Below are 72,089 nucleotides of genomic sequence, written 5' to 3' on the forward strand. Positions count from 1 at the left end.
GACATGGAACATGAATGAGAAATAAACTACTGTTGTAAGCCATTGAGATGTTGGGGGCTGTTTGTTACTGCAGCATAGTCTAGCTAAAGCAGACAAATACACATTTCTAGTTCTTAGTTGTGTTGAAATAAAGCATATATCCTTGTAGGTGCTTCAGGTAAGGGACAATTATGTTTAAAAGTTTCTCATCTAGTTTCAAAGTAATATCCCTCTGAGACAATTAGACAATAAGAGTTACCTCTACTTTAGCTTGCTACTGGTAGCAAATCAGCCATGCTGATTTCCTAAAATGTGTCTTCCTCCCATTATAGTAGCAAGCTTTCTTGCAGCCTTGAATTTTCCTCTAATATAATATAGATGGTGTTTTGTGATAAGTATCAATAGTAAGTCGCTAATACCTGGTGATTTGCATGTTATCTGTTTTCCCAACAGCTTTCATTTTATTAAATTTACTAGGTATTGATTCTTCACAATTACTGTGCCACTGCTAAAAGTACCTTTGGAACCTTTAATACCTTTAGTGCATATTGTTATTGGATGTTGCTGCTCCCAGGCCTCCCTGGTGGACAGAACATGCAAACACACATATTTATATCTGTGATGGTTAATTTCATGTGTCAATTTGGCTGGGCCATGGTGCCCAGATATTTGGTCAAACATTATGGTGGGCATTTCTATGAAGGTGTTTTTGTATGAGATTTACATTAAAACATTGAACTTTTTAGTAAAACAGATTGCTATGACATGGGTGGGCCTCACCCAATCGGTTGAAGACCCACATAGAACAAAAGACTGGCCTCTCCCGAAAGAAAGAATTTCCAGCCTGATTGGCTTCAGATTTGAAGGAAACAGCATCTCTTCCTGTGTCTCCCGCCTGATGGCCTTTGGACTTGGACTGCAACATCAGCTTTTCCCTGGGTTTCTAGCCTGACAGTTCATCCTGCAGATTTTAGATTTGTCAGGCTTCCTAATTCCATGAGCTAATTCCTTAAAACGAGTCTTTCTCTCTCTTCGTGATTAAACTAAGGATCTTGAGTTGGGAAGATTATCATGGATTATAGTAGGCTCTAAATGTACACATATCCTTATAAATGGAAAGATTTGACACAGAAGAGAAGGAGGTAGAGATTTGAGTGAAGTAGCCACAGGCTAAGGAGTACCAGGAGCCACCTGGAAAAGGCAAGGAGCAGATTTTCCCCTAAAGAAGGAGTGTTGACACCTTGAATTCAGCCCAGTGATAATGATTTTGGACTTACGGCTTCCAGAACTGAGAGAGAATAGATTTATGTTGTTTTAAAACCATCAAGTTTGTGGCAATTTGTTACAACAGCTGTTGAAGATGAACACATTTATTTTTACAAACATGGAACCTGGGACTCAGAAAACCTGGGACTCAGAATATGCGACTTGCTTTAGACCATATAGCTAGGGGTGCCTGGGTGGCTCAGTTGGTAGAGAGCTAGACTCCAGTTCAGGTCATGATCTCACAGTTTGTGAGTTTGAGCCCTACATCAGGCTCTGGGCTCACAGCAAGGAGACTGCTTGGGATTCTGTCTCTCGCCATCTGTCTCAAAATAAATAAATGAACTTAAAAAAGAAAAAAAGACCATACAACTAGCATGTGGCAGAACTAGAGTTTAATCCAAGTCTACTGATGTTAAATCCAGTGCTCACCCATAGTGGTTGCCTTTTTCCTTACTGAGTTCTCCAGTGAGACAGAGAGGATAGTGGCAGAAGGAGCAAGACAGGAATGATTGTCATTACTGGGTGCTTATTAGAAACATTAGGGGAACTCTTATAGAATACCACTCTAGGTCCCACTCCAGACAATTGAATTAGACTCTTTGGTGGTGGGGCCTAAGCAAAGGTATTTTTAAAAGTTCTCCAGGTGATTCTTGGATGCAGCCAAAGTTGAGACTGGTTCAGGAGACTCTTCAAGTCAATGTCCTCTCAGAGCCTCAAAATGGAAGTATGACAAGGCTGGGGCAGGACAAAAGAATCTTCTTCTACCTCAACAATGGAGCAGTGGAGCAGTGGTACCACGTTCATTTCATATTTTCATGTGTGGGAGAAATATGACTATTTTTCTATATCTGAAGTTGAATTCTCATCATTAACCTTATTACCTCAAGTGCCAGAATCTTAATCTCTGTTAAATCGGGATCTATCCCCCTCCTGCCTTCTTCGATCCAGGAGATATATATGCAGTGACAGATGAACAGGGAACATCTAGCCTTTGGTATGGTTATCTAACTGACATTTATTGTCACATCCCTCTTCCCATATGCTCTGTGTCATTGTTCTTTACAAATCTATCCTTCCATGTTTCTACCTGTCGTCTCTCAATGCTTGTCTACATAGCTCTTGAGGGTTCTGCAAGCCTTGGCAGGCTTCCCCAGCTTTGGTAGGATGGGTACCTATCCTAAGAATGGGATTCAGCTCCATCTAAAGGGGTATACTGGCCTGCCAGAGGATTCCACACCTGTGCAGCCACTGTGCTCAAGGGATTTTGTGTCTCCTTCCAATACTCCTTGTTTTAGATCCCCAAATCTCTTTGGGGGTGGAATTACCCTTCATCCTGGAGACAGTGGCCTTGGAGAGTGCAAAACATAGGGGACCTCGTCAAGGAACCACCACTGTTCCTTGCTTCCCTCCCACTTTCCTCTCTCTATCTTCTTTAGGGACAAGATAATTCCAGTTCTAAAGCATCAACTTTCCTAGAGCCCTTCTTGGTTCTGGCTTTTGAAACTTGAAGTTCAGTCCCTTGCAATTCCAAGCGCTTGCATTTACATCTCAAAACCCGTCCTCTGATCTGTACCATCATTCTTTCCTTTAGGTGGTGAATACTATTAACTAAGTGGAGTAAAAGGTAAAAGGTTAAATAAAATGATAAGGTGATACGAATCTCAGTTATTATCTCAAATTCTCATCTGGTCAATACAGAATTGGGTTCCGATTTTGTGCTGGTAAAAGCCGTGACTCTGGGCAAATTACTCACTGCTTCTGAGCCTCTGTTTTTCCTTCTGTAAAATGCAGGATTGTGAGGATTACTAAGAAGATGTATTTCTCTTTGCCCTTTGCCACTGCCGTTCTAGGTTGGTCTAGATAAGTGTTTCTACTATTATTTCTGAGGCTTTAAGAGAACCAAGAGAAATCCTGTGTAAACATACAGCTGTCGCATACTTGGTTACTCATCTTTCTTCCCCCCTAAACTTTAGTTCAAGAACCTATATAGATCTGGTAACTGTTTCTGTGGCAGAGGTTGGATGGGTAAAATAAAATAAGATGGAAATCAGAGAATTCTGAAAATGTCTTATGGCACCATAAAGGATAGAAAAAAATGTAAGGATCTGGCAAAAACCAAGTGTTCAGTAAATAGCTATTATTCACTCAGCCCTCAGTAGAAGTTCAGGGTAAGCAAATATATTGGAAGTTGTTTCTGTAGCACTTTGTAATTCTATTAATTCCATAGTTAACAATAGGAAAGTTTATTATTTCTTTTGAGAATTTCACATTTCATTTCTCTGTCAAAAAAAATTAGCAAGAGTAATTTGAACTACATTTCAAACTTTCCTCCTTCTTTTCGTGACTTACAATACAAACCAAGCGTCTTTTCTGTGACTCGTTGAATTTTCATATTTGTTTCTAAGTTTGAATTAGCCTCCATTTTATCCATTGAATTTTCAAAGTCACATGCGACAGCCACTTTTCTCATCTGTGTCGATAAGTCTGCACTCACTAATTGGCTGCATATCTAGAGTCTCTTTTTTTTTTTTTTTTTTTCAACGTTTATTTATTTTTGGGACAGAGAGAGACAGAGCATGAACGGGGGAGAGGCAGAGAGAGAGGGAGACACAGAATCGGAAACACGCTCCAGGCTCTGAGCCATCAGCTCAGAGCCTGACGCGGGGCTCGAACCCACGGACCGCGAGATCGTGACCTGGCTGAAGTCGGACGCTTAACCGACTGCGCCACCCAGGCGCCCCAAGAGTCTCTTAAATCTAGTTAGTGTTAACACTGATAGGCAGTGCCTATCTAAGTCAGCTCTTTCTTCTATAGCTCTATTTACATTTGACTCACATACTGCAAAGTTATTTGTTGAGTTAAAGATTTTTTTTAAGTTTTTATTTTAATTCTAGTTAGTTAACATACAGTGTTATATTAGTTTCAGGTGTACAATTTAGTAATTCAACAATTCCATATATCACTCGGTGCTCATCAAGTGCACTCCTTAACCCCCATCACCTAACCAATAGGCCTTGCTCTGGGCAATAAAATGTGCAGGGTAAAAAACTTTAATTATTTTAAGGGACTGTGAAAAAATTAAAGTCTTCTCTTCCTTAGGACATCCCCTTGCTTTCCCTGCACACCACCTCAGTCCTTAATCTCCAAGTAGAAGGCAGAAATAGACACAGTGGGAGACTACAGGCCATTGTATGTGAAGAATAATTCCTTTTTCCCTTCTTCCTCATATACTCTTGCTCTACCCTCCACCTTAACATGTTCTACCTTCTACATTCCGCCTACTACTGGTTTCTGAGATCCTTGCAGATAAGAATTACAAAAGTTTTTGCTGTGGAAAAAGTAGTTTCTTAGTAAAGCAATTTCATTTTTTAAGGCTGATTGTCTAAAAACAAAACAAGGTTAGCAGGTAGGAGTCCCATCATTTCACCTCACTGAATTCTTTTAGTGAGGTATGAAGACATACAGAGCTCTGGTCCCAGTCAAGGAGTGCTGAGGAAGGAGTGCACCTCTGCCCCCTTGCTTAGGCTTCCAAAGGAGCCGGCCCCACAAGATCTGCATGTTCTCTTTCTCATTCCTCGGCTTATCCCATATTTTTGCTGCTGCTTTGCCTGTTTTTAGGCTAGTATTGAAAAAGACACACCAGGAGACATGTTTAATGGATCACCTGTGACGTGGACTGGAAGGGTGTGAAGCCAGTAAGGCTCCTAGAAGAATTCTAGCCTTACATCTTATTTAAGTTCATGGACTTGTTCTGTCTTTACCCATGGGACCTTATTCTGAGTTTACCCTTTAAATAAGCGGCCTTAGACTCAGATGGTTGGTTTGATCTGGTAGCTCAGCTTCTGTGTTACTAGCAGTTAAATAGAAATGGCTTGAAAATAAGTACATCCTATTCATAGCTGATGGGATATGTGTTCCTAACAGAAACTGGTAGGTCCCAGCCACAGCTTTTTAGACAGATTATCCAGATTTAAAAAAAAAATGTTTATTGATTTATGTATTTTGAGAGAGAGAGAGAGAGGGAGAGTGCAAGTAGGGGAGGGACAGAGAGAGGGAGAAAGAGAATCCTAAACAGGCTCTGGGCTGTCAGCACAGAACCCAACTGGGGGCTCTATCTCATGAAATGTGAGATCATGACCTGGGCCGAAATCAAGAGTAGGACATTTAAGAGACTGAGCCTCCCAAGCGCCCCAGATCATTCCCCAGATTTTATTTGATTGGCAATGATGGGCAGTAGAAGGGTGGAAGAAGAGACATTTGAACTACCAGTGTCTGTTTTTCCCTTCCCTGTTTCTAACTGCACATGGTGTCTTTTAGTGATGAAAGGAGCCTTGAGGACAGTCCTTCATGAGTGCCAATGAAATGAAAAAGTCCTTGAGAATGTCTTGCCTTTAAAAGCTCAGAGATTCTGGGGGCTGCAAAAAGCCCCTTTCCATTCCATAAGCCGAGAGGCTGCTTGTTTCGGATTCACTTTTTTCTTTATACATCGCTGTTCGGTGCATTGCGCCACTGCACTTCAGAAGCAGGTGCCAGAGTCTGTATGATACTTGTCAGCCACACCCATCCATTCCTGGGTTAGCATCTTACACTGAAAACTTTGACACATTTTATAGCTAGATATCCAGTGAACCAGCGCCCAGTCATCCGTCCAATGGTCAATTCTTGATGGGGCACACGTCATCAGGGTTTTCAATTGTCAATGTGTGTATCTCATTAAGAGATACACATAAGAGATACACATAAGACTCTACTCCTCAGATGGGCCTGGTGAAGGAAATTTTCTAAAGCTTCCCAGGTGATGCTGGTGTGCCATCTGGATTGGTAAGTAGTGACTGATTTTTTTTTTTTTTTTGAAGGCAGAATCGCCTTCCCCCCCCCCCCCCCCCCTCACTGCTCTATGAACGCAGACATAGAGTACTTATTTTTTAAATGAACCCCATCCTACAGATAAGGTAACTAAGGCCCAGAGAAGTTAAGATCTCACAGATGGTGGCGATGGTCGTCTGTCCAATACCACATCTTACCACTTTACTAGGAAGTGTTCAGGTTGCCTTCTGGCCACAAGTTGGCTATTAAGGCTGCGGTGCTGACTTCTAAGGGTCAAAGTTTGCTCCGTGCCCGCCAAGCCCAACTTTGCTTGAGCTGGTAATCCCTGCTAAGAAAGTCCGCATCTGCAGAGTTAACCGAGGTCCCGCCCGCGAAGGGTGGGGCGAGGGGTGGAGTGCGCGTCGCAAGCAGCTGGGTCGCCGGCCGCCTTGCGCCTCTGCGCCTGCGCACGGCGCCGAGGGGACGGGGTCGGGCTCAGAAATGGCGGCCTCCATGTTCTACAGCCGGCTATTGGCCACAGCCGCCCTTAGAAGCTGCGGGTCCCGGCCGGCGCTGCGGGCCGCCGCCCAGGTATTGCGGCCCAGCCGGCTCTCGCTTGGAGGGCCGGCAGGAGAAAGGGCGAGGTGGGAGACCTGGTTCCTGTGGGCGAGATGTGAGGGGATCTGAGGCCCGGCTCGGGGTCACTTCGCAGTAGGTGACATTGCGTGACGTGGGGTGCCCAGCCGGGCCCGCGGGCGGCGTGCCCTGGAGTGCTGCCTGCCGTGACAGAGAGCGGGCCCATGTTTGCGCTGCTCTGCTCCGGGGCCATCTGGCTGCGGCTGCTCACCCAGTTGCCGAGGGGACGCAGGGAGGCAGGTGGAGGGCGCTTCCAAGTGGAGGTGGAGGTGCCTGGGCAGTTTCTGCTCCTTTTTCTGTGCCCCGCAAGGTGGGCCGAGGCTTCTGCGGCCCTTCTATGGGGAGGGGGAAATGCCCTTCACATGTACTTTCGTGTCCCTTGGGAGCTGTCATAGGTGGGAATGACTTCACAGGACCAGCTTGCTGACTGGCCTTTTTTTGGGACGAGGCAAGAAGTTTCCCACCTCTCCCAAGGAGTTGTGTACTGTTGGTGTTAACCGTGGGAATAAGATGATGTTTGTTAGCTTACCAACTGGGGAAGACAGTTATCTTTTGGATCACTTCATTTCTGTAGAGAGTCTAGCATAATAAGCACGGGTTTTTGTTTCGTTGGTGTTTTGTTTTGGAGTGTTTACCGTTTCCAGGTACTGTGCTAAATAAATAAGCATTTTACGTCTCGTTAGGCTTTTAAGCAACGCTCTAAGGGCGTCATTAATATACTCATCATTGATGAAACTGTGGCTAAGAGAACAAGTAATTGGGGCCAGGTCGGGAAGCAGGTAAGGTCAAAGCTAAGGCCTAATTCCAGACTGGCTGGCTCCAAAGCTTGTGTGCTTGAATCTGCTCTTCACTTTTTTCTTCGCTTTTTTCGGAAAAACTTGGCCTGTGTTTTCCAAAGTTGATACAGACTTGTGAAAGGGCGTGATTGGTTTCATAAGTCAATTTCGGGGTTTTAGATAATGTTCAGAAATAAAGTCCTTAGACATGACAAAAATAAATTGATTTAGACTTTTATTCTTTTTGGAAGCTGTTCATACTTAAAACTTGGAGATGGTAAATGCTATGAGTATGCTTCTTAATAAGAGAAGTGATTTTTTTTGGCCTTGAACTTCCTTCTTATGAGTCTTAAAAAGTGCTGTCTAGTTTTCAGAAAATGAGGATTTGGTGAACAAATATGTTTTCGTCATAATTTTTATCCTTTTGGAAATTGTTTTAAAAGCTTTTGTCTCTCCATATGGAGATGCCTAGCATGTTGTCTTAATATCTCTTTTCTTCCACTCTCACATTAAATAATACAGATTTAGAATTTGGAAGGCCCTTAGTCTAACCCCTTGCTTTTGTAGATGAGAACACAGAGGTGCAGCGTCCTAGAAAACCTGTTCACCGTCACACACTGAGTTTAGCTAATGCTCTTAAACGTTTTAATTCTCTGACCCCTTCTAGTTTCTGTATCTTCCTTATCAGTATATTTCTGATAAAATAGTTCAGGTTATAAGCAGATGAACTAATTTAAGATATTTTCTTAGTTGTCGTGAATCACATTCCCCAGTAACTACATTTACCCACTTTTGAATACATATTATTTAAACTAGGTAAATCATTGAATGGGTGGTGGGTTAGGAATTTAGCCAGGAATTGGTGGCCTTTTGGCAGTAGGAGTCTTCTGAGTGATGATGTCAGGAAAGACAAAGACTTAAATGTGGGAATCCTTGTGATTATGCAGGGATTTGTATTGCCAGTGAAATTAAAAACTGATATTTCAAGTCATAACTTCTAGTGGTGCAAGGAAAGGATTATCAATACCGTAGATATTAAAAAACCTTTAAGGTAGTATAAAAGCAATCAGCATTACTTTATGAATACTACTGATTCTTTGTGACTATAGGTACTTGAAAGAAACTGTAAAAATATACTCAGAGCTTTGTGTTCACTCACTGGTTTACCTTGAACTTTTTTGGGAAAAATTTCAAACTGATAGGAATGTGCCAGCAGTAGTACAGTGAGCACGTAATTGCCTTCACCTAAATGTAACATTTTGCCACATTTGCTTCATCTTTATAAAATTGTATTCGTGTGTGTGTGTGTGTGTGTGTGTGTGTGTGTATAAAATTCCATTCCGTCTATTTTTGCTCAACCATTTGAGAGTAAGTAGCAGGTAGCATGCCACTTTATCCCTAGATGTTTTAGCATATGCCTTTTAAAAATGAGGACATTCTCCTAAATAACCACAATATAGTTATTATATACTTAGGAAACCTATAGTTATCATACTTAGGAAATTTAGATTCAGATTTCCCCAGTTGTTCCCAAAGTGTTCCTTATAGCTGTTAGGTTTTTTTTTTTTTTTTTTTTAAACTGAGATCACGCCTCTGTAGCATTTTTTCTAGTCTGTTCAGTTAATTAGGTGCTGCCTAATGAGTCTGTTAATGCTGTTATATGTGCTATAGTTGTTCATTTATATGTTCATATATACTACATGAATTCTGCAGCTGACGCCAAGTTGGCTTTATTCTTTTAGCATCCCTAGCACAGGGCTGGTATATAGGCATTCAAAAAATGTTTGTATAACTAATTTACCAAGCTGTGGTAAAAACTCCCTTTCCCCCTTATTTTTATTATTTTGAGGTATAATTTATATAAAGTGTACAATTTGGGTAGCTAGATTAATTTTTATGTATGTATACGTCTGTGTAGCCACCATTCTGATCATGGTATGTCATATTTGCAGCCCTCCAAAACACCCATGTCCTCTCTCCCTATTAATACTCCCTAAAAGAAGGTGACCACTAATTCTATCACCAATTTTGACTGGTTTTGAACTATATAAAAAATACAAGTATGTGTTCTTGTGTGTGGTTTCTTTTCCTCAAAGTTGTGTTTTTGAGATTACTGCCTTGTATTGTGAGCAATAGGTTTTTTTTTTTTTTTAAAATTGCACTGTAGTATCCTAGTATATGAATATAACATTTTATTATCTTATTGATGAGCATTTGGGTCATTTTCATTTTTTATTTATTATGAATAAGCCTGCTATGAGCTTTCTTTTTTTTTTTTTTTAAGTTTTTAAAATATTTATTTTGAGAGAGTGTGCATGAGCACCACAGCGCCAGTGTGGGTAGGGGAGGGACAGAGAGAGAGAAAAAGAAAATCCCAAGCAGGCTCTTGTGCAAAAGCCCCAGGCACGGCTGTATCTCATGAATCAGATCATGACCTGAGCCGAAATCAAGAGTCGGACGCTTAACCAACTGAGCCACCCAGGTGTCCCTGAATATATATTTGCCTTTTGGTAGACTGAACACTAATTTCTGTTGCCTTTATAGCCAGGAATGGGATTTCAGAAAGTCAATGTGTGCTGAGCAGTTTGGGATGTTGCTGGGTTTTAATATTGACGTGACACTAAATCAGAGAGTTGAGCTACCCTGGTGAAATGTTTTCCAGGATTTTGGCTTACCAGATGAATCAGAAATAAGTGGTTACTAGATGTGATTGGCTTTTTAGACTACTGGTTCTCAAACTGTAGGGTGCTTAACTATCAGGGGAATGACTTGTTACGAATGCAGCTTTCCTGAGGCGCATTCCAGAGATTCTGACTTTTCAGATGTGAGTGGGGCCCCAGAATCGGCAGTTTTAGACACATCCCAGGTACATTTGCATTTTGATGCAAATAGTTCATGAATCCCCTTTAAGAAGTAGACTGTTTATATACAATTCCTTTAACTTCAATTCTTATGATATTGTGTGTTTCATATGAACCATATTTCAGTATTCTGCCTTCTGTGAATAGAGAATGGAAATGTATGGGTGATAATTAAATGTGTAATTTCAATTCGCTCTTTCAGAGCTTTCGTAGCACTTAATTCTACATATTGCCATATAAGGTTGGTAGGATTGAGGAATTTGAATGATATTTGCAGGCTGTGAAATTAAGAGTTTCATGGAGGAAGTCAACTGGAGAGTGACATCTGGATCTACCCCTGTGGGAGAGTGAAGGCAGGAGGGTTGAGTAGAGGGAGAAGTAGAACTGTCATGTGGTTGCAGTAGGAGCCTTTGCCTTTCCTGTGGGAGATCTGGAACTAAGATGGTCCTTCAGAATTATCCCAAATTGGGGCGAGGTGCTAGGGCTTTATATCCTTACCTTAACCTCCATTGACCAGTCATGGATGTAGGCTGCAATGTGAAGGTGTGACTTTGGGCAAGGAAGTGCTAATGAAAGAACTCAGCTGAGAGCTATCAGCAGCCAACACTCCCAGCAGTTGGGGCTCTGAAAGGAGAATCTGAGCAGCACACTACAGTGACCACTACAGGTGAAACCAGGGTTTTGAGTCTCGAGTGTATGAAAGAGTAATGGTACTAGATCATTCAACTACTGCCTATCTAGTGCCAAGCAATTTGTTAGGTGCTTAACGAATGGTGGAGACAAGAAAGGGAAGGATGAGGTTAGTTTTAGATATGCTGAATTTGGCACTGAGGTAGAAATCTGTAGGTCATTAGAGATATGGTGGTAAAGCTCAAATAAAAGATAAGGACTAGACATGATGAGGAAATAGTTAAAACTAAAGGGTAATGTTTGATATTTAGCAGGTAGGTTAGCTCTTAGGTTATAATTTAGGTAGCCTGAATATTATACTTTGATGATGTAATGTAACAGTTTTATTATAGTTATGAAGAACCAAATATTCTATATAAAAACGTATTTTGTGGGGCGCCTGGGTGGCGCAGTCGGTTGAGCGTCCGACTTCAGCCAGGTCACGATCTCGCGGTCTGTGGGTTCGAGCCCCGCATCAGGCTCTGGGCTGGTGGCTCGGAGCCTGGAGCCTGTTTCCGATTCTGTGTCTCCCTCTCTCTCTGCCCCTCCTCCGTTCATGCTCTGCCTCTCTCTGTCCCAAAAATAAATAAAACTTAAAAAAAAAAAACAAACAAAAAACGTATTTTGAGAAGGTATTTTTAATAGTAACTTCCAAATATCTATCATGTATAATATGTCTCCAATATCTCTAGGTTCTGGGAAGTTCTGGATTGTTTAATAACCATGGACTCCAAATACAGCAGCAGCAAAAAAGGAATCTCTCACTACATGAATACATGAGTATGGAATTGTTGCAAGAAGCTGGTGTCTCCATTCCCAAAGGACATGTGGCAAAGTCACCAGATGAAGCTTATGCAGTTGCCAAAAAATTAGGTACTAACTTAAGAAAAACTTTTGCCACTTTGACATGGGCACTCTGATAAGATGTGAACTTTTGGTTTATAGCAACTTACAGTTTTTATTTTATTTTATTTCTTTTAAATAAATTTTATTTACTTAAAAGAGAAGATGGAACTTTATGATTGTTGGCATTCTAAAATTATTATGAGATTATTATGAGCTCCCATAGTGCTAGTAACTTAAGAATCAATTACATTGGCATTAGGAATCTAAAGTCTTGTTTTTAGTTGGAATATAATTATGAGGAAGGAAGTTCTGCTTAATATTCTGAAGCTGAAAAGATTGGTGCTTGTGATGATTCTTCAAGGAAATAGTGAAGGAAATCTTAGCTGTTTATATGGTTTGATGGGAAAAGTATGGAACCAAAGGGAGGGAAAAAGAAGCTGAGCGCTAGACTGTAAGCTCCATGAGAGCAGGGTTTCTTTGTCTTCTTTTGTCCACTGATATATTCCAGACTCTTAGGAGAGTACCTGGCACGTGGGTAATCAATAACTGTTGTTATATTTTAAATGAACTAAATATTTGTGCATGTTCATTAATAGATTCTTTTATTGATAAGAGAAACCTTAATAGTTTTTGTTAATGTGAATTCTGTTAATTTATATTAATCTCTTTATTAAAAAATAAATTTTGACTTTAGAAGAAATCCTTCACTTTACATTTTTAATGATTTATTATGGGGCCATAATAGTCATGTACTAGCTGTACACTGCATTTTATTTTTAGTGGTATTTAAGATTCCAGCAATTTTATGGAGATTAGCACAATCTCTCCTGTATGTATACTTGATTAATATAGCTCTAAATGTGCTTTGATGAAGACTTTGTTTTATTAGTTTTTTTAAGAAGGCTATGGAGCATTTAAAAATGTTTAAAAATTTTAAAGTTTACTCATTTTGTACTTGTTTCTAGAATGGGTTTTTCTTTCGAAAGTGGGGGCATGGACAAGTTCAGAAATATATCCTATATTAAAGCTATGTTTTTGACAAGTTGACCTGGAAACATGATTTTTTATAGTTTAATTTTTTGTTAATCAGAAAAAAATACTTTTTATTCAGATTATAAGCAAACTTCTTTTTATTTATTGAAAGCCTTGTGTAAAATGGTATTAATTTTGGTGAAATTTTTGTTAATTAATGGTGACCTGTACTTTGAACTTGTGCATGATAAAAAATGTGCCTCAATTTTACCCTCAAAACAATGTATATTAGAGGCTCTTAAAGGTCAAGTTTAAAGAAAACTTGTGATTGTACTTTGTATTTCTGTAATATTTCTTGGAAAGACTTCTTTCTAATAACTACTCCCTTGAGAATTGATCTTATCTATATGACCTAAACTTTAATTTCTAAAGAAGACCCAGCTAAGTAGGAGGGAAGACTTTGAAATGCAGTTGAGAAAGTATAAGGTTTTCTTATTCTGCTGTTCCCTTCTCAAGGATGACACTTAGACCAGTTTGACTTCATTCTTTTAATTTTGTTAGTCTGATCTCTTGAGAGATGATTTTTTGTTTACCAATTCATTCATTTGTAATAATGCTGAACCATAAAATGTTTTTCATGCCAGTGTTGGTAAGGCCTGTTTTATATATAATGAGGTCAGTAAAAGCTATATTTTTCTATTTCCAAATTATTATAACAGGTTTTTCTGTCTTCTCCATATATTTTCTCATTTAGTCAAAGTTCGTTGTTTTGTCAGAAAAAAAAAATCTGTGTAGAAACTTTTTCATAAAACAAGTAGGATTTATTTGGATGCCAGTTTCTTGATTTCTTTATTCCTTGTACAAATCTTTAATGGCGCTTAAATGATTAAAAGAAGAAAAAATAGTTAATATGTGTAGGATATACTATGAGTATTGATATACTATGAGACCTGGCAAGGTCTCTGGGACCAGGACTTCTATGAAATAAGGAGCAGGTAGGCAGCTCTGATTATGAGCCCATTGGAACAGAAGGTGTCTTGTTCGTCTAGAAAGTATGTTTTTGTCAAATAACACTGCAGATGATGATTACAGTGTGGAAGTGGGATTAGTGACTAATGAGGACTTTTAAATTTAGAGGATCAGAAATGCTACTTTTTAAAGATATGTTTGGTAACTACTATGAAGATGTTGAGGGCAGTTTTGTCTTTTGTTGGGAGTCATTAATATCAAAAGGTATTGATTATGGGATCTAATTGCCTTAGAAATACACCTGGTTCTGTCTATCTAGCTAGCAATTCCTAATGCTGATTTTGGCTACTTTGTTTTTTGCATTACTGAAAAATTCACAGAGTATTAATTCCATCCATTAAAAAGCTCTTAAATCACCAACCAATATAGAGAAATACAAATGCATTACAGGTGGGCTAAACTTGCTTCCCCTCAGTTCTGTGGGTGGCATGGGGACTGGGGCCACTGAGCCTTAAAGCTGGTGACTCCTCCTGAAATAGCCCTGGCCTCTTTCCCCAGTGTTCCCTTCAAGTTCTATAATTTTCTTTGTATATCATGATATGAGAAAAGCTGGAAACACCTGTTCTGGAGGCAAGTTTTGCCTGTTGTGAATAATTGAAGTTGGGGATGGAAGAGTGGTTGGAAGGAAATCTAATTCTAGTTTGTTTGTAGACTGGTTTTCTCATATCCTTTTTTAATGATAGGCCTTTGGTAGACAGCTCATTAATTTCATGGTTCTGTATTGCCAAGAATAATATCTTTTAGGCTTGGGAAGTTTCTCCTTTTTGTTCTAATTTTCAGAGGAACTATAAAAGCTGTGCTTCATAGGGGTGCCTGGTTGGCTCAGTCGGTTGAGTGCCCGACTTCAGCTCAGGTCGTGATCTCACCGTTAGTGGGTTCAAGCCACACGTCAGGCTCTGAGCTATTAGCCTGAAGCTTCTGAGGCCTGAAGACTGCTTCTTCTGAGTCTTCTGAGCCTGAAGACTGCTTCAGATTCTGTTTCCCTCTCTCTCTGCAGCTCCCCGTTCACACTGTGTCTGTCTCTTGAAAATAAATAATGTTTAAAAAAAAAGCTGTGCTTCATAGAATTTTAAGAGCAGAAACCCTAGTACATAGCTCAAATATAAATACATCTTAGTTCCCCTATTACTGTAAATAGAATTGCATCTGTATTGGCTTTCTATGTTTGAGATTACAATGTAATTATTTTGCTGCTTGAAAATTGTTCAACCTAGTGACATTTATGTTGTCTGACTAGTCTTTTTGTTGCATATTTTGATGACCATTTTTAGAGTATACTTTAATTTCATTGATAATAGTACTTATATCTGCTACATATTTTTTGAATTGCTTAAACATAAATTTATTCTTACATTTAATGAGGTTAGAAGTTTGAAATGGGTCTTAGGTCCCATTTGTTTTCTTTTTTTCTTTAATTTTCACCCCTTTCATCCATTTTTTTCTCTCCCCCATCCACTGCCTCTGGCAGCTACCAATCTGTTCTATGTATCTATGAGCTTAGGTTTTGTTTTGTTTTGTTTTTGTTTTGTTTCTAATTTAATATATAAGAGTGTTCATATGGAATGTCTTTCTTTGACTTATTTCACTTAGCCCTTCAGGTCTATTCATGTTGTTGGAAATGGGAAAATTTCATTCTTTTTTATGGCTGAGTACACACACACGTACATGCATATACCATAATTTCTTTACCCATTTATCCATCAATGGATACTTCGATTGTTTCCATATGTTGGTTATTGTAAATAGTGCTGCAATCAACATGGGGTACATGTATTTTTTCAAGTTAGTGTTTTCTTCACGTAAATACCCAGAAGTGGAATTGCTGGATCATATAGTAGTTCTTTCTTTCTTTTTTTTTTTTTTTTTTTTTTTTGAGATTATTGCATTTTTTAAAATGTTTATTTATTTATTTTTGAGAGAGAGAGAGGAACAAGCAGAGGAATGAGGGGAAGGAGACACAGAATCTGAAACAGGCTCCGGGCTCTGAGCTGTCAGTACAGAGCTGGATGTCGGGCTCGAATTCATGAGCTGAGAGATCACAACCTGAGCCAAAGTCAGGCGTTTAACTGACTGAGCCACCCAGGCGCCCCTGGTAGTTCTATTTTTAATTTTTTTGAGGAATGCCTTTACTATTTTCCCTAGTGGCTGCACCAATTTATATTTCCAACAGTGCATGAGCGTTCCCTTTTCTTCCATCCTCACCAACACTTGTTATTCCTTGTTTTTTTTTAATAGCCATTCTAACAGGTGTGAGATGATAGCTCATTGTGGTTTTGATTTGCATTTCCCTGATGAATAGTGATTTTGAGCATCTTTTTGTGTGTTTATTGGCCATCTGTATGTCTTTGAAAAAATGTGTGTTCACATTTTCTGCTTGTTGTTTAACCAGATTCTTTTTCACAATTGAGTTTTATGAGTTCTTTATGTTTTGGATATTAACTCCTTATCAGATATATGGTTTGCAAATATTTTCTCCCATTCAGTAGGTTGCCTTTTTATTTTGTTAAAGGTTTCCTTTGCTGTGCAGAATTGTTTCAATTTGATATAGTCCTGCTTATTTATTTTTGCTTTTGTTGCTTTTACTTTTCGTGTCACATTAAAAAAAATCATTACCAAGACCTTTGTCAAAGATCTTGTCGCCTATGTTTTCTTCTAGGAGTTTTATGGTTTTTTTAAGTCTTATGTTCACATCTTTAAAGCACTTCAAGTTAATTTTTGTGTATGGTATAAAATAGTGGTTAAGTTTCATGCTTTTGCACATGAAACTGCCCAGGAAAACCTGCCCAGGTTTAACAACACCATTTATTGAAGAGACTGTCCTTTCCCCATTGTATATTCTTGGTTTCTTTTTGATAAATTAACCATATATACATGGATTATTTCTGGCCTCCCAGTTTTGTTCTATTATTTTATGTGTCTACTTGTATGTCAGTACTATACTATTTTGATTACTTTAGCTTTGTAATATAGTTTGAAATACGGGAGTGTGATGCCTTCAGCTTTTTTCTTCTTTTGCAAGTTTGCTTTGGCTACTTGGCATTGTTTTTGTGGTTCCATACAAATTTTAGAATTGTTTTTTCTATTTCTGTGAAAACTGCCATTAGAATTTTGATAGGGGTTACATTGAATCTTTAGATTGCTATGGACATTTTAACTGTATTATAACAGTCCAGAATATCTTTCCATTTGTTTGTGTCTTCTTCAGTTTCTTTTTTTTTTTTTTTTTTTTTTAATTTTTTTTTCAACGTTTATTTATTTTTGGGACAGAGAGAGACAGAGCATGAACAGGGGAGGGGCAGAGAGAGAGGGAGACACAGAATCGGAAACAGGCTCCAGGCTCTGAGCCATCAGCCCAGAGCCTGACGCGGGGCTCGAACTCACGGACCGCGAGATCGTGACCTGGCTGAAGTCGGACGCTTAACCGACTGCGCCACCCAGGCGCCCCTTCTTCAGTTTCTTTAATCAGTGCCTTATAGTTCAGTGAACAGGTCTTTTACCTTGTTGGTTAAATTTATTCGTAGGTATTTTGTTTTTTTTGAGGCAGTTGTAAATGGGATTTTTAAAAAATTTCTCTGATAGTTATGAATGTATATAAATGTAATCAATTTTTGTATTCATTTTATATCCTGCAGCATTAGTGAATTCATTTATTCTAATAATTTTTTTTTAAGTTTATTTATTTTTGAGAGGGAGAAAGCACAAGTTGGGGAGGGATGGGGGGGGGGGGGAGGGAGGGAGGGAGGGAGGCAGAATCTGAAGCAGGCTCTAGACTCTGAGCTGTCAGCACAGAGCCGGCCACAGGGCTTGAACTTATGCTTAACTGAGCCACCCAGGTGCCCCTAGTTCTAATAGTTTTTTGATGGAGTCTTTAGGGTTTGCTGTATATAACACTATGTTAAATGCAAACAGTGAGAGTTTTACTTCTTCCTTTTTAATTTGGATGCTTTTTATTTCTTTTTCTTGCCTAATTGCTGTGGGTAGAACTATATTGAATTAAAGTGGCAAGAGTGGACATCCTTGTCTTGCTGATCTTAGGGCCAAAGCTTTCAAATTTTCACTGTTGAATAAGATCTTAACTGTGGGCTTATCATATATGGCCATTATTAGGTTGAAATATGTTCCTTCTCTACCTGCTTTGTGAAGTTTTTTACATAATTGGATGCTGAATTTTGCCATACGCTTTTTCTGCATTTTTTGAGATGATCATATGATTTTTTACCCTTCATTTTGTTAATATCACATTCACTGATTTGTGGATATTTAAGTAGCCTTTGATTCCTGGAATAAATCCTATTTGATGTTGGTATATGATTTTTTTTTTTATGGTATTGATTCTTTTAATGTGTTGTTGCATGCAGTTTCCTAATATTTTGTTAAGGATGTTTGCATGTGTGTTGATCAGGGTTATTACCCTGTAATTTTCTTTCCCTTTGGCTTCCTTGTCTGGTTTGGGTATCAGGGTAATTCTGTCCCTGTAAAGTGAACTGCAAATGTTCTCTTCTATTTTTTTTTTTTTTTCAAAGAGTTTGAGAAGGATTGGTATTCTTTTTTTAATGTTGGTAGAATTCACCAATAAAGCCATCTGGTCCTAGACTTTAATTTATTGGAAGGTTTTTGATTACTGATTCAATATCCTTACCAGTAATCTGTTCAGATTTTCTGTTTGTTCATGATCTAGTCTTGGTAGGTTGTATGTTTCTAGGAATTCATTTCTTCTTGGTTGTCCAGTTCGTTTTCATTAATTGCTCATAATAGTCTCTTATCTTTTGCATTTCTGAGTTATCAGTTGTAATATCTTTTTGTCTGATTTTATTTATTTGAGTCCACTCTTTTTTCTTTTTTTGGTGAGCCTAGCTGAAAGTTTGTCATTTTGAAGAAGCAGCTCTTATTTTCATTGATCTTTTCCATTGTTTTTCCTTTATTTCTGTTCTAACCTCATTATTTCCTTCCTTCTACTAACTTTGGGCTTTGTTCTTTCTTAGTTCCTTGAGGTGCATAGTTAATTTGTTTGAGACTTTTCTTATTTCTTAAAATAGGCATTTATTACTGTGAATTCAAACTGCTCTTTCTGCATCCCATAAATTTTGGTGTATTTCCATTTTGTTTGTCTCAATGTATTTTTTTAATTTCTTTTTTGATTTTTTTCTTTGACCCATTGGTAGCATGTTGTTTAATCTCCACGTATTTGTGAATTTTCCAGTTTCTTTCTTTAATTGATTTCTAGTTTCATACCACTGTGTTTGGAAAAGATGCTTGATATGATTTCAGTCCTCTTAAATTATTAAGACTTGTTTTGTGATTTATCATATCATGTGTCCTGGAGTATGTTCCACGTACACTTGAGAAAAATATATATTGTTGATTTTGGATGGGATGTCATTCAATATATATATTCATATATATTTAAATATGTATATATATGTTATATATATATTTAGACCATGATTGAATTTGTTATTTAAGGCCTATGTTTGCTTTTTGATTTTCTGTCTGGATGATCTATCCATTGATGTAAGTGAGTGTTAAAGTCCCCTACTACTATTCTATTACTGTCTCTTTCCCCCTTTGGTCTGTTAAGATTTGCTTTATATATTTAGGTGCTGCTATGTTGGGTGCATAAATATTTACAAATGATATATCATCTTGTTGGATTGACGCCTCTATCATTATTTAACACTCTTGTCTCTTATTATAGTCTTTGTTATGAAGTTAATTTTGTCTGAAATAAGTATAGCTACTCTGGCTTTCTTTTGGTTTCTGTTTGTGTGGAATATCTTTTTTCATCCTTTCACTTTCACTCTGTTTCCTTCCATCTAAAAGTGAGTCTCTTGCAGCATGCATGAGTCTTGTTTTTTAATTTATTCAGTCACTCCATGTCTTAGTCCTAGTGTTTAGGATTCTAGTATAATTAAGATGGAATTTCTGTCTGGTTGAATAAACATGTACAAAGGTTGCCAATTGATGAATGCCAGCCTGGAGGGAAACTTCTAATGGCAGACAATAGCGCTTTGCCTTCTTTTTTCTTCTTCCTAGTGTTTTATTGGATAACTATATAGAAGAATGCTTAAAACGTTTGTGAATAACTGAAGCTAGCAGGGATAGTGAATATATTTTAAATAAATCTTGGAATCCATAAAAGCTCTTGTCTGACTAGAGCAAAGGGCCAAATCTAATAAAGACTGTAAGCTCTCTAAGGGCAGGGTAGGTCCCTTTTGATCATTGTTGTGTCTACAATTCCAGCACAGTAACTGGTATATAGATGTAATTTTTAAATGAATTAATGGAATTGAATAAAATCTTGTTTCAATCAATTGTCCTCAGATGTCTCTTGTAATCCTTCTCTTTCTCTTGATAATTGATGAAACTGCATTCATTAACTTTTTTTGGCTTTTCTTTTGTTGTGAAAGGCTTTTATAGAAGGAACTTTTGAAGAATCATCTCTGCCCTTAAGGAATTTACATTCTTATAAATTTTATAAGACAGAAGGCTCTTTCCCCAAGGAAGAAAGGAAGTTGGCACTTGGGGGAAGAGTCTTCTGTCTCATAAAATATTTTTGAAAAAGTAGAGCTTTACTACTCAAATAGGTCAATATTTTAAATCCTCAGTTTAATGTGTGAATATTTGAATTTAGCCCAGCAAAGCATCAGTTTAACTCTTGACCATTTTTACATGATATTTACACTGTTGGGATTACATTTATCCTCTTTGGATATAAATGAATATTTCTAAAGTACCAGAAAACCAGGACTTGGCAGGTAACCAGAAAAAGGTAAAATGACTCGTAGCTGCTTCTTTTAGTTTGGGCATGAACTCTGTAATTTGCCTTTGTCCCTGAGGCTACCTGTTGTCTTCCCGTAGGAAAATTATTGTTAGTTTTAAGGAAATTTCTTAAGTTTTCTCTAGTTTTTTATCTAATATTAAATTGTTTTCACTTGGGAATGGTGGGGACTGTGGCAGATAGAAAAGGGTCTATCTGTGTAAACAAGGCACTTCTAATCAGCTTTAGTTGCAGGGCCCAGTATTTCCAGTTCTCAGTTTTTTATTTTTTAATTATTTATTTATTTATTTATTTAAAAAAATTTTTTTTTTCAACATTTATTTATTTTTGGGACAGAGAGAGACAGAGCATGAACGGGGGAGGGGCAGAGAGAGAGGGAGACACAGAATCGGAAACAGGCTCCAGGCTCTGAACCATCAGCCCAGAGCCTGACGCGGGGCTCGAACTCACGGACCGCGAGATCGTGACCTGGCTGAAGTCGGACGCTTAACCGACTGCGCCACCCAGGCGCCCCTATTTTTTTATTTTTTAAGTTGTATTCATTTTATGAGAGACAGAGCATGAGCAGGGGAGGGGCAGAGAGAGAGGGAGACACAGAATCTGAAGCAGGCTCTAGGCTCTGAGCTGTCAGCACAGAGCCTGATGTGGGGCTTGAACTCAAAAATTGTGAGATCATGACCTGAGCCAAAGTCAGTCGCTTAACTGACTGAGCCACCAAGGTGCCCCCAGTTTTGAGTTTTTTAAAGAGCAGTGGAAAATCTAGATTTTTTATGAATTCGTTCCATTTTTTTTTTTTGATGTTTTTTTTTTTTGAGAGAGTATGAGCACAGTTGGGGGAGGAGCAGAGAGAGAGAGAGAGAGAGAGAGAGAGAGAGGATCAGAAACAGGCTCTGTGCTGACAACCGAGAGCCCCATGCAGGGCTTGAACTCATGAACTGTGAGATCATGAACCTGAGCTGAAGTTGGATGCTTAACTGACTGAGCCACCCAGGCGCCCCAAATTTGTTCCATCTTTAAATGTTCTTTTATTCAACATTCTGAAAATATATGCTAGGAACCCTCCCAGGAGCTTGAGAACATCAATAACCACAACCCAGATTTTGCCCTTCTGGTCTATATTCTAGTGGGCGAGCAAAACAATAAATGATAAACATGAGAAAATTATGTATTATGTTTGAAGGTGATGAATTCTATGGGGAAAAAAAGGGCAGGGTAAGGGGGATTGGTCACAGGCAGATCGTAGTATTAAGTAGAGTGATCAGGGTAAGCATCATGGACAGTGATATGTAAGAAGAAAAAGCTTGAAGGGAATGAGGACCTTTCTCAAGTGGATATAGGTATCTTCTTATATCTGAAGGTAGAGCATTCTTGTGAAACATTTTGTAAGCCAAAATGGCATAAAGCAAAAGAGCAACTACCAACAATTTATATGGAAATGTTTTCAAGCATTCCCAGACCCAACAGATGACCCCTCCTAGGCTTTTCTGATACCTCAGAACACATCTTGCTAACAGAGATGCACAAAATAAGTCAAGATAAAGCACAGACGCTCAGAGACACAGTTCAAAGCTATGGTGGCTTGATGCTGAACTGAATTTAGTTCCTGGGTAAGGAGCTTGGTGGGGCCACTCTTGCTGTTTGGGGTGCATGCTGCCTCTGTGATGGCTCTGCAAAACAAGCACTGAACATTGTTCTTATAGAAGTGAAAATCATTTTCGGATTTCTTTTGGTTAGTGAAAACATACTGACGTAGGTCTTTTGTAAAAGCAAAGTGATGTAATGCGAACTTTTGAAAAACAGGGGATTCTTGTACTTGGATGACCAATATTCCAGGTGGCAGGAGCATTAGAGCCAAGTCCTGTAGGCGGGAACATGCCTGGAAACAGCAGAGACTAGTGTTGCTGGAGTGGGGTGAGCAATGAGGAGGTTATAGGAAGAGTACTGGGAGATTCTATAGGGCCTTTAGGCCATTGTAAGGAGTGTGAATTTTACTCTGAGTAAAAAGGACATTGCAAGGTTTTAAATAGAGGAGTGATGTGCTCACTTTGCTGCTTTGAGAATGCTCTGTCAGGGACAAGGGTAATCTAGGTGAGATATAATGGTGGCTGGGACCAGGATCCAAATGAGGTGATGAGGAGTGGTCAAGATTCTGGATAAATTTTGAAGATAGAATCAGTATGATTTCCTGACTGAATGGATATGGAGTGTGAGAAAGAGGGTTCTTTTAAATACTGCCTTGACTGACTCAAAGAGCCATCTTCTGGCTTCTAAATGTACACTCATTTACATCATTAATTTTCTAAATATTCTTTTGTAATAGTTTAAGTGTAAACTTTAAGTCATTTCTTACTGGTTTTATCACAAACCGAATTTGTTACCTCTTTGATTTGGTTGCTTTATCTGATTAGGTGGGAGTCCCCTCTCATTCTGCATGGTGTGGGCATGGATTGGTAGTTATATCCCAGAGACTGCTTTGGGCTTATAAGGAATAAGGATAAAAGTGTCCCTAACCCTGACCTCAAGGCTTATTTTGCCATAATGTAATACTAGTGTTTCACTGCTAGTATAGGCAAAATGCTGTAAGAGGGAAAATGAGCAGGTTCTGAAATTCTCCCTCATTCTCAGGGAGACTGAGATTGCCCCTTCAAGAGCTATAGCTCTGGATCATGAATGATGAGTGTGGTACCTAGGCTAAACACCTGGTTTGCTGATTTCCTTCAGCACTTTAGAAAGAAGAAGATAGAAGAGAAATCAATCTACCTGTTAAGAAAAATTCACAGTATTTATTTAAAAGATTATTTATTTTTTTAATGTTATAAACATAACACCCCTGAATCTTTTGATAAATATAATTTAATTCCTGATAATACTCCTCATAATAGTATAGCTCAAGAATGTGTATATTAATAGGTCTCTCTGTTAGAGGAACAGTGTGGTATCAATATTGGCACTCACCCCTAAAGTCATGGTGTATTTCTGCGCGAAGTAGCATTTTTAACTGAAATGTTCACAGAATAGCAATTTTACATGTGAATAGAAAGGGAAGGAAACGTTGGGAAGACATTTGAGTCTCAATTTTGTACTTTTAATATCTTCCAAAGCACTGGATACTTAAAGTGTTATAGAAAAGGAAAATTATTTTCAGTGTACTTTAAGGAATGGTGTCATATGAGTGGCTAGTTTAAGTTGTGGATCTTTAGATGATGGATGTTTTAATGTTCTAATCTAGAAAATTTATACACGTGGAATACTTCATTTTTTGACACTGTGGGTAAATGAGACTACTACATTTGATAATATCACTTAATATGTGTGCTTAATAACAAAATACTGTCTTGAATGCTGTTACGTGCTGCTTATCTAACAGAAGTGTTTTTCTTCTAGGTTCAAAAGATGTTGTGATAAAGGCACAGGTTTTAGCTGGTGGTAGAGGAAAAGGAACATTTGAGAGTGGCCTCAAAGGAGGAGTGAAGATAGTTTTCTCGTAAGTCATGTTTTTTTAAAGCAAAATCATTATTAAAGAAAAAGATATATTGTAAAAATTGCCCCTTATTATTGAACTGATGAAAATGCTGAAATTTAAATATTAAATGAGATAAAATTTTGGCTGTCATGTGCTTTTGTTTTCCTCAGTTGGAGGGGAAAAGAATTTGAGTTCTTTTTCTTATTTCAGTCCGGAAGAAGCAAAAGCTGTTTCCTCACAAATGATTGGGAAGAAGTTGTTTACCAAGCAAACGGGAGAAAAGGGCAGAATATGCAATCAAGTGTTGGTTTGTGAGCGAAGATATCCCCGGAGAGAATACTACTTTGCAATAACAATGGAAAGGTCATTTCAAGTGAGTAATTGTAGACATGATACTTTAGGATGATTTTATTACATTCAGTTTCAAAAGTTGATTATTGCTATTTCTATGGGAAGGATTAAAAAAGGTATAATCCATAATCTATTTGTATGTGTCATGAGCACAATTTTTATTTTTGTGTCATTAAAAAAAAGCATGGTTAATGCCATAAAATTTAATATATAATATTGTGGTGATAAAAGCTATAGGCAAAACTTTGCTGAAATAGAATCCACAGGACTTCTAAATTGTTAATTTGCTAAGAGCAACTTAAATGCTCTCAGATTCATCTCCAGATTCCCTAGACTGAGAAAATAATTTCTAGCAGAGTAAAATCTAATAAAGACAGTTTCTGAACCCATTAAAAGAATGTGTTTCCATGGCTTCATCTTCTTTTTCAACCTTTTGGTGTTTTTTTACAGTTTGGGGTTTATTTCACTAGCTGATTTGGTATTTGGCAAGTTGAAGGGTGACATTCACTAGCAAACAATATGATTCTAGGGAGCATAACCCTAGCTCTGCTTTCCTCTCTTTATGGAACCTAAAATACTAGCATTTAAGGCATCCGGGGAAGAAGAAGACCTTTCATAGACCCGTTGCCATGGAGAGAGCATTGATAATCATTTTATACTCTAATTATTTGGCTTTTTGAGTACATTAGTTACACTAAATGGGCTGAATCTTTGTGCTGTATACCTTGTTTTTCCAGGCAAGTTGAGTACGTATTTGGAAGTCCTAGTAAGGATTTGATGTAAATTAAATTACACAATCACACAATGAGTAATACAACAAAAATTTTAAGAATAATGCAGTTAGTTTTTGTATATAAAACATCTTTTTAAAAAGCTATTTTCCATACTGTTATTTTTTTTCCTTACAGTTAATTACATGTTCTGGTAATGTTTGAGTGATATTATAAAGTGTCTTTCATAACTTAATTTTTACAAGAAAGTATTTCTTAAGGTATAACACTAGATGGTAGTAAAAACCCACTCAGGATATAAGATAAAAGACATTGTTTTATTTGTAAGTAATATGTTTACCATTATAGGTTTCTCTATATGGTAGAATTTAGATTTGTAAGTTATTTTAGACAATAACCTAATATATTTTACACATTTATAAAAATTACACTTTTATAAATTCAGTTATTTTCATTACGTTTTCTTTTCCATTGATGTTTTATATCAACATCTTTCATTTTGTTATTTTGTTTTTACTTTTTGTTATAGAGATAGGAGTCCTATAACGTTGCACATTCAGAGTACCTCATTTTGATTGGAGTAAATATAGCAAACTGAATATGTGTTATTAAAGATCTAAATATAATACACTGACTATATTTTATTAAAGATATAGCATTGGGGAAAAGAACCAAATTTGAATTCATTTTAAGAACTTGAATTTTTAGAGAATTATTTGAGTCTCATTCAGAAAGATGTTTTCATTTATATTACATAGTTGTAATAATTCAGATTAAAAATTTGATAGTACCAGTAAAACCATTTGGTCAGATGTTCTTTGATGCTGTCATATTAGACCAGTGTTAAGAGTTGGCTGGTGTTACTTTTTGGATTATGACAAGCTCTTGTGGGAATCTCTATTAAATAACAAAAAATCAGCTATTTAAACTGAAAAGAGAAGAGCATGTTTGATTGAATTAAAATTCTGTGTATAGGAGTCAACTGATCATAAAATATTGATTTTGTTCCTTATCTGTTTTTAGGAGTGAGTCATAGGCTCTATTGGTCTTCTTTAGTATGTGTGAAATCAGGAAGCTTGGGCAGATATATATCATATTTACCAGATTTGGTATGCCAAAAAATCAATTTAAGTAGCTCCTCTGTTTTGGCACTTGTTAAAAATTAGATTTCTTAGCATTTACCCAGTGCCTGTTGGGTACTTTTGGGCTGAGACAAATCTAATTTAACAAATCACATTTGCAAAATATTTTCATTTATTTTTCTAGTAAAATATTGGAATCTGCTGTAAATGAATGGCACATTTAACTATGTCAAGTTGTTTTTACTTTCCTTGGAATAGATATAAAATGTGCCACAAGAATTCCAAATTTTATTTCGCATACTTATATTGTTTTTAAAAAAGGTCTTTATTTTATTAAGTGACTTATTTAAAATTCAGACCTATTTTAAGGCAAATTTTTTTTTGTGGTACTAATGAGAAGAGGAATTTAGGTTAAGAAGGAGAAAATAGCATTATTCATTTATTTGAAATTACAGCTATTTGCTAGAATTTAATTATTCTGAACATTTATTACTAAAATTTAAAAGTTAAAACCAAATCACTTAAACAGCATTCATTCAGCAGTCACGACCAAATGCAAAACTATAGTCATTATTTTAACTGATTTATATTTACTTTTGTAAGCTTTCTTCTGACCAGCTGTCTACAGTTTGGGGGTTTCTTTCTAATTGGTTGGGAATTAGTACAGAGAAGGGTTGTTCACTTTATTTTATGTTATTTCATATGGTTTTTTTTTTTTAGCCTTCCCCCCGCTGCCCCCCAACTTACAGCTAACTCTTGGAGACCTAATCATTACTTTAATGAGGATTTAATATTATCTTTTTTCCCCCAGACTTTTATGTGGCTTTTTATTTCTCTTATCAGTATATATTAAAGAAAAGTAAAACTAAAATAAAATGTTCAAATATTTTAAATGTTTGTTGGTTTCTACCTCTTTTGTTGAAAAAAAATTACATTTTAGGGTTATCTATAGTTAAATTTACCTATGTTCTACTTCAGTAGCATGCTGTTAGTTTGCTATTAGTTGAACAAGCTCTTCATAAATGAGTCGCCTCCCCCCTCCCACTTTAGATCTTTGTAAAAGCTCTAGCCTTGCTAGAGAGGATATGAAGAATACCTTTTCATTTGAAGCTTATAGAAGAACTAAAAATTAGAGTATAATTTCAAACATTTCTCTTTACTTAAGCTTACTACTTTTCTTGAGGCTGAGAAGGCACAGTTAATTCTTTAATTAAAAATTTGTCTGCTGTATATGTTGTAGTGAGTTCTGACACCAAGTACCCAGAATTGGACCAAACCTCACAGGTTAAGGGTATAGTCCTCCACATGCCTGTGTTCCCTTCAGACACCAGCCTTAAGTTTTGGGTTCCTTGGGTTACTCTTAATGCCCACTAGCTGGCTAGAGATCTACTTTCTGTTTTTAAGAGTTTGACTGTTGTAGATATAGTCAAACCTCATGTAAGTGGAATCATGCAGTATTTGTCTTTTTTGTGACTTGTTAATTTTACTTAGTGTAATGTCTTCAAGGTTCATCCATGTTGCAGCATGTGTCAGGATTTCCTTTTTAAAATTTTATTTATTTATTTTTATTTTTTATATTTTTCAAGTTTATTTTGAAAGAGTACACATGTGGGGCACCTGGGTGGCTCAGTCGGTTGAGTGTCCGACTTCGGCTCAGATCATGATCTCAGTTTGTGAGTTCGAGCCTCACGTCAGGCTCTGTGCTGACAGCTCGGAGCCTGGATCCTGCTTCGGATTCTGTATTTCCCTCTCTCTCTGCTCTTCCCCTGCTCACATGCTGTCTCTCTCTCAAAAATAAGTAAAGATTAAAAAAAAAAAATTAAAAAAAAAAAAAGAGTACATGTGTGAGTGGGGAAGGGGCAGAGAGAGAGGAGAGAGAGAATCCCAAGTGGGCTTCATGCTGTCAATGCCAAGCCTGATGTGGGGCTCAGTCCCATGAACTGCTGAGATCATGACCAGAGCTGAAATCAAGAGTCAGGATACTTAACTGACTGAGCCACCCAGGTGCCTCACGATTTCTATTTTTTTAAAGGCTGAATGTATTCCATTGTATGTGCATATATATAGTTTTTCTTATTTTCTTTATTTTTCATCTCTTGATGGACATTCAGGTTTTTTCGTCCTGACTATTGTGAATAATGTTGCAGTTAATGTAGGTATGCAGATGTCTATTGAGATACCATTTTCAGTTCCATTGGATATATACCTCAAAGTGGGATTGCTGGATCATATAGTAATATGGTGTTTAATTTTTTGAGGAACCTTGATACTGTTTTTCACAGTGGTTCTACTATTGTACATTTCTACCAACAGGGCACAGGAGTTCAATTTTTCCACATCCTCACTAAATGCTTTTTTTTTTTTTTGACAGAAGTTATTCTAACGGGTGTGAGGTAATATCTCACTATGGTTTTGATTTGCATTTCTTTAATGATTACTGATAATGAGCACCCCTTCATATACTTGTTGGCCATTTGTATATTGTTATGAACTGACTGTTTATCCCCCCCACCCCAATTCATATTTTGAAGCCCTAAGCCCTAATGTGATGATATATGGAAGTGAGCCTTTGGTAATTAGGTTTATGTGAGGTCATGTTGCGACTATGAGGTGGAATGCTGCTATAACAAATAGATAAAAATGCTGAAGTGGCTTTGGAACTGGGTAATGGATGGAAACTGAAAGAGTCTTGAGGTATGTGGTAGAAAAAGCTGGGGTTATTGTGGAGGGACTTTGGAAGGTGATTCTGGTGAGGACTCAGAAAGAAAAGAGCTATAGAGAAAACCTCCATCTTCTTAGAGAATATATAAATAGTCACGAATAGAATGTTGGTAGAAATATGGGTAGATATAGATATGGAAAGATCATTCTTTTGAGGTCTCAGACTGAAATGATGAATGATGGAAAAAAGGTGATCCTTCTCACAATGTGGCAAAGAACTTGGCTGAATTGTGTTTATGTTCTAGCGTTTTGTGGAAGGTAGAACTTGGGAGGGATGAATGTTTAGCTGAGGAGATTTTTAAGTATCGTATTGAGGAAGCAGCTTGGTTCCTTCTGACTACTTACAGTAAACTTTGAGAAGAGAGAAACAAATTGAACAAGGGATTGTTAAGCGAAGCAAAAAGATATCAGAATTTAAAGATTTGGAAAATTCTCAGCCTGCCTAAACTCCAAAAACTAAGAAAGCTATTTGGAAAAGAATATGAAGGATGTGGCTGAAAAACCATTTGATAAGGAGATTAGTATGAGTATGAACCATGAACTGTGAGAAATAAATGCCTGTTGTTTAAATCACCCAGTTTACTGTACTTTGTTATGCTACCATAAGCTGATGAAGATCTGCATCTTCTCTGAAGAAATGTCTATTCAAGTCCTTTGCACATTTTTAAATTGGATTGTTTGGGTTTTAGTTATTGAATTGTGGTTCTTTATATATCCTGAATATTAATCTCTTATCGTGCATATGGATTGCAGATATTCTCCCGCTCTGTAGGTTGCTTTTTCACTCTCTTGATTGTTTCTTTTACAGTGTTGAAGTTTTGAGTTTGATTTAGTCCAGTTTGTCTCTTTCTGCTTTTATTGCTTGTGATTTGATGTCTTATCCAAGAAATTATTGCCAAATCTAATGTCATGAAGTCTTCCCCCTGTTTTCTTCTAGGAGTTTTGCTGTTTTAGATCTTCCATTTTGGTCTTTAATCCATTTTGAGTTAATTTTTGTTTATAGTGTAAAGTAAGGATCATCTTCATTAATTTGCACATGGATATTCAATTTCTCCAACACCATTGTTGAAGAGACTATCCTTTCCCCATTGTGTAGCTGTGGCACATTTGTCAGAGACCGTTTGACTATATATGAGGATTTATTTCTGTGTTTTCTGTTTCATTGGTTTATATGTCTGTCTTTATGCCAGAACCATACTGTTTTGATTACTATAGCTTTGTTATGTGTTTGAAACTGGGAATTATGAGGCTCCAGCTTTGTTTTTCTTTTTCAAGATTATTTTGGTTATTCAGGATCCTCAGAGAGTTCATATGAATTTTAAGTTTCTTTCTTTTTTTTTTTCTATTTTTTCAAACAAGGGACAATGGAAAAATACCGTATTGGGAGAAAGTGCTAGTAGGGATTGCATTTAATCTGTAGATTGCCATGGGTAGTATTGGACATTTTAATAATATTAAGTCTTCCAGTCAGTGTCTTTCTGTTTATTGTGTCCTGTTTAGTTTCATTCAGCACTGTGATACAGTTTTCCTTGTACAAGTCTTTTATCTTTCTGATTAAATTTATCCTATTTTATTCTTTTTGATGCTATTGTAAATGGGATCATTTTCTTTAAAAAAAAATTTTTTTTAACGTTTATTTATTATTATTTTTTTTAAAATTTTTTTTTTTCAACGTTTATTTATTTTTGGGACAGAGAGAGACAGAGCATGAACGGGGGAGGGGCAGAGAGAGAGGGAGACACAGAATCGGAAACAGGCTCCAGGCTCTGAGCCATCAGCCCAGAGCCCGACGCGGGGCTCGAACTCCCGGACCGCGAGATCATGACCTGGCTGAAGTTGGACGCTTAGCCGACTGCGCCACCCAGGCGCCCCTAACGTTTATTTATTATTAAGAGACAGAGCATGAGCATGTGAGGGGCAGAGAGAGGGGGAGGCACAGAATCTGAAGCAGGCTCCATGCCCTGAGCTGTCAGCACGGAGCCCGACACAGGGCTCGAACTCACAAACTGTGAGATCATGACCTGGGCCGAAGTTGGATGCCTAACTAACTGAGCCACCTAGGAGCCCCGGGATCGTTTTCTTAATTTCCTTTTCAGATTGTTCATTGTTAGTGTATAGAAATGCAAGATATATTTGTATGTTGATTTTGTATCCTGTGACTTTGCTGATTTCATTTATTAGTTCTTAAACAGTTTTTTGGAGGTTCTTTAGAGTTTCTATATCCAAGACCACATTGTAAACAGAGGTAATTTTACTTCTTCCTTCCCTGTTTGGATACCTTTTATTTCTTTTTCTTGCCTGATTGCTCTGGCCAGGACTTCCAAATATCATAGTGAATAAAGTGACAAGAATGAGCATCTTTGCCTTTCTCCTGATCTTAGAAGGCAGCTTTCAGTTGTTTGCCATTGAGTATGTTGGTTGTGGGTTGTTTATATATGGCCTTTATTATGTTGAGGTAATTCTTTGTATTCCTAGTTTGTTGAGTGTTTTTATAAAAGGATGTTGATGTTTTTGAAATGATTTTTCTGCATCAGTGGAGATGATCATGTAGTTTTTGAACTTGATTCTGTTAATGTGGTGAATTATTTTGATTTCTATAGGTTGAAACATCATTGCTTTCCAGGAATAAATCCCATTTGCTCATGATATATAATCCTGTCAGTGTGTTACTGAAATCGGTTACTAGTGTTTTGTTGAGAGTTTTTGCATCAATATTCATCAGGGATGTTGGTTAGTAGTTTTCTTGTGGTATCTTTGTCTGGTTTTGGTATCAATGCTGACCTCGCTGAATGGGTTTGGAAGTGTTCCTCCCTCTTTAATTTTTTGGAAAAGTTTGAGAAGGATTGCTATTAGTTCTTTAAATATTTGGTGAAATTCTTTAGTGAGGTCATTTGGTACTGGGCTTTTCTTTGTTGGGAAGTTTTTAATTACTCATTTAATCTCCTTGTAATATATCCAGATTTTTTTTTTCTTCAGTACTCATTTTTGGTCTATTTTATATGTCTAGGAATTTATCCATTTCTTCTAGGTTATCCAATTGGTTGGCATGTAATTATTCATAGTAGTCTCTTATCCTTTTTGTTTCTGTGGCATCCATTTGTAATATCTTCTTTTTCACTTCTAATTTTTGTTACTGTGTTTTTTCTTTTCTTAGTTTACCTAAGGGTTTGTAAATTTTGTTGATCTCTTCAACAAACCAGATTTTAGTTTTATTAGTTATTTCTGTTCTATTTTATTTATTTCTGCTCTAATCTTTATTATTTCTCTCTTTCTGCTAACTTCGGGTTTAGTTTGTTCTTTTTCTAGTTCCTTGAGTTATTAAAAAAAATCCATGAGCTGGCTGCTTTTCCCCAATTTGTGAGAGCTATGTTGGCTTCTTTCTTCAGTGTTATATGTTCTGTGGTGGTGCCCTAACTGCTGAGCTCTCGCAGGCAATTACAATATGCTTTTCCCTGTCAGTTTTCTAAGTTAGGTAAGACAGAAATCAGTTCCTTCAATAGTCCCCTGAAAAGCAAGAATGTTGGATGCATATTCGACTTTCCCTTTTCCTTCCCAAGGGAGAAGCACAGCATTGGGCTATTTCTCTTGATCTTAAGCTGTGTCAATCAATGTAGGGGAGGGGCTGACTTGGATGAAATGAAATGGCTTTTTTTTTTTTTTTTTTTTTTTTTACCTGTTTCATTGCAGTTGAACCTAAGGTACTACAGTTTCCTAACTGGTTTCTGGCACATTCCCATAAAGAGATTTACTCTCCTAAAAAGGAATAAAAAATTCAGATCATATAATATTAAGTTAGTGTTTCTGTGGGAGAACGAGTCTAGGGCTTCCTGTTCTACCATCTTGGTGAATCTGATGTCCACAGTTTTTTGGGGGTGCTTTAGTAAATAGGTATGGTGGATTAAATCACTGACCACTTTGTTGAGCTTAAACTCCAGGACCCCTTTCCTTCCAGAAGGTTGGGCTGATATCATGTGGCTCAAAGCTCCAAACCTCTAAATCACATTGTTTGCCTTTCTGTCCTTTGCATGCCTTCTGCCTTCCTGAGTCATCTCCTTTGTATTAACTTGGGCCTACCATGAGTCACCTCATTAGCATAAATTCTAAGTTGTACTGGCTGGTTTAAAGGTGCTTTTCAGACATTGGGGATAAAGGCCAGCCAAATTCTTTATTACACATGCATATTGAAATCTAATCACATAATGTAAAATTTAAAGGGTGCGAAGATGTACAAGGAAATATCAGTCTTCCACCCACCCCTGTTTCTCAGCCCCCCAGTTTTTCTCCATGGAGGCTGGTACTATTTTTTAAATCATTTTTTTTCACCTAAGTAACAGTTAATTCCCATAAAAAGTAGTAGGTTTTTCCCCCCTTTGGCTATTGCTTATTTTGAGGATTTGAAGGACTGTTTTGTTCTCCAAACAGTAATGAATACATTTATGTGAATGAATCCTTTACTTTAAATCTTGAAATGAGTTTGTTACTGAAACACACTAGTTCCTGGGATAGAAAAGTGAAAATAATCTTTTGCTTTTGTTTTTTTCCCCATGAAAGTCATGCTTTCTTTTCTCCTGGATTAAGAATACTATGTTCATTGTAAAAAAATTTGAGGGGGGAGAATAGTGACACATAGGGTAACAAAAGTCTTACCATTTAATGTTTTCCCATCTTTTTTTGCAGTTTGTGTGATTACTGAGTGGTTGCACATTTAAACATACTTTATGTTAAAAAACTTCACATAGTTTTGGAAAACAGTATGCAGGTTCCTCAAAAAACTAAAAATAGAACTACCCTACGATCTAGCAATTGCACTACTAGGCATTTATCCATGGGATACAGGTGTGCTGTTTTGAAGGGACACATGCACCCCCATTTATAGCAGCACTATCAACAATAGCCAAAGTTTGTAAAGAGCCCAAATGTCCTTCGATGGATGAATGGATAAGGAAGATGTGGTATATATATACAATGGAGTATTACTTGGCAATCAAAAAGAATGAAATCATGCCATTTGCAACTGCATGGATGGAACTGGAGGGTATTACGCTAAGTGAAATTAGAGAAAGACAAAAATCATATGACTTCACTCATACGAGGACTTTTCAGATACAAAACAGATGAACATAAAGGAAGGGAAACAAATATATAAAAACAGGGAGGGGAACAAAACAGAAGAGACTCATAAATATGGAGAACAAACTGAGGGTTACTGGAGGGGTTGTGTGTGGGGGGGGATGGGCTAAATGGGTAAGGGGACACTAAGGAATCTACTCCTGAAATCATTGTTGCACTACATGCTAACTAATTTGGATGTAAATTTTTAAAAATAAAAAATAAAATAAAAAAAATAAAAATAAAAAAGATTTACATAAAACCTCTAAAAATGTAAATCTACTAGGAAAAAAAAAACTCACACAGTTGAGAATAGAATCTAGAGTTTTATATCATTTTTTCCTGTATAACACTACTGAGATCATTTTCCTATACCTTAAATAATCTTCAGTAATATAGTTTTACCATTTCCTTGTTTTTGCATGTTTCCAGTTTTGTGCATAAATTAACAAATCTATTAGATTATTTTGCTTTAAGGTTTTTTTCTTGATTGATTTTAAGAGACTTAAAAGTTAATTATTTATTATTTTTATCTTATATCATTCATGATCATAGTCATAACTATTGTTTCAAGTAATTTTTACTGACTTGCAGTAGGGCTAGAGCTTACAAAATTGACTTTTATTTATTAGACTTTTTAAAAATATCAGTATCTTTTTAAATGATTTTTAAAAATGTCCTTTAAACAATAGTTGTCCTTCAGTTCTTAGGAAAAATTTGTAGGTTATATTTTATATGTACATATTTATATTAACTTAATTTGGTATAAGTTTTGTGTATATTTTTAATCTTTTTGTCTCACAGGTGAGCTCTTGTCTTCCTCTACTTTTTCGCTTCTTTTCCATTATTTCAGTTGAACATTTATAAAGGGGTACTGTGCAGGAGATGTAAGGATAAATTCTCAAGGAAATTTAAAGATAGGAGTGGGGAGTGATAGATACATAAATCTGATAGTGTGCATAAATAGGCTTTAAAATTTTATTGATGGGTCCAAAAATAAAATCTAGATGTTTTGGCTGTTTCCCCTCTTGCTAGGGTCCTGTATTAATAGGAAGTTCTCAAGGTGGTGTCAACATTGAAGATGTTGCTGCTGAGACTCCTGAGGCCATAGTTAAAGAACCTATTGATATTGTAGAAGGCATTAAAAAGGAACAAGCTGTCCGGGTATGTTGTATTCTGAAGAATTTCTACCTAGCTTTATTGGATAATTGTAATACTTAAAAAAAGAAAGAGAATTAACTTTGTATAAGTTAAGTGATTGACAAAACTTTTTTAAAAAACTTTTTTAGTGTCAATGCATGTTAATATCTTGTTTGAAATTGAAGCCTTTAAAGTATCTACAGTAGGGGTGCCTGGATGTCTCAGTCGGTTAAGCATCCAACTTCTGCTCAGGTCATGATCTCACAGTTTGTGAGTTCAAGCCCCGCATCAGGCTCTGTGCTGACAGTTCAGAGCCTGGAGCCTGCTTCAGATTTTGTGTCTCCCTCTCTCTCTCTGCCCCTCCCCCACTCATGCTCTGTCTCTCAAAAATAAAGAAATGTTAAAAAAATTTTTTAGAAGTATCTACAATATTTTGCTTATTTTAATACTTTAAAAGGCAAGGATTATTTTAATTAGCCCCTATACCATTGTCATACCTAGTAAAATTAATAATTCTTTATAATCATTACCTACCCATTCATTCAAATTCCCTTGTCTTAAGTTTTTCATTTTTTTTTCTTTTATAATTTGTATATAATTTCTCAGGCTAATTATCCTCTACTTACTGGTATTCGACTTTTTGCAAAAATCATATTCACCCTTAAAGAATTTAAGATTTGTATGAGAATTATAATTTGTATGAGTTGGGATCCATATAAGGTCTTTCATTGCTATTGGTTATTGTCTCATAGGTCTTTTTCTAATTTATAGGTTTTCTTTCCCTCACTCTCTTCATCCTTCTTTCGTTTGTTGAAGCAACTGGGGTGATTATGGTTTATTGTTTATCATAGCCTGGATTTTACATACCCATGGTAGCATTTAATGTGTTCCAATCTCCCCTTTGTTTCCTGTAAATTGTATGGAATGGTAGGGACACTGTCTTATATATTCCTATAATCTGATATTTTTTTGGAGGGAAGTGGTTGATGGATACTTTTGAGAATCTGATGAAAGCTATGGGCTTTTAGTGTCTGCACATAAACAATAATTTTTGCCTATACTTTAGTCTTCTGTACTGTCCTTTTTTGTGTGCTTCTTCCCCACTTTCTGTCCACCACCTTCTCCAAAAAAAAAAACACCAAAAAAAACCCCCAAAAAACCCAACCGTGAAGCTTAAAACCATAGCCTGTGAGAGTTGACTGGTAAGGTTGGAATACTGCTATTAAATTGTTTAGTTTGGATATGAAAAATAAGTGACCCATCTTAAAAGAAAAGTTTGAATGTTAAAGTTTGAATGAAATTAATGTGTATTAGTGGGAAACTCTGTCAAAATAAGCTTTATGATATTGAAGTACAGTAGAGCAAGAATTTTTGACTAGCACAGAAGTTTAAAGGAGATAGTGAAATTACCTTGGTAAAGTCATTGAAGCAAGATAATGGTATAAAGGTTTAAAGGGGACAGAGAGAGACTTGATTCATTCATGTGAGAATGATGACTGGACAGTTAAATTTAGATGAGAAAGAATACTTGATTTCGAATAACACTTGAAGGAATAATCTACTCAGGTTATAGCTTTTTGAGTGAAGAGCAGAAATGCTACCTAGCACAGTGTTTGGCAAATTAATGTCTTTCTGGGTTGATCAGAATTCTGTTGCAATTCTCAAATATTTAGATCTAAAATGGTAGATTATAACCTAGTGAAAATCTTTCTTAATGAAATAATATTTAATTATTTCTCATTTATTTCATATTATTCTCTATATGAAATAAGTCTTAATTGAAAATGCCATTTTTTTTTTGGCTGATTATCCTCTTTACTTACTGGTATTTGACTTTTTGCAAAAATCATATTCACCCTTAAAGAATTTAAGATTTTCTGTAATTAAAATTTAAATGTATTGCAGCCTTAGATAGTAGTTAGAAAAGAGGAAAACCTCCTTCATAGTGTTCTTGACCAATTGCAGCAGTTAGAATAAATATATAGACATGTAGCTTCTATATCAGTGGTTCAGAATTGCTTATGGAACTTCAAAAATTATGAAAGGCTTGGTCCACTGTAGGACTTGTAAACCAGAACTTCTAGTTTGGAACTTTGGTATGTGTATTTTTTAAAAAGCTCTTCAGGTATATATCTAGTTAGGAATCTCTGCTCAAGACTATACACCCCTCTATTAGAATAGAAGCTTAAGTAACTGTATCTTTTGGGCCTGTCTTATATTAGATACTCAGTAGATTTCTGAATGAATGCAGTTATACTGGTTTGACTGAAAGTGTCCTAATTGCTTGGTAGACACTGTTCATAAATTACTTAAAAGGTAAAATCAAGTGATTTAATACTTTTGCCGTCATTTGGACCATTGGGATTGTCAGTCCACCTTTTATATGTCTTTTAATAAAATATAAGCCTCTTTCAGTTTAGGTTTGCCATAAGGCTTAGAGGCAATATGAAGGCAATGGAATAAACACTGGAACTGGAGTCTAGTCAGGACTTAACTTCTCTGAATCTTTCTCATTTGTAAAATGGCCATACTACTTGTCTTGTGGGAATTTTGAATAAAAAGTTTTATTGAACCATTTAGTAGTAGTGGCTGCTATTCCAGTCATTCATGTTTGACTACAAACAATTCATACTTATTATTTCAGTGATAAGCTAGAAGGTTTTCATTTACAGTAACTTAATGTTGATTGGACATACGCAACATACATATAATAAAGAGACAAATTGATTTCAGCTTGCACAGAAGATGGGATTTCCACCTAATATTGTGGACTCTGCAGCAGAAAATATGATCAAGCTTTACAACCTTTTCCTGAAATATGATGCAACTATGGTAGAAATAAATCCAATGGTAGAGGATTCGGATGGAGCCGGTAAGGGATCTTTTCCTTTTTATCAAACACTGATTCTGTATTTATCCACCAATTATATGCTTCAGTAAGGAAGTTGAACTCATAAGGAAGTGAACTCTTTCCTATGTAGAAACTTATTTTATAATAAATTGAATGTGAACAAATATGAAGGATAAATACCTATTAAAACAAACACTTAAAATGTATATTTATGTACACACAGGGAGGTTAAAGCTGCACTGTCCAGTATGGGGGCTACCAGCCACACGTGGCAATTAAAATTTATTAGAATATTCCTCAGTCGAACTAGTCACATTGCAACTGCTCAGTAGCCACATGTAGTTACCTTATCAGATAGCACACATACCGAATATTGCCATCATTGCAGGAAGTTCTTTTGGGCAGTGCTGATGAGAGTAATTAGTGTGGTAGTGAGTAAATGGCAGTAGTTTTGAGGAACTAGCCCTCTTAGTCTCCCACAAGTTCCAGACTTTAGAGTTGTCATGGGTCTTTATTATACAAAGGGTAGAGTCCGGTACTTGCTTCCTTTTAATATTTCTATCCAACAGAGAAGTAAGATTAGCTTGTCACTCTGACACCTTTTCTTTTGCATGTATTTAAAGGAAAATCAGGGGCGTCTGGGTGGCGCAGTCGGTTAAGCGTCCGACTTCAGCCAGGTCACGATCTTGCGGTCTGTGAGTTCGAGCCTCGCGTCAGGCTCTGGGCTGATGGCTCAGAGCCTGGAGCCTGTTTCCGATTCTGTGTCTCCCTCTCTCTCTGCCCCTCCCCCGTTCATGCTCTGTCTCTCTCTGTCCCAAAAATAAATAAACGTTGAAAAAAAAAATTAAAAAAAAAAATAAAGGAAAATCAGATTCTGAATGATCACACCTTCCATGTATAGCCATTTTAAAAATATAAGTTGCATTATTGTAGCCTAAATTTTTCTTGATACTTTATATTAACTGTATTACTTGATTTTGTTTCAAGTCACTTTGGATATTTTAATCTCCTAAGCATTTGTAGATCATCTTTTACTTGTATACTTTTAATTAGGTACATTCTTTATTATAGAAATGGATTTTTAGTTGGTCATTTATATGATTGTGTAAAGAAGAATGAGTAAATTCTCTTGTGATCATAGAGGTCATTTATAAAACTAAAAAATTTTTTTATAAAGAGTAAAGGCTGATGCACATTTTCAAAATGAAATGTTCAGTGAAGGAGAATTATTTGTATAAAAGTTTTTTTGTTTTGTTTTGCTTCTGTAATAATAACATTGAAAGCAAGACTCCTGAATTACTTTCAGCTGTGAAATTCTACAGCCATATTCTGTTGGTGAGGGAATGTCTTTGTTCTCTTAAAAACTAATTTTGTTCCCTTTGTATTTTAGTTTATCTTTTCTTTGTATGCATTTCTATATATTTTGAAGGAGTTTTTTTTTTTTTTTTTTTCCTTTTCTGATTAAGGGCATTGTATTTACAGAAAATTTGCAAAGTACCAAGAAACATAGGTAGGTTGGAAAAACTTCCTATAACCTCATTACCTACCATCGTTTTTTTTTTTTTTTCCTTAAAGTTTATTTATTATTTATTTTGGGAGTGAGAGGTAGAGAAAGCAGGGAGGGACAGAGAGAGAGGGAGAGAAAATCCCAAGTAGGCTCCACACTGTCAGCACAGAGCCTGACATAGGGCTTGATCTCACGAACCGTGAAATTTATGGCCTGAGCCGGGGTCAAGACTTGGATACTTAGCTGACTGAGCCACCCAGATCCCCCCCCACCCCGCCACAAACATCCTTTTTAATATTTTAGTTCATTTCAGCCTGTTCTGTAATTGGGATCATATTGTCTATTCAGTTTATATCTTTCCCTTTTTAAACTTAAGACTACATGATAAAATTTTTGATGTTAAATATTTTTCAGTTTTTAAAGGCTTGTATATTATTTGTATATTATTTGTCTTTGCAGCCTTGATTAGCTTTTGCATAGATTCTTAGAAGTAGAATTTTGGGATTGAAGAGTAATGATATTTTAACATGTTTGATTATTGGGCCAGGATAATAACATTTTGAGATGTATTTTGCCAGATTGTTGTCTGGAAAAGTTGTTCTAACTTACAGAGTGTCCATTTCAATGCCTACTTGTGCCAGAAGTGGCTGTTATCTTGGTTTTAAACTCTGTCAAACTGCTAATCAGGACATGGTATCTTATTTTTCAATTCTTTGATTATTTGTGATGTTGAGAATTTTTCATGTTTATCGGACATACATTTTCCTCAGTAGACTGCAAAGTTTCTGTTGATGTCCTTTGGCAGCTGTGTTAGTTCCCAGTGGTTGCTGTAACAAATTACTACAAACTGGACATAGAAATCTAGGTTGATATGTCTTTTTTTGTCCTTTCAAATACTTTCTCCTGCCCCATTCTTCTTTCTACTTCAGTATTACATGTTAGATAACATGATACTGTTTAACAGGTCACTTCCCCCCCCCCCTCCCCCGATTGGATAACTTCTGTTTATCTATCTTAAAGTCCATTGACCCATCTCTAATAAATATGTTGTTAAGCCCACCCAGTGAATTTATCATTTTAGGTGTTGTGCTTTTTAGTTTTAGATTTTTTTTTTTATAGTTTTATTTGCTACTGAGGTACCTATCTAGTCCTTTATTATGGCCATATTTTTCTTTAAATCCTTAAGCATATTTATTTATTTACTTATTTATTTATTAATATATGAAATTTATTGTCAAATTGGTTTCCATACAGCACCCAGTGCTCATCCCAAAAGGTGCCCTCCTCAATACCCATCACCCACCCTCTCCTCCCTCCCACCCCCCATCAACCCTCAGTTTGTTCTCAGTTTTTAACAGTCTCTTATGCTTTGGCTCTCTCCCACTCTAACCTCTTTTTTTTTTTAAATCCTTCAGCATATTTAAAATAACTTTCACAGTCCTCTGATTTTAAATCTGGATCGTGTTGGGTTTGGTTTTTCTTGTCTCCTTTTTCTCTTTACCATTGGTCACATTGTCCTATTTTTCTTTCATGGATACAGTAATTTTTAGTTGCATACTGGACATTTTGTAAAATATGGTGTAGAGACGAAATTCTTTTATTTTCCTCTGGAAGAATGTTGATTTTTATTGTTATTTGTAGTTAACTTAGCAGGACTTGAAACTTTGTCTCATGTTGGGCAGGCCTCTGGGCTGAAACCGATCACTTCTTTCAGCCTTTTATCAAGTACAGCAAGGAGAATGTTGCAGTTATATTGGGGTGAGGAAGGGATAAAGCACTGAAAGGTGAAGTTGGGAGAATTGACCTTCATATGAGTCATTTTGGTAGAGTGCTGGAAGTAAAACCTGATTAGAATGGGTTTAAGGGAGGATTGCAGGAGAAAAATTTGTACAATGAGTTTAGGCAAAGGGGCTGGCAGATGTAAATATTTTAGGTTTTGTAGGCCACGAATGGTGCTTTTCTTCATATTTTTGTTCTTCTCCTTCTTTCTTTTCCCTTCTTTGTTCTTCACAACCCATTAAAAATATGTAAAAATGTGAAACCCATTCTTTGCTTACAGGCAATACCAAATAGGCATAGGCCATATCTGGGCCATGGGCCATATTGTTTTTTTGCTGACCCTTGGTTTAAACAGACAATTTGTTCAAGGACTTTTGCTGTACATGAAGTGAAGGGTAAGGGGGAAGAGGTTGCAAAATATATTTTTCTTTCTTTTTTAAGGTGGGAAAAATAACAGCATTTTTGCAAGTTGTTGGGATTTAGCCAGTAGGTAAAGGGGGGGGGGGCACTTTATAATGCAGGAAAGGTAGAATTGCCAGAACAATGTGTCTGAGTAAGTGAGAGGGAGTGGGGTCCAGGGTGCAAGTGACGGCGTTAGCCAGGTGCATGGATGGTTAATTTTTGGCAATTTTAAAACAAATTTTAAGTGTTTTTGAAGTGGACTTTTTTTTCTCTTTTATCTGTTATCATCTGCCTAGGGTGGGTGTGGAACTACTAACTTTGATGGGGCAGTTTTAATTCCCAAATATTCTTTTTTAATAAACAGTTTGAATGCATTGTGAACATAAATTGAAATACTTTCAATAAATAACAAAACCTAATTTTCCTCTAAACTAAGAACTATTATTGGTTAGTTTATTGTGTCTGTCTTGAAATTAAGATCACTTTCTTTTTCTTCCTTTCACAGTGCTGTGCATGGATGCAAAGATTAATTTTGATTCTAATTCAGCTTATCGTCAGAAGAAAATCTTTGACTTACAGGACTGGACCCAGGAAGACGAAAGGGACAAAGATGCAGCTAAGGCAGATCTGAACTACATTGGCCTTGATGGAAATATAGGCTGTCTAGGTACTGTGTGTTTTTATGTTAAAGTTGGATTGGCTGAGCTTAGTTTGTTTTCTCTGGGTCTGTTGCTTATACAAATCATTTTCCCCTCTTGATAGTAAATGGTGCTGGTTTGGCTATGGCCACAATGGATATAATAAAACTTCATGGAGGGACTCCAGCGAACTTTCTTGATGTTGGTGGTGGTGCTACAGTCCATCAAGTAACAGAAGCATTTAAGCTCATCACTTCAGATAAAAAGGTAAAATTCGAATGACGAGAAGTAACTTGATTAATTAGTAGATGTGGTCATTACAAGAGTATACCGTTATAATTCAAAAAGACATCACTAGTTTATAAAAAGCTCCTGAAATCAATGCAATAAAAGTTAACTAGAAAAAAAAGATAAAGATTCCCACTCTAATTTAGAAAACAAGATGAAGATATATTAGATGGTATTAGGTAATACTATAAATGGTAGTGATCTGGTGTAGAAGCCATTCCTGTGGAAAAATTCTGGAGATGCTAGTTGACCATAAAAGCCCAGAAATCTCAAAAATCTACAAAGCTACAAACAAGAAAATTAAAATTATTTTAAATTCTATTCACAGGTAATTTTTGTTACTATTGACTTGATCATTTTTTCTTGACTTGTTAATTCTTGTATATTTCACACGCATGCGCACGTGCACACACACACACACACACACACACACACAAAATTTCTCATACACACACTTCCTATTTTCCTTTCTCTCTCTTCCTGTTTGCATATATATTTTTATAGAAACAACTTTATTTGCATATATATTTTTATAGAAAAAACTTTATTAAGATATAATTCACATGCCATCAAGTTCACTCATTCATATATATCTTTCAAAATACATATTTTGAATTTTTTGGCTAACATATTTTGAGCCACTTTTTCCATTTACTATGGTGTGCTTGTAAAACACTCATTTTAATGTTTGCATAAATCTGTCGTATGTAGATATGCCATAAGTTAGAACTCTGATTTTATAAATGATTATCAGAACACAAGAGATGTGAAACATGATCCAAAAGATAGACATATTATCGATCATTTTTTAAAGAAGTATATCTACTATGTGACCAATGTGGGTTTTGTAAGACTTAATAGAAAAATAAGATAGTGGCTACCTTAGAACTAGTTTTACTGAATTTAGAACTGAGAATTCCTCATTGGTAAGGATAATTTCTTACTCTTTCCTTTTCCAGTGGCTGGAATAATGCTTAGTACACAGAGGTCATTGATAAATATTTATTATTGATGATGCTGACAATGTACATTTTACTTGTGATGTTAGACTCTAGAATTGTTTTTACCATTTAATTTACCATTCTTTGAGCCTATTTGCCATATTTAGTTTTGAGAATAATTGAGAATTATTTGCCATATTTAGTTTTACAAAAAGCATTGAACTAAAATGAGAAATAAAAGTGCTGTATTTCCCTTGTTTAATAACTGTTCAAAAAAGTAAACAAATCTTATTAGAACTATATTTCTTTAGCTTCTTTTGGCATAAACTCTAAAAAGCAGAGTATTACCTAATTATTTAACTGTTGAATACTTACTAACGTGAACTAAAATTCTAATTACTTTTCTAGGTATGGCTTTTAGGGCCTAGGGACAAGAATAAAGCATATGAAGACTTCCAGTGTTGTGGGCTGACAGGAAGGGCATTGGAGTTGGAAACAGGCCAGGAACCTAGGGAGACAATGTAGATAGCATTGAAGTAGCTGTATACTTACCATGTCTCTTTGTGTTGGACACTGTACTTGGCATTTGGGAATACATGGTTACTTTGCTCAAGGCATTTATAGTCTGACTGGGGTGATAAAGTGAGTGTAGTGCTGTGGAAGAACAGAAGACTGAGCCGGTAACTGGGAGAATCAGGGTGGCCTTCACTGAATGAATGATTCCTTGAGCTGTCTTGAGAAATTGAATGAGTTAGGCAAGAGGAAGAAAATACAAAGGTATGTAGAGTCCAAAGAAGACCACTGTGTTTATGGAATGGGAAGATGCTTATGCATAAGAATATAGCATTATTGGAATGAATGATTAATGTTGGCAATTGAGACCACACTGTAAAGATCTCTGTTATCTGTAGTTAGGGAATTTGGATTTTAACCCCCTTACCCTAGTCCATATATATCATATATATATCATATATATATATGTGTGTGTGTGCGTGTATGTATATATCTCCATCCCCTTCCTCTTTATTTATTAATTGTATATATGACTTAATATACATTTAATTATAATTATATAATTATTATATATTATATGTTATAGTTATATAATATATAATAATTATATTAAACATGTAATATTAATATATGTTTAAAAGAAAGTAACTCTGCTACTATAGGGTGAAATGGAGAGAAGAGAGGCACTGTCAGGAGAGATCAATTTGGTTGTTATACCTACTTGTTCAAAAATATTAAGAAGTCCTGGACAAAGGCAGTGTCAGTAAGAATAAAGCAAAGAAACCTGATTTAGAGGCATTTCTGAAATAGAATCATTAAATTCATTTTTCCCCCTTTTTGTGTTGGGAGGCCATGGAGAAGGGTTGGTTAGGTTAACTTTAAGACTCTTGGTTGGAGGGAATCATTGGGTGGTGATACCTTTTGTGCTGTCAGAGGCAAAGTAGAGAAATAGGTGTTTCTGAATGAATGTGTTAAGTTTGGGTTGTGGTGACTGTATCTAGCAGGCAGTGGTAAGGATACTATACTTCCTATAATGGTTGGATGTATATTTGACAGTCCTCAGCACTGTGAGAAAAGTTGAAGTGTTAGGAGTTGGTAACATGACCCATGTGAGTGAGATGAGGAAACCAAGAGTGGAACCTTCTCCCCTTCTCCTCCCCTCCCCACCCTCCCGCATGAAGGATTGAATAGAGAAGGAAGACCCAATAAAAGAGAAAAAAAGAAACCAACAGATAGTTGCTGATCAGGAGAAAGCGGTGACATCCAAGGGCAAGGTGGAGGGTTTTGAGAAGTAAGGGATGGGCAGTAGTGTCCATCTGTAGGAGTGATCAGGCAGAGTAAGGATTGAACTGATGATTGGGAACCCTAGCAAGAACAGTAGGGGAGAAGGGGGCAGAGACCAGGTTGTAATGGGTTGAACTGTGATCAGGAATTGAGGGAATGGAGACATCCAGGTGAGATTACGTTTTCAGGGTACTTTTTCTGAAGGCACAGAAGAACATAGTGTTAGCAGTTGAATGGAGGTGGGGTCGAGGAGAGCTATTTAGTGTGTGTTTATTTGCTTGTTTGTTTAGAAGACCAGGAAGATGAGCTGTTTCTAGCTGGAGAGAAGAGATTTGAGGATGAAGAAGAGAGTGAGTATAGTCAACAGAGTGAAGGCCTGGGGAGATACAACACAGTAATTAGGGGATGAGATTAGTTTTTAACTCTCTCCTTGAGGTGTCATTGGAGAAAGGAAGATCACATGTTAAAAATTAGAGTCCTAGGGGCGCCTGGGTGGCGCAGTCGGTTAAGCGTCCGACTTCAGCCAGGTCACGATCTCGCGGTCTGGGAGTTCGAGCCCCGCGTCAGGCTCTGGGCTGATGGCTCAGAGCCTGGAGCCTGCTTCCGATTCTGTGTCTCCCTCTCTCTCTGCCCCTCCCCCGTTCATGCTCTGTCTCTCTCTGTCCCAAGAATAAATAAACGTTGAAAAAAAATTTTTTTTTTTAAAAATTAGAGTCCTTGAAGTGGGATAGGAGACTTATGAGGGAAGTGAGATGTATGAGACAGACCACTAGAGAAAGGGTTGCTGATGAAGAGTCATGATTGTGCCGCCCTTCAGGTTATGCTAGTGTATCAGGGTTGTTGTTGTTGTTCTCATTTTTTGCTTTTCCTTGAAGTTGGAATGAGTAAACTGATTGGTTGAAATCATCCAATGGTGCACTCTTTGAAGGGATGGCAGAGGCATATTGGTCTTGACAGAGGTAGGGTATGGAGGAATTAAGCATACAGCTAACAGTATCATTGTACTGCTCAGCCACAGGTTCTGGGCTCGGTAGTGAAGAAAGTCAGATCTGCTGAGAGTCTGGGAATTAGAACAAGGTTCAGGGAGTAGAGGCCTTTAAGAGGAAAAGACTGGGTTTTGATGGAGTTAGAGATAATAGGCACAAGGAGAGGAGGTTAAGCAGAGTGTGATTTACATAGCTGATATTCTAGAAACATTCATTCTGGTCAAGTCAAGGATTTGGCTTTGGTGGTAATTAGTTGAAATGGACTGGAGGTAAAAGTGACATGATAGAGATCTAATAACTTTAAGTCCAGAGTGTTAGATGATGCTTGTGGTATGCATTGAAGCTATGCAGGATGAGGTGGGAGGGAGGGAGATAAGAGGGTGCCAAGGTCATTATGAATTCTAGTCTGTTTCTTCATTTCTTAAAGGTCTAGAAATAAGAGTGGTAAAGATAAGGAATGGATAGCATTGTTCAGTGTTTTTCAACCTTTTTAATGTCCTGTCATTCACAGAAGATGATATTTCAAAGGGGTATAGGCGATAAATAGAGAAGGTTGCTTATAGTCGGAGACCACTGGCCCAGAGGCAGTAGCTGTCCCAGAACCTTCCTAGCTGCCCAAAGGGTAGAGGGGAACAATATCTTGGTATGTCTGTAACCCATTTGTATCACTTGTAGCTCACTAGTGGGAAGCTCTGGTATAGGTGAATGAAGACTTTTTTTTTTTTTTTTCTAATGTTTTGAGAGAGAGAGAGAGAGAGAGAGAGAGAGAGAGCATGGGTGGGAGAGGGGTAGAGAGAGAGGGGACACGGGATCTGAAGCAGGCTCCATGCTGACAGCAGCGAGCCCGATGGGGGGCTTGAACTCATGAACTGTGAGATCGTGACCTCAGCTGAAACCAAGAGTCTGGCACTCAATCAACTGAGCCACCCAGGTATTCCTGAACTAAGACTCTTTAAGAAATAAAAAAGATTTGGGGGGAGGAAATGATCAAAGAACAGTGATTCAGACTTATCAGGGATGATGAAAGAATGCTGATCCAAACGGGCCTTGAGGTTTGGATGTGAAGTGTAGCCAGGAGTGGGTATTCAGGAGAAGTTGAGTGATTTTGAGGTTCTGCTTTGTGTGAGAAATTGGTTGAGTTGATGGGGATAAATGAAGAACGAATGATAGTCAGGTAGTGAACACTAAATTGGAGATCTTGCATGTGACATTATCTTAAATCATGATCTGGGGCAGTCTTGTTGGTGTGGTGTATGGCTATGCTTAATAGGAAACGAGTAAATGCAGTCTGGAAGTCTTTGTCATATGGGAGGAGGCTAGAGAATATGAGCCAGGCATTGAAATTACCCAGCTTGGGGAGAATAAGTTCTGGTGGGTGGTGGGCTGCATAAATTTTAGTGATGAGAGTACGGAGAGTATGATGGTTTGATCTGAAAATGTGACCATGGAATTAATTTGTATCCTAAGGCACAGACACTAGTATTTTCTTGGGAAGGAAGGATACCTACTCCTTGGTTTTTAAGTTTTAATCTACAAAAAGCATTTTATTCACAGGTACTGGCTATTCTGGTTAACATTTTTGGAGGAATCATGCGGTGTGATGTTATTGCACAGGGTATTGTTATGGCAGTAAAGGATTTGGAAATTAAAATACCAATTGTGGTACGGTTACAAGGTGAGTGTAAAAGATATCTTGCAGTTGTTCCTTGAACTCGAATTGTTTAAAAGTTCCTAATTCCAAGGAGTTCAGTTCATTTAAAATACAGTTTTCAAATAGCTATGTCTTTCAAATAAAAATGTTATGTAATAGGAATTTTTTTAAATGTGGGTTTAAAAAAAATTCTGACATTGGGGCAAAAATATTTATAGTTTTGCTTGGTATAATTTGGCACATAATTTATTCGTTGTGCTTTGTTTTGAATTCTGACTTTCCTGAGTTACCATTGACATGGTAAACCAAGATATTTCATGAGGTAACTCTGGACTTTTACAGTATTTTCTTTGGTTTTAGAAGCATTTATATTAAATAATGGAAGTACTCCTATGTTGAAATTTCATATTGTGACAGACATTTTAAATGATTTTGTGTAAATATTTAAAACATCTTTATATTTGCATAAATCATTTCCAGGTACAAGAGTTGATGATGCTAAGGCCCTGATAACAGACAGTGGACTTAAAATTCTTGCTTGTGATGACTTGGATGAAGCTGCTAAAATGGTAAGCAGGCTATGATAATCTAGGGACAGATTTGCAAAGTGCGTAAGATGGATGATAGGTGTAAGGGGTCCAGTGCTCCTAATATGCAGCTAAAACACTCATTATTAGCAATATTAGCCTGTTCATTTTAGAATCTAAGTTTTATTTATTTATTTATTTATTTATTTATTTATTTATTTATTTGACAGAGAGTGCGCACATATATGCACGTGGAAGGTGGGGGTGGGGAGGGGTAGAGGGAGCAGGAGAGAGAGAGTCTTAAACAGGCACCACGCTCAGCACTGAGCCTCAGTCAGCCCAGGGCTCAATCCCACAGCGCTGGTTCATGACCTGAGCTGAAGTCGAGTTGGATGCTTAACTGACTGAACCACCCAGGCACCCATAATTAATTTATTTTTAAAGGATTTTTTGTTTTATATAGATATTGCGTGGTTCTAAAGTCAAAACTATAAAACAAGGTATATTCAGAGAATCTAGCTTTTATACTCATTCCCTGTTTCTTCTTTCCCCACACATAACCACTTTTTAAAAGAGGTCTTTAGTTCATCCTTCCAATTTTTAAAATGATAAGCAAATAATGTGTGTGTATATGTGTGTGTGTGTGTATGTATCTGTGTGTGTTTATCTGTCTGTCTACATTTCTCACATTATTTGATGGTAATATGTATTTTACCTCACTTTTTTTTACTTAATAACCTATCTTGAAGCACACTCCATAGTAGACATAAAGGTGTTTTGAAAATGAGAACCTTTGATTCTTTCCTACCTTTGTTTGTGGACATTTTACGGAATACCCTGGAGCTATATGGTTTAATCAGCAATAGGCTTTTGAGATTTGCTAAGTTAGTATGTTACCATTTTGTAAAAATAATAAAGGTCTTTTGTCCTTCTTTGGGACATACTTTGGGAAAGTACTCACTGGTAAATAAAAATCAATTGCACTTTAGTGACACAGGGACTTACACTTAATCTTGAGTTTAAGATTTTGAGCAAAGAAATGGTAGACAGAAGGTGTTCCAGAAAGCTTTGTGGACATGGAAAGAAAGTAGAAGAATCAATAGAATCTTGATTAAATAGACCCCTGACAGATAAAAGTGAGCAGATGGTTTAATTTGTGACTAGTGTTTTTCTTCTGACTATGAGATTATGGAGGTTATAATAGTATAGATGATAATATGGTGATGATGATGATAGTAGCAGCTGCTGCCATTTATTGCTTTTTGTGCATGCAATGCTAAGCTTCCTCTACAGGTATTATCTCATTACAAATGTGGTTATATAATTTCTGGTTTTATAGATGCGGAAACAGAGGCTAAATAAATTATTCATCAAGATCACATCATACGTATTGGAATGGGATCTGAACCCAAGGGGCCTAACTTCAAAACCTTCTCTTTACTACTCTCTTGGGCAGGAGAGAAGCTGAATTTGTTGTTTGTTTTTTGACATGTTTATTTTGTGTAATGTTTTGTATGGTACCAGCTGGTTAGTCTTAGATTATGGAGACAACATTGCAATTCAGCTTGATGAAAAGTAAAATACTAACTAACTCCCTAAACCCAAGCTGCTATCCCAATATTGCAAGTTAAGGTGTGTACATATTATTTAAACAGATTTTTATTGAGATGTGCTTTGCACTGTGTGGCATCCAGCTAAGACAATTACAGTTTCTATCTTTAAAAGAGAAAAAAATTTAAGCAATAAAAAAAATTTCTATACATATATCACACATATATATTCAATTGGAATATGTATAAAATATATATACATCTTTAATCAGAATATATATAAAATCAGTAAGTATTGAACTGAGGCATGAGTTGTGAATAGTGTCAGATTTGACTATCCTTCAAGAGTGGCAAATGCTTGTAAGAGTGTGAAGTGATTTATAACAATGTCAGAATAGCCCAGATGTTTTAAATGAAAAAGACTTAATGTGCATTAATTTCACATTCATCAGTGGTTCTCATTTTATGGTTTCGTGAAGAGATAAAAGATGCTTTGTATTTTCCTTTCAGGTTGTAAAGCTCTCTGAAATAGTGACCTTAGCCAAGCAAGCCCAAGTGGACGTGAAATTTCAGTTGCCAATCTGATCCGAGAACCCAGAGGATGGCTGAAGGTTTTAAATGTGATATAATCGTTAAAAATACTGTGTTCTGTATTATTATTGTTCCTTTTCTCTTGATTGTGTGGAGATTGTAATTGCCAGCTCGGCACAAAAACTTTTAAAAGCATTTGCTCTGCATTTAATTCTCTGTTCAGAGTGGGCTCTTTGTGTAAAGAATGTGTAACGCAGTGATCTCTTTTTTTTGTTGCAACCTTCTTTTTTACTTCTATGGAATGTCACTTGCAGTATGCCAGTTTATTGTTAGATACAACATTCTTCATTGATAAGAGTCCTATGAATAAAATAAATATGAAGATAAAGCTTTATTCTTTAGCTCTAGAAATATATGTAATTTAGCCTCATTAGTAGAGCAATGTATTAAAACAATGTTTTATATAAGAAGTGTTTATCTTCAGAACCAAATACCTATCTAAATATATCAATTACTATTTATAAACAGAGCCTTCAAACACTCCCCAAAATATTCTTTTTAAGTATTTCAGTGAAGTAACTTGTTATTTGAACATTGTTTTAACCATTACAAAACACTGATTACTGTATGTTTTCATGATCCTGTGGTATTGATAAGAACCTGTAGGTTTATATCAAATAAAAGGTATATTCACTAAGGACTTGGCAGACAAAATTAATAATGTCAGTTTAAGTTAATAAAAATCTCTCAGTGTAACTCGGATTAATTTTTTTTTTTCTTTTTCCTTTTCTAAGTAAACACAGTAGACGGTGATGGGTTCATCATTGCACTAAACATCTCCAAGGAACTGATTTGTAGATCACGTACTGGGGCATGACATTACATATTATGGAGCTACCTACAAATATTTCCCTTGAATTCTGATATTTATGTGTGAATCATCTAGTACTTTCTTTAAAAAAAACACAAACATGTTTTCCTTTGTGTCCTTGTGTGTGTATGTATCAGGCTTTTGTTCATTGCCTAGAACAGTTGATATTTAACTGTTAACAGTGTTCATATCATGTGATTAACTGTGTAGATACCATGGAAGGAAAAATCAGTCCAGCAATGACTATGTAACCATACTGGTGAATATAAGGACTTCTACCTATTTTGATGTTCTTAATATGTGATCATTACACACACACACTATGAGAGACTGCATAGCATAGTGATTATGAGCACAGAATTTGAAAGCAGTCTGTCTGGTTTGAATCTTGGCTCCCTTACTTACTACCTATAAGACTTTGGACAAGTTTTTAAATTTCAGTGTATCTCAGTTTCCTTAGCTCCTTTCTCATCCTGACTAGAATTATTTAGTGGGGAAAGGGAGACATAGAGGACAATGGGTGGTGGAGGGGGAAGGAGAAAGGAGAAAAATTATATAAAGAGAATAGGTAACTATACATATATCATTATCTATTAGTCTTTCTTGCTCATATATTAAGAGACTAAATTAGAGCCATAAAACTATTGAAAGTTGTGATAAAGTTATAATTAAAAGTCCAAAACTTTGGCTTTTAATTAAAAAAAAAAATACTCCAAAGAATGCTAGCCAATGATGAGAAGAGATTGGCATTTTGTATTAGTTGGGGTCTAGTCAGGAATTTAAAACAATGCTTGGTATTTTGGAGAGGATATAACATAGGCTGTGGGTAATACTAGTGTTTCAGTTATCTAGACTTGCATGATAGATGGCCCTAAAATGTAGTGATTTTCAGACAACACTTACCTCATAGTTTCAGTGGGTCTGTGATTTGGAAGCAGTTTAGGTGGTTTTGCTGCCATAGTCATTTGAAGGCTTGACTAGGGTTAGAGGACCTACTTACAAGATGGCTCACTCACATGGCTGTTGGCCAAAGGCCTCAGTTTCTCCCCACGTGGGCCTGTTGACAAGGCTGCTTTAACATCCTTGTGACATGGCAGCTGGCTTCACCCAGAGCAAGTGATCCAAGTGAACAAGGGTTGGAAGCCACGATGCCTTTTGTGTTCTTTTTAAAAATTTTTTTATGTTTGTTTATTTTTGAGAGCAAGAGAGACAGAGCATGAGTAGGAGAGGGATAGAGAGAGAGGGAGATGCAGATTCCGAAGCAGGCTCCAGGCTCTGAGCTGTCAGCACAGAGCCTGATGCGGGGCTCCAGACGGGGAGATCATGACCTGAGCCAAAGTTGGCTGCTTAACCAACTGAGCCACCAAGGTGTCCCCCTTTTGTGTTCTCATTTCATTGTCACTTCTGCCACCCTCTTTGTTAGAAATGAGTCACCGAGTCCAGTCCACAAGAGGAGGGGAATTCAGCTCCATTCTTGAAGGGAGAAGTATCAAAGAGTTTATCAACATATTTTAAAACCATCACCACTTAACGCTGGGAACCTGAAAGAGCAGGTTGGTTGCTGAGTTAACTTGGAGCTAAGACTGAGGTAGTGAGGAGAATCTGGGAGCTGGGAAGGCTTCTGGCGCTTGCGGCCCTGATAAGGAGAGTGCCTTGGCTGGCATGGGGAAACCCTGCCTCAGTGGTGGTCCCAGGAGAACCACAGGAACGTTTATCAGGGAAGGCAAGGAATGAACTGTTTCTAGGATAGAGTGATCAACGGTGGCAAATACAGCCAAGAAGTCTGTGGAATTGAAACAGTATCTAGTGGAAACAGGATGTGACAGCTTGGTAAGAATGACTGCAGTGTAACGGTGTGGAGGATGTGGGAGTTGAAACAACTGCCTGGTAGCTACTTGGACACCCTCCCACTGCTTCCCCGAAGCGTCATTTCACCCTTGAATATTCTTTTTACAGGCTTGATACTTCCATCCCTACAGCCTTACCTGCTTCGCGTGAAAAAAAAGCCTACTTTAACATGTGAATTCTTTCTGTTACAGTTGAGTAAATCCATATAAACGACTACTTTCTACAAAGAATATAACCAATTTTGACTATGATATCAGCCTTACAGCAGAACCTAGGATACCAAGCCTGATAGATATTCATACTTTGCAGCAGATGGGATTTTAGAAATCCACACATTAAGGGGGGGGGAGGGGGACATGTTACAATGAAAACAAAGGGAAGGAGGGAAGAAAGAAAAAGAAAAAGGAAGGCAGGCAAACAGTACAACCCCAACAACCTTAGCAGGACATTGAAGTTTTTAATTTTTAAAAAATATTTTGGTGAGTTGTTTCTGCCTGGCTAAGAATTTTATTTAAAAGTTTTTAAAAATGTTTATTTATTTTTGAGAGAGAGATACAGAACATGAGCAGGGGAGGGGCAGAGAGAGAGGGAAACACAGGCTGTGAGCTGTCAGCACAGAGTCCAATGTGGGGCTCAAACTCCTAAGCCTTCGAGCTGTAAGATCATGACCTGAGCCGAAGTTGGCCGCTTAACTGACTGAACCACCCAGGCACTCAGAAAGAATTCTGCTTAAAGAAATGTTAAGAGCATGGGCGTAAATGTTAGCAGGCTAGGGGGCAAGTGTACTGTAATTACTATCATGCTCTTTTGTCCTGTTGAAACACAAGGAAGCGGGTGAGATAAGACCTGTGGAAAAATCAGTTACCAGATTTGTGTGATTTATTGGGTGGTAGTAGAAAATCTAAAGATTTAGAGGTCTGCACTGTAAAATGAGGAAAGAACAAAAGGTTGGTAATTCAGTTGTCTAAAGTTTGATTTAAAACAAAGAGGTGAAGGTGAAGGGATAAAATAATAATTATTTAAAAGTTGGTGTCCCAAGTGACAGCCCGAGGAGAGGACTGGGCAAGGGAGGGACTTGAGGTAATAAAGCCAGGCATCCCGGGGCACCAGCATTTTATGCCCTCCTCCTCCCTCTCCCCCCACCGCCCCTACCCGCCTGAGTGTTCTCAGGATGGACTCTAGGGCAGTCTCTGTTCTCCTTTAAAAAAAAAAATCTAGCTCTGTCAGCTTCCTTTTCCACTTTGAGGAAATTTGAGGGTCTTTGTTATTCATGACCTGGCCTCAGAGGGAGATGACTATGAACAACTTCTGTTTCTTCCCCAGTAACCAGCCGTTTCTCTTTTTCGTGTCTTTCAATCTTGTGTGTACGCGGTGGCTTTCCTGTGTATTGCCTCCCCTCCATGTTTCGTGGGGGGGGGACGACTGCCATGCAAGCCACCCCCACTTCCCTTCCTTCTCTTGACCTTCTCACTGATGGTGCAGTCAGCGGCAAACTTCCACATCACCTCCTGTGTCATCCATTGTTACTGCTTTTGTTCCTCTGGCTTTAGGCTTTACCTACACGAACAAGCAAATATGTGAGGACTCCTGGACTTCACCTGACCCTGTCCATTCGACAGAATAACAGTCCCTTCACATTTATCCACACCCTAACCCCCGGAAACAATGTGTACGTTACATTGTATGGCAAAGGGATTTTGCAGCTGTGATTAAGGCTGTGGACCTTAAAATAGGGAGATTATCCTGGATTATGCCTGTAGGCTTGTTTTAGTCTGTTTGGGCTTCTACAACAAAATACCAGCGACTGGGTGGCTTATAAGCAACAGGAACTTATTTCTCACACTTCTGGAGACTGGGAAGTCTAAGATCTCCAGGCACTGGCAGATTTGGTGATTGGTGAGAGCATGCTTCCTAGTTGATAGGCGATGCCTTCTCACTATATCCTCACATGGTAGAAGGAAAGGGATAGGGAACTCCATGGGGTCTCTTAAAAGAGCACTAATACCATTCAGGGCTCCACCCTCATGATCTGAGCGTCTCCCAAAGGTCCCACATCCCCATAATATCCACATTGGGTATCAAGTTTCAACGTAGGAATTTTGGAGGGACAAATATTCAGTCTATAGCAAGGCCCAATCTTATCGCTAGTCCTTAAAAGCAGAGAACATTCTCCAGCTGGAGGCAAGACAGGTGTGGCCAAAGGGGATGTTGAGAGATTCCATCATGAGGAGAATTCAGTATACTATCGCTGCTTCTGAGATGTAGGAATCCGTGTGCAAGGACCACAGAGAGGCCTGCAGCTGAGGGCAGCCCTCAGCCGACAGCCAGCAAGGAAATGAGGATCTCAGTCCTACAGCTAAAAGGAACTTGATTTTGCTAACAATTGGAATGCATTTGGACGTGGCTTCTTTCCAGAGCCTCCTTATGACAGCAGAGCTGGCTGACACTTTGATTTTGATTTTGTGAGACTGAACAGAGAAACCAGGCAAAGCCTATCTGGACTTCCGAGCTACAGAACTGTGAGATAATAAATATGTGTTGTTTTAGGCTGCTAAACTGGTGGTAATTTGTTATAGCAGCAGTAGGAAACTTAATATGCTAACCTATTCATACTAGTACATATTAGTTATAAAAGAGAACTCCTCTCAAACAGAGGTGAAGGGCCATTTTGTAAAAATTAGAAATTTAAAATTTTCTAATCTGTCATGTACTGATTCTTTCATAAAATAAAATCAATTACTAGAAGAAATGAATTTTTTACATACAAAACATGAGCCCCAATTCTTTATTTTTATTCGATAGCATAAAACTTCAAATTGCTAAAAAGTGTCCAAGTGTTTAGTCTTAACCGCTTTTCTCTTGCAGATTTGTGAACTGTTAGTGGACCAGATCAGCATCAGTCCACAGATTACATTTTGAGTAGGACTGAGAAAAGCTCCCTCACATCCAGTTGTGAGGATGTAAACATTCGAATTGGAAGGAGGATGTAAACACATCTAGGGTTGAGAGGCTCAGCATTGAATAGTTTGTAGTCAATACGATAGTACTCACAGCTTTCTAAATTTGTGAAGCAATTTCCATCAGTCAAAAAAGCCACAGACGGCTGTGTACCCTGGTGCGTCTAGTCAATGCCAATACAGAAGATCAGTTGGGCAAGTTGGGGTATGCAATGAAAGGGTGGCCCGAGCTTCATGTCTGGGTTGTATGTTGCTAATTTGAACAGTAACATGGTCACTGTCTTTGGGAGGAGTTGACCGACCACCACTTCAGACCTTGCAGTCATGCATTTCAGAGTGATAGTTCCAGGGTGATGGGATGGACATTTCATCATCTGGGAACTAGAGACAAACCTTAAATGGTTTAGAATTTTTCCTGTGCTCAGTTCTAAAAGCAGAAAAGCATCTTTTTATTCTGTTTCTGATATATGTGTGTGACGAAACCACCCTCGTGTTGGAAAAAGAGACCATCGTTTCAGCGAAAATGACACACAGTCATTGTAAAAACAAATAAAAACTCCACTGATACATAAAGTACAAAGACAAGTAAGTTCAGTTGCAACACCAGAACCCAGAGATAACAACTGTTAGCAGTTTGGTAAATATTCTGGTCTTCTCTACATATGAACATATGTGCACAGATATATGAATGTACTTTTACATAAATAGGATCAAATTCTGTACCACGTGCTTTTCTTCAGTAAACACTTAGGCATCTTTCCGTCACATCCAATAGAGGTCTACATCATTTTTCATGACTGCACACACAAGAGAATGCGTGTACCATTGTTTTACATACCCAGTCTCGCACTGTTGAAATTTGTTTTCCACATTTTTAATGTTCTGAATGAAAGAGGTGAAGGTTCTGGTGCATAAACTGTCCTTCGGATAAAAACCCCTAAGTGGGTTAGCTGTGTAAAAGCATAACTCTACTTACCATTTTCATGGCAGTAGCTGAACTGCTTTGCAAGAAATCTGTACTGGTTACTCTCCCATTCACAGTGCATAAAGTTTTTCCGTCTTTGATGACAGTGCGTTGCTAATTCCAATGGGCAAAAGACAGGTCTTTCTTGTTTAATGTTGATGAGGCTTTCATCTGTTTACTAGTCATTTGTGCAGGAGCGCGCGTGTGTGTGTGTGTGTGTGTGGGTGGGTGGGTGTAACTTCCATTTCATGTTCCTCGAATATTTTTTTTTTAATATTTATTCATTATTGAGAGATAGACACAGAGCATGAGCAGGGGAGGGGCAGAGAGAGGGGGAGACACAGAATCTGAAGAGGCTCCAGGCTCCGAGCTATCAGCACAGAGCCCGATGCGGGGCTCAAACTCACAAACTGTGAGATCATGACCTGAACCGAAGTCGGACGCCCAACCGACTGAGCCACCCAGGCGGTCCCCCTTGAATATTTTTTTATTGGATATTCATTCTTACTGATATTTAAGAACTTTTTGCATATTTGAGATTAACCATTTGCCTATTATATATTACATGTCTTATCATATGTGATATTTACAAATTGTGGTAAGAACACTTAACATGAGATCTAGCCTCTTAACAGATTTTTAAGTGCACATACAGCATCGTTTACTACAGGACAGGGTTGTACAGCAGATGTGTAGAACTTACTCATCTTGCATAACTGAAATTTACACCCATTGAGTAGCACTTCCTCGTTTTCCCCTCCCCTCCAGCCCCTGCCAACCATCATTCCAATCTCTGTTTCTATGACTTTTTTAGATACCTCATATAAGTGGAATCATATAGCATTTATCCTTCACATATGTCATCTTTAATGCAATCAAATGTACCAACATTTATGGTTTATGGTTTTCATGATATACTTTAAAAGGCTGCACTTATTTTGGTATTAGTTCTGAGCTTGAGTTATGGGAATGCAGATTTTAATTCTCCCTACATGGCTGGCCAGTTTCCCAAACACTGTTTGCTATTTCACCCATTCCCTACCAGTTTTGGAGTGCCATCTTTTTCAGGTACCAATTTCTTGTATGTTCCTAGGTGTATATGAAGTTAGCATTTACAGGGACACTTTTTATTTAACTTTTACTTGGGCTAGGAGGTAGGAAAGTGTTGAAACCATAATAGGGTGTGGCAGGGGAAGCCCGTTTCCCCCTTCGGTCATTTAGCTATCAAAGCTATCGGCGTTTGTGTGTGAAAAATTGAAATTTCCTCATTCTGATGATTCAGATTCTACTGGAGGAAAACTAAGCTACAGTACATCAGATGTAGAAGACAGTGGGGGCTGATAAGGAAGAAGTGGAAATAATTGGTCTGAGTGTTGATCCACTTTGTGTCTGGCATGGCATAACTCTTGTGAAGTGAGAAGGCATAGATCTGAGTCTTTTTATCTGATCTTTTCTTACTGCTGGAGGAGGTCAACGAAAGGACATGACCACTGGTTGATCTCTGAACTAGATCTAAGCCATCAGAGGCTCCTCACCTGCTCCCCATCTTTGAAAGATACCTTCTGCCTGTTGGCCATTCCCTCAGCTGGAGCCATTTTCAAGGATGCCGCCGTGAAAGCGTAACATGTAATTGAGACCATCTGGACTAAATATGTGACTGAACCCAGCGCCGGCCTCTATATAAACTTAAGATTATGGCGGGCAGGTGTGAACATCTACTTGTCTCTTGTTTGCCCAAGATAAACCTCGTAAGTAAGTCCCCTTGCTTATTGAGACAGCTTCCTACCAGTCTGGAGTGGCCTGTCCCTTTCTTCAGGCTCTCCTTGTCCCTCTGTGTTTGGGAGTCAGTTTGTGATCCACCATTTACTCTGGGAAGGATACTGAAGAGTGATAGCCAAAGGACCGGTATAAACAAGTGGGTCATGGCTTTCTTCAAAAGTGTGATTCAACTGATATGGACCATGTTTTCAGCTTGTGAGAGCTTTTTCATTATGAGTCAACTTTTTAAAAACCAGAGACTTCACTTGCCCAGGCTGTCGGTTCTCATGTGTTTGGTATCATACATGTCAGTGTGAAACATTCACCCTTGCGGAGACCGCTGAACAGGTAAGAAGCTGTAGCCGACTCCTCTCCACTGGCAGACCCAGCGTTCCTGACCTGTGGTGCCTATTCTGCCTCCTTGGTGTTCACCCTGTGGTTTAGATTCTGCCCTTGATGCCTGTTCTGGTGTACTTGACTGTGTACTGAGATCAGTTGCTTGGCTGAGCATTAATGCCACAACAGGCAAATGTAATTTTTATGGTATGGCACTTGGCCTAGTGCCCATCTTATAGAGGTTTGTTTGTGTTTTAAATGTTTATTTATTTATTTAGAGAGAAAGCATGAGCAGGGGAGGGGCAGAGAGAGGGGGAGAGAGAGAGAATCCCAAGCAGGCTCTGCACTGTAGGCACAGAGCTGGATTCAGGGCTCCATCCCACGAACCGTGAGATCATGACCTGAGCTGAAATCCAGAGTCAGACGCTTAACCCACTGAGCCACCCAGGCGCCCCTAGAGGTACCGTTGTTGATAAGGCACTGTAGTTGAGGGGATTTTAAAAACTGATAGCCCATTTTACATTGTCACTGCAGTGCCAGGTGATTTAACTTCTAGCCACGTCCCCGAACCTGCTTACTTGAGCAGGCTCTGGCATGCCAGTCAGTTACGGGATTGTGAGAGAAATGCCAATTGAAGAAAGTCCGTTATGTTGAAATTTCCTCACTGAGAAAAATGTTGATTGAAATCCTGGCTATTTCTAAGATGAGGAAGTTCTGTTAAAATCAGAAATCAAAACCGAAGGACCCATTGTTCCTCAAGTCAACATAATTGAAAATTCAGTATTGTACTGAGCAACGGGCTACCCAGAGGCAAGAGTCCTATGAGGTTAATGGCAGTTAAACAGGGGCCAAGGGCAGGCTGCCCCAAAATGTGCCACCTTGGCATATTGATTGATTACTTTAAATGAAAGTTAAGAAACCGTCCATACAGAGACCCTTAGATCCTCTTTTGTTCCCCTGAAAGCAAAAATCAATTTTCCATATGAAATGTACCCTCCCTGAACTAAGTGGTAAAAAAGACATCCTTATTGCCAGAGACAGGAACTTTAAAGCCAAGAAAGCTGTAGAAACAAACCTTGCTACTTTTTTTTTTTTTTTTTAACTAATCTACAGCCCAAATTCTGCTTAGAATTTCTTACTAATTAAAGCTCCCAAACACCTGTTTTCTTTATCAGGTCAGTTCCTCACAAATTTATCGTCTCTTTGTCTAAAAAGTATAAAAACTGCATGCCTTGGTCATTTCTTGAGGTCTCAATTTCATTATTAGGGCTCCACACACATGCAATAAAGCTTTTTTTTTTTTTTTTTTCTGTTAATCTGTCTCATGTAAATTTAATTCTCAGTCCAGCTGGAAGACCTTGAAGGATAGAGGAAGAATTTATCCTTCCCTACACCACACACTGGGTTGCTTCAACAGTAAATGACAGACAGACTGGAGGGCGAAGCCTGTTTATTGATAGAGCAGTATTGGCATTAGCTGGTCAGCTACACTGTGGTTATATACTTTCTGAAAACGCGGCAAGGACAAAAATTCTTAATGCCTACTTTTGGCTTTTGTTTTTTTGGCAGCTGTAAAATCGTGTGAACAATAAGGTCTTTTTTTTGCAGTCTCAGCTGACCTCGTCCAGTGGTTCCCAGGTTTTGGTGTACATAAAAAAATCTTTCAGATGCCTGTTAAGCAGGTGGTTTCCTAGGTCTCCTAACCAGAGATTCTAATGCAGGAGACCTGGCAACATGCAGGTTTAATAAATTCCTTAGGTGATTCTAATGCAGGTGGTCCTTTGAAAAACAATGGATTGGGGCAGGGGTAGGAGAAGATGAGTTGATATTGTTTTATGAACCTACTGTGTACCAGACTTGGTCATGCCAGGATACCTCATTTCGGTGGTTCCCTCCCAAACCTCAAATACTGTTCACCCGGTCTAGAAATAATATATGTGTGTGTTAGGACCCATACCTAGGGAATTGTCCCTTTTGGTTTGAAGTTTCCTATTGTCCTTTAGATACCCCAGGAAAAAGCCATCATTGGATGCCTACCATAATGCTATTGAAAGTGCCAGTCTCTGAGCTATTTGTTACTGATTTGCAACCAGGTAAGGATCTTCTGCCAGGATTTTAAGTCAATTATGTCACTACACACACAGTCTAGTTCTCCTGATAAATATTTTTGTCTTGGCAGCAATATTTTTCCAATGAAGGAAGTTTCAGTGTTTTGATTTATGAGCTGGTGTAAGTTCTTAACTTGTCACCTGCTGGTAACAAACGGATTCAGGGACCATACTTTGAGTAGCGCTGCCTTAATAGACATTTGAACCTTCGGGGGGTAAAAACAAACCACTCTGAGTGAAGAGATAAGATTCTGAGTGGAAAAGCTCCCAAGAGACAACCGCAGAGGAACCAAATACCAACACTGCTTCACCAGTGGCTTTTATAAAAGCTGCCGAAACTCATGCCCCGTGATTGGCTTGGTTTCTTTTCCCTGCGTAGCCTGTCCTCCAGTGGAGGCGGCAATGAGAAGAGAAACCCAAAATATGTTGCCAAGAGAAGAGGACTAACTTAGTTAATCTGCAGCTCCTGGATTGACTGAAATCTGAGGATGGAAGTGTAGATGAGTCAAATGTTTCCCTCAAGGAACTTTGAAGCTGAGTTTTTGCTGGGACTCTAATGAATACTTTTGAGCGTCATTATAGAAGAAATATCCTTGAGGGGCGCCTGGGTGGCTCACTCGGTTAAGAGTCTGACTTTGGCTCAGATCATGATCTCAAGGTTTGTGAGTTTGAGCCCCACATTGGGCTCTGTGCTGATAGCTTGGAGTCTGGAGCCTGCTTCGGATTCTGTGTCTCCCTCTCTCTCTGCGCCTCCCCTGCTCATGCTCTCTCTGTCTCTCAAAAATAAATAAATGTTAAATTTTTTTTTTAAAAAGAAGAAATATCCTTGATGTTAATTACTATTGCATTAAGTGTTACTTTACATAGATTAAATTGTTTCATTTCTTAAATTGTTCGGCCTAAATGGGAATACTTGATAATAAGTAACTGAAAGGATTGCCATGGTCTCTTCTAATGGAAAGATTCTGTGATTCTAGAATTCTTTCATGTACACAATTATTTCAGGGATCTACTTCCAGTATTCATTCAGTTCCTTCAACAGATATTAATAGAGCACCTCCTATGTGTCATACAATGTATCAAGGTTACACTGGCCTACAGCGATAAATAAAAGGCCTCATCCCTCATGGTATTCATAATGTAGCTGGGGAGAAAGACATTATACAATGAAATAAAAATAAGCATATGAATAAACATAGAACTGAATGAGAACCTAATGTGAAAAGAGATGACAAAGAGTTTAATGATGGTCAGATATAAATTCCAGTTCAACTGAATGCAGCAGATGGTTTTTAAGTGCCTACTTTGTCCCAGACACTGTGCGGAGTATTAGAGATACAGAGATGGGCAGGAGAATGTTCCTGACTGCAGAGTCTCTTGGATCTGTACCTGAAGAGCAGCCTCTCCCTCTCCTTAATCTCATTTGATTTTGTTGGTAGATTTGTGTAGGCCTGATTATTTTATCTGTTTTCCATCCCATACTCTTGGTGTAACAATGAGCTCAGGCCTTTTGGTACCCATTTGTCTGAAGATACAGAGCTGCCCTTCTGGGTTTGTGAATTTGACCTGAAGAAAATCTTTAAATGATTATGGCTTTTGAAACTCCCAGCTGAGCTGCTGAACTGACATAGACTAGGAAGAATGGAGAATTATTATTGAACATCTATCACAAAATCGTAGTCTTTGAGTCAAAGTGATCACAGGGTATGCTCATGCCTTTGTGCAACATATCTATCTGGGTGATTTCTTCATGCCAGACGCTGTTCTGGACACAGGAGGGACATAAGCCAACAAAGCAGATGTGATGAGTTCACTTATGTTCCTTTCAACTTCAACATTTTCAACATCAGGGAGCTCGTTCCCTTACTGGGAACCATCCCGTTTTCAATCAGTCCTAAATATTTGAAATGTATTGATCCCAATCTGTTTCTCTATAGCTTTTTTCTGCCAGTCTGAGGGTCTATCTCTGAGCCACTCTAGATACATCTAAACCCTCTTTCACATGGCAGCCCTTCAAATATTTGAAAACTGCTCACGTTCCTTTTAAGGCTCCCCATTTTGTTATTCGATGTGTAGAAATATGCATAGATCCATGAGAGTGTGGATGTAAGTTAACAATGTAAATCAGTGGGATCTTGATTGTGCTTGTCATGTGTATTTTTTAGTTTTCTGAATCCCTGAAGTAGAAGTCTGTTAACCAGCCCTCCACCCATGGTTGAAATGAAAACTTACCCTTGCTCGGTGCATCAGTCTCCAGAATTCTTTCATGTGTATCGTTGTCCGGTGCTCACTACAATGTCACTGGCAGGTGTTGTCCCCATTTAGCAGATGAGGACAATGAGCAGATAAGGAGATGCAAAGAAGGCCGAGTGGCCTAAGGTGTCGGAGTCCTATTCCCTGAACTGGGTCTTCTTTTTTTTTTTTTTTTTTTTTAATTTTTTTTTTTTATTTTTCAATATATTAAGTTTATTGTCAAATTGGTTTCCATTCAACACCCAGTGCTCATCCCAAAAGGTGCCCTCCTCAATACCCATCACCCACCCTCCCCTCCCTCCCACCCCCCATCAACCCTCAGTTTGTTCTCAGTTTTTAAGAGTCTCTTATGCTTTGGCTCTCTCCCACTCTAACCTCTCTCTCTTTTTTTTTTTTCCTTCCCCTCCCCCATGGGTTTCTTGAACTGGGTCTTGTAATTCAAACCTGTGTTATTCATACCACACTTGTACATACCTTCTGTATACCTTGCTGACCTTAAAGTGGAAGTGATGTTAGGCTTTAGAATATTCTGTCATTTGATAATAGTTTCTGGAAGAACCCTAAACTCAGTTCAGAAGTGTCCCCTCTCCAGGAGGACTTGGGCAGGGACAGCTCCTGGGACACGTCTCCTTCCCCTCTTTTCTTCCAGTGGCCTACCTTTCCTCTCTATTCTTCAACATTCTTTTTGCTCTTCTCTGCTGATGCACAGGCTTTAACCTCCCAGAGTGGAAAGGTCTGTGACTTGAGACCTCAAGCATTCACTGACGTTGGCAGGAGCCGAGGGCAGACTCAAAGTATGTCTGAATCTGCAGAGGAGCCACGATGATGAGCGTGCTCCTCAAGCCTCCAAACTGAAATGTATTTGCTCCAGCAGTAGATTTTATGCCCCGAGGTAGGAGGTGGTGAGAACAACTCGTGCGAAGGAGAATATGCTGCGTGGTAAGCTCTAGCAAAGCTGGAATACTGGCTAAGGACTCCGACACCAAATGTATCATTGGATAGTGCTTTTATAATCACATTCCCCCCAAAGCTGCCAGCACCTCATAGAAGTAGGAAGAACATCAGAACTTGTGAGAAGGAAGGAGGCAGGAACCCCTCACAGGTGGCAGAATCAAATGAGCATCTCCGCATGAATTTGCAAGGATAAGAGATGTCTTCTGTCTTTCGCTGGAAGTAACTCCAGCAGTTCAGTTCATTGCTGCTGTGCCCTTAATCAGCAAAGAACACAAGTTTCGGTAGTAAATAACTTACAGAGAATCTGATTTGTGTTTAAAATTTGCTTTAATATTCCTGGAAGCTGTCACATTAGGTCAACATAGCTCAATATGCTGCTTTTTTCTGTTTCTCAACAAGACTGTGCTTATAATTAAGCAGCCAATAATTGGCTGCTTTTTCTCCCATGAAAATCTCAGTCACCCTGAAAGACAGCACCTGAGGTTTATTTCCCACAAGTCAGAGCAGCTAGTTCATTACCGGCTAGAGATCCCTCCCTTATTTTCTACCGTGCCACCTCAGATTCACCAAAGGGCATTTGCAAGGATTATTCCTTTTCTTGAGAGGTAGACCTACTGCCTACTGAATTTCATATTTCAGACTTATAATCCCACAGAAGGATTTTGGTGGCTTACGGCAAAAGACGCGCAGTACCGTTTAAGCGAACCAACGTTTGTCAAGTTCTAGATTCTTTTTTTTTTTTTTTTTTTCTTTTCAACGTGTATTTATTTTTGGGACAGAGAGAGACAGAGCATGAACGGGGGAGGGGCAGAGAGAGAGGGAGACACAGAATCGGAAACAGGCTCCAGGCTCTGAGCCATCAGCCCAGAGCCTGACGCAGGGCTCGAACTCCCGGACCGTGAGATCGTGACCTGGCTGAAGTCGGACGCTTAACCGACTGCGCCACCCAGGTGCCCCAAGTTCTAGATTCTTTAGTGGGAACTGGGGATACAAGCAGGACCAAGATCCCTGCCATTTTAAGAGCTGAGAGGGGAAAAGGGGAGGAAAAGTCTCTACTTCTACTAGAATGTGGTTTCCACATGGATGAGGCTATGGTTAGGGCACGGTGTGGTGGTGAGGTGGGCAGATGCCCTGGGGGCATCAGGAAAGGTGTAGGTTTCGATTTAAGCTTTAGATTTTCTAAGTCGAACGGTGACATAGATGTAAAGTGACCCATGAAAAGCATAAGTGGCCCAACAAAATGTACCTCTTCAAGGTGACAACAGAAAGGAATGAATGGTCACCATTTCACAGAACGCTTTTTTGAGCATTTTTTAGAAGTTTATTTATTTTGAGAGAGAGAGAGAGAGAGAGAGAGAGAGAGAGAGAGAGGAGAGGCAGAGAGAGTGGGGGAGGGAGAGAAAGTCCCGAACAGGCTCGCACTGTCAGCACAGAATCCCATCTCACTGAACTGTGAGATCACGACCTGACCCGAAATCAAGAGCCGGATGCTTAACCGACTGAGCCACTCAGGTGTCCTCAGAGTCCTGTTTTGGATCCAAATCAATATTTGTATGTCCTTCCTTCCACAATGAGGATCCTGTATTTCAACAATATGAACATACTTAGTCTTTTGATGAGTCGGATAATACATCCAAAACTGTTTCAGTAGTGTCTTGCCCTCACCACTACCATAAGAAAATCTACAAAAAAAAGTGGAGGATTTCGGGGCACCTGGGTGGCTCAGTCAGTTAAGCCTCCGACTTCAGCTCAGGTCATGATCTTGCAGTTTGTGAGTTCGAGCCCCATATTGGGCTCTGTGCTGACAGCTCAGAGCCTGGACCCTGCTTCGGATTCTGTGTCTCCCTCTCTCTTTGCCCCTCCTCTGCTCATGCTCTGTCTCTCTTTCTCGAAAATAAATAAACACTGAAAAAAAAAAAGTGGAGAATTTGTTTGCAGTTTTTCCTCACCGGGTATCTTAACCTTAACCTGCCTCAGACTGAGGGGCTATAACAAAGACTTTGCCAGACTGTGTTCATAAACCACCTGCATTCGTTGTTTATTTTTCCCCCTTCAGTGTGGCTGTATTTTTCATTTGAAATACAATTAGATTTATTTGTTTCAGTTTGCTTTCAATTTCAGGGATTTTTTTTCCTTCCCATTCTTATTGATTCAATGTTTTTTTTTGAACAAGACATCAATATGCTTTCAGAAGTCAAAACTATACAAAAAGTTATTCTCAGAAGCATGAGTCTTGTATTTGCAGTTTGGTTCAGTGTTGTTGTTGTTTTAACCGTGCCTCCTGGAAATCATTTCATATCATTTTATAGAAATTGTCCTCATTCTTTTATTTTTTTTGATGATTTTATTTATTTATTTATTTATTTATTTATTTATTTATTGTCAAATTGGTTTCCATACAACACCCAGTGCTCATCCCAACAGGTGCTGTCCTCAATACCCATCACCCACCCACATCCTCCCCCCCCAAACCCTCAGTTTGTTCTCAGTTTTTAGGAGTCTCTTATGTTTTGGCTCCCTCCCTCTCTAACCATTTTTTTTTTCCTTCCCCTCCCCCATGGTCTTCTGATGTTTCTCAGGATCCACATAGGAGTGAAAACATATGGAATCTGTCCTCCGTGTCGGAGAGGGGAAAATGGGTGATGGACATTGAGGAGGGCACTTGTTGGGAAGAGTATTGGGTGTTGTATATGAGTGATGAACCATGGGAATCTACCCCCAAAACCAAGAGCACACTTCACACACTGTATGTTAGCCAATTTGACAGTAAGTTATATTAAAAAAATAAAACTGTATGGGGAGAAAGCCAATACTCCTCTCACATTTGTTTCAAGAAACTAATGATTAAATGTTGCTTAAAACATGCATCAGTTAAATGTCTCTAGGAAGTTATGGGAACACAGATGGTTAATCCAATTCATTTTCATTAATGTATACACTTTTGAGGATGCTATATCCTGTGACATGTGCTCTATCCTTCTTCCGGATTAAAGTTTATGGCATGTCAACTACCACCTACCAGTAAAGACTGGTAGGACTAAAACTATAAAGCATGCCTGTGAAATCCAATCCTGAGAAGTGTGAAGTTAAACCTCTAATTCTTACTACCCTACTTGCTTTCCCACCCCACCCCCTTCTCCTTGGATTAGAACTGTTTAATTACAAAGGGATGAAGGATTTTTTTTTCCTTCCTCTATTTTATATATTTTTTCTTCAACGGAACTTCTAATAGGATTCACTTCAGGGTTTGATTTGAGTATTTAACCATTTCTTGAATATAAAGTAAAGTCAAAATTGAACCATTAAAAAAAAGAAATAGTATTTTTGTATTCTTTCGGTAAGTACCTAATAGTGTAACTGCTGGGTCATAAGGTAGTTCTATTTTTAACTTTTTGAGGAACCTCCATAACGTTTTCCAGACTGGCTGAAGCAGTTTGCATTCCCACCAACAGTGCAGGAGGGTTCCCCTTTCTCCACATCCTTGCCAACACCTGTTGTTTTTTGTGTTGTTGATTTTAGCCATTCTGACAGGTGTGAGGTGGTATCTCCTTGTAGTTTTGATTTGCATTTCCCTGATAGTGATACTGAGCATCTTTTTATGTGTCTGTTGGCCATCTGGATGTCTTCTTTCGGAAAATGTCTATGTCTTCTGGCCATTTTTAAATTGGGTTATTTGTTTTTGAGTGTTAAGTTTTATAAATTCTTTATAGATTTTTGGATACTAACCCTTTTTGTGGATATGTCATTTCCAAATATCTTCTCCCATTCCTTAGGTTGCCTTTCAGTTTTATTGATTGCTTCCTCTGCTGTGGAGAAGACTTTTGATGAAGTCCCAATAGTTTATTTTCGCTTTCATTTCCCTTGCCTCAGGAGGCCTATCTAGAAAGATGTTGCTATGACTGATGTCAAAGAAATTACTGCCTCTGTTCTCTTCTAGGATTGTTATAGTTTCAGGTCTCACAGTTAGGTCTTTAATCCATTTTAAATTTATTTTTGTGTATGGTGTAAGAGAGGTTCAGTTTCATTCTCTTGCATGTTGCTGTCCAGTTTTCCCAACACCATTTGTTAAAGAGGCTATCCTTTTGCCATTCGATATTCTTTCCTGCTTTGTTAAAGATTAATTGACCATGTAATTGTGGGTTCATTTCTGGATTTTCTATCCAGTTCTATTGATCTAATCCCATTACCATACTGTCTTAATGACTACAGCCTTGTAATATAACTTTAACTCCGGAATTGTGATGCCTCCAGTTTTGCTTTTCTTTTTCAAGGTTGCTTAGGCTATTCAGGGTCTTTTGGTTGCATACAAATTTTAGGATTGTTTGTTCTAGCTCTTTGAAAAATGCTGGTGGTATTTTGATAGGGGTTGAATTGAATGTGTAGATTGCTTTGGATAGTATAGACATTTTAACAATATTTCTTCTTCCTATCCAAGAGCACGAAATGTCTTTCTGTTTCTTGTGTCACCTTCAATTTCTTTCCTCAGTGGTTTTAGTTTTCAGAGGATAGGTATTTCACCTCTTTAGTTAGGTTTAATCCTAGGTATCTTATTATTTTTGGTGCAACTGTAAGTGGAACTAAGCCCTTAACTTCTCTTCTGCTACATTATTGGTGTATAGAAACACAACAGATTTCTGAACATTGATTTTGTATCCCGTGACTTTACTGAATTTGTTTATCAGTTCTAACAGTTTTTTGGCAGAGTTTTCCAGGTTTTCTATATACAGTATCATGTCATCTGCAAATAGTGAAAGTTTGACTTCTTCCTTGCTGATTTGGATGCATTTGATTTCTTTTTCTTGTCTGATTGCTGTGGCTAGGACTTCCATTACTATGTGAAATTGAAGTGATGTGGGTGGACCTCCCTGTCTTGTTTCTGTCCACAGAGGAAAAGCTCCCAGTTTTTCCCCACTGAGGATATTTGCTGTAGTTTTTTCATATATGGCCTTTATTATGTTCAGGTATATATTCCCTCTAATCTACTTTGTTGAGGGTTTTTATCGTGAACGGATGTTGTACTTTGTCAAATGCTTCTTCTGCATTATTGAAACTATCATAAGGATCTTATCCTTTCACTTATAGATGTGATGTGTCACATTGCTTGATTTGCAAATATTGAACCACCCTTTTGCAACACAGGAATCAATCTCACTTCATTTTGGTGAATGATTTTTTAAATGTATTGTTGGATTCTATTTGCTAGTATTTTTTTATTTTTTTATTTTTATTTTTATTTTTTTTATATGAAATTTATTGACAAATTGGTTTCCATACAACACCCAGTGCTCATCCCAAAAGGTGCCCTCCTCAATACCCATCACCCACCCTCTCCTCCCTCCCACCCCCCATCAACCCTCAGTTTGTTCTCAGTTTTTAAGAGTCTCTTATGCTTTGGCTCTCTCGCACTCTAACCTCTTTTTTTTTTTTTTCCTTCCCCTCCCCCATGGGTTCCTGTTAAGTTTCTCAGGATCCACATAAGAGTGAAACCATATGGTATCTGTCTTTCTCTGTATGGCTTATTTCACTTAGCATCACACTCTCCAGTTCCATCCATGTTGCTACAAAAGGCCATATTTCATTTTTTCTCATTGCCACGTAGAATTCCATTGTGTATATAAACCACAATTTCTTTATCCATTCATCAGTTGATGGACATTTAGGCTCTTTCCATAATTTGGCTATTGTTGAGAGTGCTGCTATGAACATTGGGGTACAAGTGGCCCTATGCATCAGCGCTCCTGTATCCCTTGGATAAATTCCTAGCAGTGCTATTGCTGGGTCATAGGGTAGGTCTATTTTTAATTTTCTGAGGAACCTCCACACTGCTTTCCAGAGCAGCTGCACCAATTTGCATTCCCACCAACAGTGCAAGAGGGTTCCCTTTTCTCCACATCCTCGCCAGCATCTATAGTCTCCTGATTTGTTCATTTTGGCCACTCTGACTGGCGTGAGGTGATACCTGAGTGTGGTTTTGATTTGTATTTCCCTGATAAGGAGCGACGCTGAACATCTTTTCATGTGCCTGTTGGCCATCCGGATGTCTTCTTTAGAGAAGTGTCTATTCATGTTTTCTGCCCATTTCTTCACTGGGTTATTTGTTTTTCGGGTGTGGAGTTTGGTGAGCTCTTTATAGATTTTGGATACTAGCCCTTTGTCCGATATGTCATTTGCGAATATCTTTTCCCATTCCGTTGGTTGCCTTTTAGTTTTGTTGGTTGTTTCCTTTGCTGTGCAGAAGCTTTTTATCTTCATAAGGTCCCAGTAATTCACTTTTGCTTTTAATTCCCTTGCCTTTGGGGATGTGTCGAGTAAGAGATTGCTACGGCTGAGGTCAGAGAGGTCTTTTCCTGCTTTCTCCTCTAAGGTTTTGATGGTTTCCTGTCTCACATTCAGGTCCTTTATCCATTTTGAGTTTATTTTTGTGAATGGTGTGAGAAAGTGGTCTAGTTTCAACCTTCTGCATGTTGCTGTCCAGTTCTCCCAGCACCATTTGTTAAAGAGACTGTCTTTTTTCCATTGGATGTTCTTTCCTGCTTTGTCAAAGATGAGTTGGCCATACGTTTGTGGGTCTAGTTCTGGGGTTTCTATTCTATTCCATTGGTCTATGTGTCTGTTTTTGTGCCAATACCATGCTGTCTTGATGATGACAGCTTTGTAGTAGAGGCTAAAGTCTGGGATTGTGATGCCTCCTGCTTTGGTCTTCTTCTTCAAAATTCCTTTGGCTATTCGGGGCCTTTTGTGGTTCCATATGAATTTTAGGATTGCTTGTTCTAGTTTCGAGAAGAATGCTGGTGCAATTTTGATTGGGATTGCATTGAATGTGTAGATAGCTTTGGGTAGTATTGACATTTTGACAATATTTATTTTTCCAATCCATGAGCAGGGAATGTCTTTCCATTTCTTTAAATCTTCTTCAATTACCTTCATAAGCTTTCTATAGTTTTCAGCATACAGATCCTTTACATCTTTGGTTAGATTTATTCCTAGGTATTTTATGCTTCTTGGTGCAATTGTGAATGGGATCAGTTTCTTTATTTGTCTTTCTGTTGCTTCATTGTTAGTGTATAAGAATGCAACTGATTTCTGTACATTGATTTTGTATCCTGCAACTTTGCTGAATTCCTGTATCAGTTCTAGCAGACTTTTGGTGGAGTCTATCGGATTTTCCATGTATAATATCATGTCATCTGCAAAAAGCGAAAGCTTGACTTCATCTTTGCCAATTTTGATGCCTTTGATTTCCTTTTGTTGTCTGATTGCTGATGCTAGAACTTCCAGCACTATGTTAAACAACAGCGGTGAGAGTGGGCATCCCTGTCGTGTTCCTGATCTCAGGGAAAAAGCTCTCAGTTTTTCCCTGTTGAGGATGATGTTAGC

At 37.9% G+C, this 72,089-nt stretch overlaps 1 protein-coding gene across 1 annotated transcript; it reads left to right on the forward strand.

The window, feature by feature from the left end:
* The first annotated feature begins 6,491 nt into the window (after positions 1–6,491).
* SUCLA2 (succinate-CoA ligase ADP-forming subunit beta) lies at positions 6,492–51,425 on the forward strand. The gene is made up of 11 exons (XM_043578780.1): positions 6,492–6,642; positions 11,686–11,866; positions 24,003–24,102; positions 24,292–24,454; positions 35,111–35,239; positions 37,949–38,087; positions 42,260–42,421; positions 42,517–42,659; positions 47,959–48,079; positions 48,536–48,624; positions 50,643–51,425. Exons 1-11 carry the CDS (start codon positions 6,553–6,555, stop codon positions 50,715–50,717), a joined length of 1,392 nt encoding a protein of 463 aa, XP_043434715.1. The 5' UTR covers positions 6,492–6,552; the 3' UTR covers positions 50,718–51,425.
* The last annotated feature ends 20,664 nt before the right edge of the window (positions 51,426–72,089 follow it).

Source organism: Prionailurus bengalensis, chromosome A1 (genome assembly GCF_016509475.1).
Source record: "Prionailurus bengalensis isolate Pbe53 chromosome A1, Fcat_Pben_1.1_paternal_pri, whole genome shotgun sequence".
Taxonomy (NCBI): domain Eukaryota; kingdom Metazoa; phylum Chordata; class Mammalia; order Carnivora; family Felidae; genus Prionailurus; species Prionailurus bengalensis.

Coding starts and splice junctions, on each gene's coding strand:
- SUCLA2 (XM_043578780.1), top strand. CDS start 6,553: ATGGCGGCCTCCATGTTCTACAGCCGGCTATTGGCCACAGCCGCCCTT. Junction 11,867..24,002: donor TGCAGTTGCCAAAAAATTAG/GTACTAACTTAA, acceptor TTTTTCTTCTAG/GTTCAAAAGATGTTGTGATA. Junction 35,240..37,948: donor AAAAGGAACAAGCTGTCCGG/GTATGTTGTATT, acceptor AATTGATTTCAG/CTTGCACAGAAGATGGGATT.